We start from the raw sequence: 72,089 nt of genomic DNA, 5'->3' as shown, positions 1-72,089 counted from the left end.
TATTTCCTCAAAAAATAACAAATTCATCTGTGTAATATTGGATGTGAGTTCTCCTTTAATTTGAGATCTCATGTATACCAGTTTTTGCACGTACACAATATCCAGCTGCATCTTCGAAAATGTAGCTTGGAATCATGTAATGTGTCGTGACGTCGTGCATTACCAAATTATGTACCCCATCCTGGCTGGTTGTTCCCATATGGCCTTTGTATGTAGTATTTACTCTCCATCACTGATCTGTAAATGGAGAAGAGATGGAATGGTAGATAGAGGTGTACACAACCTATGTGGCTGTTTCTTCAAACATGAATGGTTTCTGGAAAGAGTTCAAATGCCAGCCTTTCCCTAAAAGGTTAAAGTGACATCATCACATTTCTTCCTGAAAGGAAAGGGTTAAACCAAGCAACTCAGCCCATGCACAAAAATGTTATTGTGTTGGTGCAGACTGTGCATGCTCCAAAGCTCACTATCTCTTCCAAAATTAATAATGAATTTGCAATCCAAGCTCACTACAAAGGTGAGCATTATGAATGCATGAGTTTTAGCCAATGAGCTGACAAATTACAAAATTCAGCACCATCCCTAATTTTTGTACACAACTTTCCCTAATCTGTGCATATAATTTTAGAGCTGAGAATTGCTTAGAAAAATTCAGAGAAGTGCACAGTCTGAAGGATAACTGCATTCCAGTCTACATATTAGTCTGGGAAGAGCAAATTAGGTTGGTTTGCTTAAAAATGCAGGCCTATTGAAATTCTCACCCTTCTACTAGCTGATTGCAGTCAACAGAAACACCCTGTATAAAGCAGGGTGCAAAACATCAGGCCCAGGGGGCAAATTTAGCCCTCATGGCATCCCAATCAAGATCTCTGGGTTACCCTAGATGACCACACTCCTTCCCCTGGCCCCAACCCCTTTTGCCCAATCACCAATCATTTGGTGTTTCTCCCAGCTTTTGTGCCATTTTCCCCATTCTAAAAAGTTTAAATCTCTCTCCTGAAACTTAGTGACTGGCAGTAAGAGCTTTAGGGTGCAATCCTACACATGTTTAGACAGAGAAATGCCTACAACTCCCAGCATTCCCCAGCCAGCCATGCTGGCTGGGGAATGCTGGGAGTTGACAGACTTTTCTCTGTCTAAACTTGCCTAGGATTGCACCCTTAAGCTAAAATATGCTTAGATATTTTAATATTTAAAAAACATTTTACCAAGACATTTTTTTTCTTTATTTTTTCTTTATTTTGTGCTGCACCCACCACAGGAACTTCTCCAAAATGGCATTTGCCCCTCAGGATGAAAATGATTCAACACCCCTGGTATAAAGTGCTGGGCAATGCAGTGTGGCTAACTTTATTTTAGTGGTATGAGGTAGAATTAGTGCTAAATATCACTCCCAAAAAGCATAACTCAGGTAATATATATAGTAGAGTCCTATTAAATCCAAATCCTGCTAAAAAAAACCCAAACAAAACTATTTCTGGTGGTCTTATCAAAACCCACCATGCTACTGGCAACTTTACTCCTGTTCACCCTGGATCAAAAAGTTCTCTCTGCTTTCATCAAGAAGCTTTATATATTCTTGTGACAGCTACATTCTAGCCACATTTTAAGCGTTTCACAGCCACCAAATCCTGCAATGTCATCTTAACCCCATCATTCTACCTGTCACTGACTGACGCACAGGGCCAAAGCAGATTGATGTTAAATGGCTTTCTGCATTTAACGTGCATGTTTTTCTTAATATAATTTTATATAATTTTGGGGATCACAGAAGGCTTGGACACCATGAAAAGGGGATTAGACAAGTTTATGGAGGATAAGGCTAGCAATGACTACAAGCCATAATGGCCATAAGTTACCTCCAAGATCAAAGGCAGAATGCCTCTGAACACCAATTGCTGGGGAACAACAGCAGGAGAGGTCTATTGCCCTCAAGTCTTGGTTGAAGGCTTCCCATAGACATCTGGTTGGCCACTGTAGGAACAGTATGCCGGACCGGATAGGCCTTTGGGCTGATCCAGCAAGGCTCTTATGTATACCCCACTGTGATCCTCACAAAACCCACTCCTCTGAAGCTACTTTCTTCATGGTGTGTGTGTGTGCACACACACATGTCTCTGTGAAAGCTCTCCTGGGTGCCAATGAGGGGTTTTCTCCCAAGGCAAATAGAAAGTTCAGAAGAGCTCAGGAAAAGATGTGTATCATCCTGACAGATCTTCTCAGGAGGCAGATTATCGGTGTCCCTTTGCTTTTCTAGAAGCCTCGTGGTGATCGCAAGGGAATAACCTTTCTATGAAATACATACAGTGCCTGCATATTTCATTTATGCCACTACATCCTTAGAAGTGAAACTGTGAACAACTTTTCCTCCAACGCTTGATTTAAATGTGGTAGACCCACTAGGGGCCAAATTAAGTTGTTTCAAGTCCTAAACTGGCCCATGAGCTACCAATTTGCCATCCCTGTCCTTGTTCTGTAACATGTTTCCATACTGTGCCATCACAGCTTGAAAGAAACTGATGGTCGTTTCTGACAAACAGCTTTCCCTCAACACGCAGTGACTTCTTAAGTCACCGTACGTTGAAAATGAGGTGGAACTATTCTCTCACTTGAGGCACTCGAGTGCGTATTGTTTTTGAAGGCAAACTCTTATAAATGTCTCCTGTTCGATGTGCATTGGCTGTTAAATCCATTATTAAGCTCTGGTGTCCTCAGACGTCTCACTTGCACAATTCAATATTTATGCTCATTTGAAGACTGCCCACATATTTGGCCAGACATAATGAAGTGTATGTGCCAAATCCATTAGACTCATAGAGTCTTAAAATGTACCTTCAAATATTATTTTTCTTCTTTCTTTTTAAAAATATCTTTCATCAGTTAGCTAGTGAATAATAAAAATATACAGCCCTATTGTCTATATTCCCAGTCTAGACTTGAGTGCCTCTTGTATGATGGGTTTACGCAAAGTCAGAGGATGGATCGTAGCCTGCGGAAGAGTGTCTGTGTTTACATACATACCCACATACTTCCTTTGCTTTGGTAGCAGTGTCTCTGGATCTATATTTTGAAGTTGTGTAAATTTTAATTTCCTCTGTTTCAAATTTATTGTTAAGTATGAAGCCTCAATAGTCATGGTGGGTGAGCACATGACTTTAGCAACTATTATAGCATGTGGCATAATTATATAGTATAGCTCTCTGGACAATGGGGCATGGAACAGGGGGGTATATGGAAATTAATCTTGTAACTATATGGAAGTGGGGCCATAAATCATATATCAGATGTCTGGTCAACTCTGGAGTGGGGAATCTGTGGCCCAAGTTCTGTTGTGACCCTTGGGCTAATTTCATGTGGCTCCCAGTTTCATTCAGATCTGCAGATTCTGCTTTGGGCCTATCCTTCCCCCCACCCCACTCGTCACCTTTTGCAGAGTGCCAATGGAGGCTGGTTGCTCTGATGTCAGTGGGGCTGTGAATCCGTGCTGGGTTTCAGTCAGAACCAGTCAGGACACTAAATGAGCTATCCAAGCTTCTGAACCCACTCTCCAAAAATAGGTTCAGCACCTTGGATAGCTACATTAGCATTCTGACTGGTTCTGACTGAAACCCAGCACGGATTCACAGCCCCAGTGACATCGGAGCCAACAGCCACCACTGGAGAGTGCCTGCATTTTCAAATACCAAGGGAAAGGGTATTTTTTAGAACATTATAGCTCATGTTTTCCTTTGGTTCTTTCAAAGCCTGGTAGCAAAAGGGAGCCACCCCTATTTAAGTTATTTGAAAATGCTTCTGAAGGTGGCATCCCTCTGGTAACCCAAGAATGAAAGCTCTCTCCCAAATCTAAGAGTATGCATGCTCCGTGAATTTGAACTCCTGAGGACTACTCCTGAGCACTACCACATTTCCCTCCTTACTGTGACTTATCTTTCCTCCTACACTCATGAACTCCTGTCCAAACTCAAATCTTTCTCCTTTTTGCTTCACTATGTGACCTTTTTGCTCCCTGAAACTCATTTCTTACTTTGCTACCCATATCACCCTAGAATTCACCCATTTGCAACACCACCACCCTAAGATGCCTGATTGGATCTTTACCTTGTCCATCTTCTTTTCTCCCCCTTCTCCTTCCTATGTTTGGATAGCCACCCGCTCATTAGGACCTTGTACCGTACGGCACATGTTATATTTCTCTTTCACTTTGCTAGGCAGGACCACTAATGTCTATGGCAGCCTTCTCCCACCTAATGCCCTCCAGATGTTTTGGACTACCACACCCATCATCCCTGACCATTGGGCATGCTAGCAGGGGCTGATGGGAGTTGTGGTCCAAAATATCTGGAGGGCACCAGATTGGGGAAGGCTGATCTATGGTATTTTTAACCTGGTAAATGCTGACTTTCTAATTCCTTCTAATACTAGGCTGTCCACTTTCAAGTGGTGCACAGCGACTCCAAGTTAAAAGATCCTTTATGTGTGTTCAGGGTACACTTCTGTGGCCACATGCATGTCTGCATCACCAGCTCAAGAGTTTTGAAGGCCCCTGGCTGAATCTACCTTCTCACTGCCATTGTCACCAGCTGCTATTTCTCCTCCTCCTCTTTCTCATCATTGCTACCATTTGTTTGCTTGACAGGCAGAGAGCCAGTGAGCAAGCAGGCCGTGGCGTCTACTGCTCCTCCTTCTCATTACTACTGTTGCCTGGCCCAGAGTGAGAGGCAGGAGAATAAGTAGGTTGCAATGGTAAAGAGAAGGGACAACTCCAGGAGGCTCCTGTCAGTGGGCCCCTGCTGGGTGTGATACCTTGGCAGAGTCCCTTCCATACCCACCTTTGACACAAGTCCTGCATGTCACTAAGTACATAGGCAAACAGAACAGAGAGAGTTCTTACGAAAATGCAGTGATAAGGCATTTATCTGAATCACTGAGGTTTTATCGCTATAATTTTGTGAAGTAGAGAGATGCTGCAGATTTGTACGAAAATATCCGTTTAATGACAAAATTAGAAAAAAAAATCCTTTAGAAATCTTAACACAGCAATAGCCAAGCTCTGGTTAGAGGGCCAAGGGTAATGCATGCTGTCATAAAATACATGCTCCTGTAACAGGAGAAAACCTGGATCTGGAATAGAAACCAGCAGTATATTCAGCAATGCACCAGCTTTTCCATTCTCCTATTTAGGGAAATTGGAATGTGGGTGGGAGGAAGGTGCACATTGCACAAACAGCAGCTCCAGAAAATATCAACTATGTCCAACCACATGGAGGTGGGTAAGGGAGAGAACTGAAGGGGGACCTGGACATAGTAGGTAAATAATGCTATGGTCTAATACATTTTGATACATGGCTAATGATTGTATTTGACAGAAGTGCCTTCTAGGCCAACCCCATGCCCTGTAACAAAGTGCACTGGGAGTTTTTCAGGCCAGCCTTCAGATGTACTGGACTGTAAGTCCCATCATTTCTAGCTAGCAGGGCCAAGCACTGCACACATCTGTCCAACATATCTGGAGGGCACCAGGTTGGGGGAATGCTGCTGTGGACTTTGGTTGTCATAAACCAAGGATACAGCTTCAACAGTGTGCCTGAAATTTGATAAAGCTCATTTTTGCATATTACATTGGCTGATTCATTCCATTTCCTCTTGGTTTTGGTCAGCTTGCTAGAGGCATGGCTGGATTTGATAGATGAAAGCCACTCACTTCTTACACATGGCAGCACCACCGCTTTCAGTTTTGCTGCCCGAAAGCCAGACACTGGCTGTGTGATTTTAAACCACTTGAGGTGCAATCCTATGCATGTTTAGACAGGAAAAAGGCTACAGCTCCCAGCATGCCCCAGCTAGCATGGCTGGCTGGGGCATGCTGGGAGTTGTGGGCCTTTTTTCTGTCTAAACGTGCATAGGATTGCACCCTTAGGCAGTTTAACAGCTCTTATGGCTGTAATAGCTTTCCCCAACCTGGTGCCCTCCAGATGTGTTAGACTACAACTCCCAGAATCCTGTAGGATTCTAGGAGTTGTAGTCTAACACATCTGGAGGGCACCAGGTTGGGGAAGGCTAGGCTATCATTTTCAGTACAATTATGCGTGTGATACAGGAAAGCATCACTTCTGCTTGTCTCTGCCCCTTGCATGTCCCACTCACAGCCTTCCTTCACACACACACCCCAAAGCAATAGTAGGCAACCTGGTGTCCTCCAGATGTGTTGGACTACAACTCCCAGAAGCCCCAGCCCGTATAGCAATAGTCAGAGATTCTGGGATTTGTAGTCCAAAACATCTGGAGGGCACTTGGTTGCCCACCCCTGCCCTAAAGAATCAGGCAGCCAATAATGTGAAATCTTGCAATATGTTTAATACTATCAGACCCATGCAAGCAAGACTTCCATTGAGGACAAAGGGAGTTTTCTTTGATAAAACCTAAAAGAGTTGAATATAAGAACATGTAATTTATAGCAGAAGAAATGCCTGTGGGTTTAAGCTGGAAACCAGAACAATGAATATCCCCAAAGAAACTCGATGGTAGTTTAAATAATTTATCTGTCTTGTCATCAGTTTGCACTTTCCTGATGCTAAAATCCCTGTGTAGAATGTATTTTCATATCTTTGGCAAACTCCTTTTTTTTTTTTTTTAATCTTCAGGGTTTTTTTTTCCTTTTAAAAAAACTGTATCTGAAATAACTGTTTATATCATACAGTAGTTTATCATTCCAAACACCTGTGTGGGAACTAGCACAGATAAGAGAGCATACTGAATATATCTCCAGTTTTGCCATTAGCAAGGTGTGAGCGAGCGTAGGAGTCGCTATCTCCGCGCTCATATTTGACCAAGATAAGGGATTTATAAAACGGGGCGTGTTCTACTTTGGGCCAGTGTGTCAAATCCCCACCTGAAGAGATAAGCACTTGGAAACTGTAAATTAAATCTCAAAACAATGTAGCAAAACATGCAGTCATAGGGTTTTATCAGGCCACGAAGTCATTTTGAGCACAGCTAAAAGAGCGAGCTTCTCTGTCTGAAAACAAAATAGGAGCCTGTGGATGCCGTGTGTTACGTGACCAGAGGGAGCGATGACCCTTGGGCAGGCCTGGGGTCTGAAGAGTGTGAAGGCAGCAGAGGCTGGTGGCTCCGATGTCACTGGGGAGGTGAATCCACTTCAGGTCTCAGTCAGAACTCTAACGGAGTGATCCAAGGCATGAAGCCTCCACTGTGTGAAACCCACTGCTTTAAGACAGAGGTAGAGCTAATACCATCGCAGCGCACCGGGACTCACCCCCGTATAAGTAATACCGGGCTAAGGATTTGGACCAGCATTTTGCATGACATTCAGTGGTGGTGCTGATGGAAACACTCCCAAAATTTGCAGGGCTCAGACATTCAGGTGGGAGGGGCATCATTCTCAGGAGCATTCTAGTCTTCATTTTCGAAGCAGCCAAGCTTTCTAAAAGTTTTTTTTAACAAGGAGGGGGGACCTCGGAGCACCTTGCCTAATTATAAGTACCCCCCACTTGAAAATCATATCCTTCCTTTGCTACAACAAAGGGGTTCATCACACGGAGCTTTTATCCTACTATTGAGATGGCTCTGTCACTGAAGTTTGTGGGCTCTTTAGTTGATGCTGTTACCCTCCAGGGTGTCTCCCGCAGTTTCCCCCAGCCTATTCCATGTTTTCCCCAAACATTAAAAATGTGCTATTTTTTTCCAGCCCACAGAACAGGAGCGCCATGACCTCCCCGTCAAATTCTCTAATAATGGGAGAAACCACTCTGCCTGCCTGCTGGGGGCGTTTGTTTTCAGTTGCTGGGGGCACGCGCAGTCAGGAAGACAAAGGTATTGAGGATGGGAGCAGGGCATGCAGGAGCAGATTTGACAGACACGAGAGCAAGAATCGCCCACCAATTGCGACTCCTGCCTCCACTCAGGTCTTGCAGAGGAAGGACTTTACTCGATTCCCAGGAGTCTGCCATGTAAATGCTAGAGCACATTTCTCAGTTGGAGGGAGAAGAGGGTAAAATGCCTCCTTGCAACGAAGGGAGACATATCTGATCCCCCACCCCACCAAACTCAGAAGCAACATCCTCTGTTGATTCAGAGCACCCCATTAAGTTTAAGGGGGCTTACTCCTGAGTAAGTGTGCCAAGGGTTGCTGACTTACAGGGCACTCTTATGTCCACTCAGAAGTAAGTCCCATTGAGTTCAATGGGGTTTACTCCCACGTAAGTGTGCTGAGAGTTGCAGACTTACTGGTACAATCTTACATTTTATGTCTACTCAGAAGTAAGTCAGAGGTTTCCTGAAGGCTGCGAGAAAACAGTACAATAGAAGTTAAGCTATGAAAACAAGACTCCCCCTGCCCTCCTTTGCACACATGCCGGAGAGGGAGGAAGGCACTCCCCCAGTCCAAACCATGTGGCTGCTGTATAAAGGAGCCCTTCCTAATCCTGCAAAGAAACAGAAAGCAGAAAGCTCCGGAAAGGATGTGGATTTTTGCAAGGGTTTTGCTTAATGTAGAAACACATAAAATAGTGCCTGTTCCCAAGAAAATGTGTTTTATGTTTAACATCAGGGCAACTCCAATTTTATTCCTGCATGGCGGTGCTGTGACTGAAGTGAATTTTAGATGTCAACTGCATGTTTGGAAATGCATGTATTATGCATTTCCAGATGTACAATAATACAAACAGTTTAAAAACAATAAAATTACACATTAAAACATAATTTTCTAAAATTTCTCTAACCCACCCCAAATGCCTGCCTGAACAACCAAGTTTTCAATGCATGGCGGAAGCTCATTAAAGAGGGGGCTTGGCGGAGTTCCCTAGGGAGGGAGTTCCACAGAGTGGGGGCCACCACAGAGAAGGCCCTCTCCCTTGTCCTCACCAGCCTAGTTGTCCTGACTGATGGGACAGAGAGAAGGCCATCCGAGGTTGATCTTGTTGAGCGGCCTGTCTGGTGTTGCTGGAGGCGCTCCTTGAGTTGGCTGAGCTGGAACCATATAGGGTTTTAAAGGTCAAAACCAACACCTTGAATTAGGCCAGGAAAACAACAGGTAGCCAGTGCAACTCCTTCAGCACCGGAGTGATGTGATCACACTGGCGGCTGCCTTTAATCAGGCGAGCTGCCACATTCTGCACCTGCTGCAGCTTCCGAACTGTCTTCAAGGGTAACCCCACATAGAGCACATTACAGTAGTCTAAACAAGAGGAGACCAGGGCATGTACTACTACCAATGGGAGCAGATGGTCAGGAAAGTAGGGGCGCAGCCGCCATATCAGATGGAGTTGGTACAGTGCTGTCCGGATCACAGCTGACACCTGAGCCTCCATGGACAGCTGGGAGTCTAAAGTGACCCCCAGGTTGCAGACCTGGTCTTTCAAGGGTAGCCGTACCCCATTCAACATCAGGTCGACATCCCCGAACCTCCTCTTGTCTCCCAACGAAAGTACCTCAGCCTTGTCAGGGTTCAGCTTCAGCTTATTCAGCTAATAGGTTTGAGTCAGAATTTTAAGGAAGAAAGAGGTGGCACAACATGGGTGATCTGGTAGATTTACTAGGCATAAAAAGGGCAGCAAGAGAGAATGAGTGGAGTCATTTAATATAGCAAGAGGCCTTCAGATGGCTGAAGATGGTAGAAAAAGTGGAAGCAGGAATATGAGACTAGAATCATCGGGGGGGGGGGAAGCCCTCTCTAAGGTCAAGCGAGGCCTGTGTCACTTCCATTTTTTGGTGCTTCTGGTATATTAAAAAATGAAGAAAAGCCAAAACAGGGTTACAAAAATTGTGGTATATTTTAAATGTTCACATGAAAAATATATTCAAAAACATCATAAAACCAAATCACTCTGAGAAATATAAATTATTCGAATTGACGAACAAAGAAGTATAAGTTCAATTTTGACAATATTTTATTTCTCTGCACACAAAAAGCACAATGATCAACATATTTTTGACAGATGCGAAACGTCAGAATTTTTGATAAAACAGAGTATTATACAGATTATGGTTTGAATGATAGCTATGTAGTGTAGTGGTGTACAGTGTACACCACTACACTACAGTGTAGTGTACAGTGTAGTGTACACTCCCTACAGTGTAGTGTAGGGAGAGCCAGTGTAGTGTAGTGGTGAGAGTGACGGACTGGGAGCCGGGAGATCCGGGTTCTAGTCCCCACTTGGCCATGGAAGCTCACTGGGTGACTTTGGGCCAGTCACAGACTCTCAGCCCAACCTACCTCACAGGGTTGTTGTTGTGAGGATACAACGGTGAGGAGGAGGATAATGTAAGCCGCCTTGAGTTCCTTTCGAGAGGGAGAAAGGCGGGGTATAAATGCAATAAATAAATAAATAAATAAATAAATAAATAAGCTATGTGTCAGTCATAAACTATACACTTAGAGAGCAATCCTATGCCCCCTAGACAGCACCTGGGGGGACATAGGATTGTTCAGTATCTGGGATCCGAGGTTGGAATCAGGGCTCCAACCCTGGAGACCAGAAACTGCCCCCCCTCCCCCTCATAGCTGGCATGGTTCTCTCCACACTGGCTAAGTCTCCACGCTCAGAAAGAAAGTGTGGAGACGGCGAAAAGTGGACGGTGGAGGGGAGGAGGCTGGGGAAGCCATGTTATGCAGATTCTTATGCACGACCAAGCCTCCTTCCCTCCTGCTTAGAAGCGCCATGGAAAGACGGGCAAAATTGCCTGTCTAGTGAAAATGTAGGGAGGCCAGAGCACAGAGGATAATTGGCACCCTCCAACTTCAAAGGCTGCCAACTATTTCAATAGGATTGTATAAATAATTAATAAAACTTAATTCTGTTTTAAACGTTCCACCACAGATAGCAATGTCCTACAATATAATTGTACTATTCACAAAATAATTACTGATTTATTTTTAAAAAATTAATTCATAGTGCACTACAGGCAGTGTGGCCTGGTAATGAGACACAAGTTTAAAGTTGTATGATGAACATCTTCTTTCAGTCCTGTCAGTTTATCTCTGTGTGTGTAGGTATAACCTCATTTAGAGATAACGTCAAATTTAAATTTCAGGCCCTCCATGAATGTGAGGCCCAGGGCAAATGGCCCTTCCGCCCTGCTCCCGTGATAGGCCCGGGGGGCGGGGAGGCTATGGGCTACAAAGATATAAATCAGCCTTCCCCAACCTGGTGTCCTTCAGATGTGTTGGACTACAACTCCCATAATTCTCAGCCAGTGATGGAAGCAGCAGTCCAACCCATTTGGAAAGCACCAAGTTGGGAAAGGTGATATCACTGAAGAGTCTGTGCTGGATATTGTGTCAGGATTTAATGAGGGACGTCACGTAGTCTGAACAACGGGTGCGATGAATTATTTTGGCAACCGAGATCTGCTTCAAGGAGATCACTGAAGCATGACAAGAGAAAGTTGGATAAAAATGGCTGCAGGCAAGGCGGGAAATAAATCAGCCCAGCTTCATGTTTGGTTACTTCACTTTGCTGAAGTTTAGATTAAAGGTCAACAAGGAAGACCATTTTGGAGAAATTCGTGGGACTGCGCAACCATGGCATCGGAAGCCTGACTTTTGTACAGTCAAGGGTCCAATGAACCAAGCCAGGGAATGCATGGAAACACACCAGAGCTAGGAATATAGTTGTCATTCAGACAAGGTCCCAGTCCAAACAGGAGGCCTTTTCTAGCCCTTCAGGAGGGCCCAATAGCCAGCCTGAGTGAACAGGACCACTCCAGAGCCTGAGCACCTTGGATAGCTCCTTTAGAGTTCTGACTGGTTCTGAATGAAATATGGAGCAGATTCACTGCCCCACTGACATAGGAGCCACCAGCCTGTACCTTTCCAAGGTTTAGTTCTTAGAAGCCAAAGTACATGTTAGACTTATCACGCAGCATGTAGCTGAACATTAGCTTTTTCTTTAGTGTAAGCACACGCAGCTCCAATTTGGCTTTGGACCACCATACACCAGAAGAGGAGGATTAAACCTCCTCCCCCACCACACACACACACACACACACACACACACACATACACACTGTTTGCTTCCTGAAATCCCCACCCCCATGGGGGTGGGGGAGGCAAACGAAAGGGGGAAAAAAGACTCCTTTGAAGCCAATGGAGACTTTTTTCTTTTGTTCGCTTTTCTTTTGTTTTGGATTTCAAGAAGCAAATGGTGGGGGGTAAGGTTTAAACCCCCTCATCCAGGGCATAGTGGTTCCAATCCAAACCAGTTCCATGCATGTTTACACTAGAGTAAAGAAAAAGCTAGCCCTCAGCTATATGATACACAACTGGTATAACATGTAGTTTGTCTTTTAAGATTTCACCACACAGAGCAGCCATGCATAGAACTGAAGGTTCCTGGTTCTGGCCTCCACAGCTCCTGATTATCTTCTCCACTGACCTCTCTATCAGTTTGTTGTTGTTGTTGTTGTTGTTGTTACTGCTGTTGTTGTCATTGTCATTGTCATCATGATCATCTTCATCTTCTTCATCAACCAGGCTACTGAAGGGAGAACCCTTACAGTCCTACTACTGACCACAGAGAACATGAATCCACTGCCCTAGACTGCCCAGGGAATGAGGGAAATATGCCATTCCTACCTCTCATTGTATAGAGTGACACCCTCTCAAAAATGATTATGTATGCAGATATAAATCATGTGCTCTTGGGTCAGAGGCACAGATTAAAACAGTATCTGTATTTGTACTACCAAAAGGCCATTTCAGAATGGTACATAATTATGCAACAGGAGGTCATGGCATGTTTGTCAGTAGATTGCCAGGTGTACAAGATAATGCAGGAACAAGGGACTCAGAGAGTTTAACTTCCAGGTCAAAGGGTAGCTAATGAATAATTAGGGCCTACGTAAAGGCAAAATTGTAATAATGGCTCCCCAGAATAAAAGGTTTGGGGATCCTTGGTACAGAACAGGAGTAGGGAATGTGTGGATCTCCTGATGTTGTTGGACAGCAATTCCCATCAGCCCTGGCCAGCATAGTCAATACAGCAAGGCAGGGGTGTTGAAATTCTTTCATGCTGAGGCCCACATTCCATTTCAGAGAAGCTCTTGGGGGCTGTGTTCCACTGGTGGGCAGGGCCAAAATAAAATTTAAAAAACCTTGGAGAGGCATTTCAACCTTTAAAATAGGGGGGAAAAACTGCACAAAAGCTGGGGAAACCACTAAATGATTGGTGGTAGGGGGAAATTAGGTGAGGCCAAAGGAAAGGGATGTGGCCATCTGGGAATCCTGGAGAGCCAAATTGTACCCCAGGAATGCCAAATTTGGCTCCCAGGCCTGAAGTTCTGTACCCCTGAATTAAGGGATGATGGGCTTTGGAGTCTAACAACATCTGGAGGACCACACAGTCTCCATCCCAGCTATAGAATGTTTCACTGTTATCTATGGATATCATAATGGGATCTTGACACTTACACATTTGAGCCACAAGGTAAATCTCCTCCCCACACCTTATTTTTACTAGGGCTGACCTCTCAACAGAACAGGAAATCCCCTTGCAAGTAAATTCCCATAACCAGTCCCCTTGCTGTTTAGTCTACATTGGATCAAGTGGTGGCTTGCTTGTTCTTTTGATTGGCAACCGAAGTCCTATCAAAACAAATGTACTTAGGGAGTCTTACTAGAAAAGCCCTCCTCCCACTCCCCAACCTGAAAACCCTTTCAGCTTTATTTGGACTGAAACTTGATGACAGCAATACTAGACAGGAAGCCTTCTTCTTTAGTGTAGCTTTAACAGGATGACACATTTTCTCACAGAATGAGCAGTGGGGCTGGAGAAACCCACGCTACTGCACGTCTGAGGATTTCTTTCTTTCTTTCTCTCTTTCTCTCTCTCTCTCTCTCTTTTTTTTTTTTTTTTACTATTTTCAAAGAAGAAAACTGAAGGGGCAGGGGAAGGAAGTGTTTATTTTCCCTCAAGTTAACATTAATTGTTAGGCCGATAAAGGCAACTGTTTAAATAGCTCGTGATATTGGAGAGAGAAATCAAGAGCACCGAATGTTTGTGACACGTAGGGCTGGTGTGCGTGCACACACGACATTTTGCTAACATGGGTGAACACACTGGTGTGTGTGGGGGGGCATATTGGGTTGCAGTAGGGCAGGTTTTTCAGGGCCCTTGGGTAAGGCCCCCTTGATGGGCCCCCTCCCTCAGTAAGTCTAACTTCTCACTGCCATTGTCACCAGCTGCTATTACTCCTCATCCTCTTTCTCAACATTGCTACTATTTGTCTGCTTGACAAGCAGAGAGCCAGTGAGCAAATAGGCCATGGCATCTACTGCCCCTCCCTCTCACCACCACTGTTGCCTGGGCCAGAGTGAGAGGCAGGGGAACAAGCAGGTTGCAAAGGGGAAGAAGAGGAGCAGCTCCAGGGAACTCTTGGCAATGGGCCCCTGCTGGGATGCGGGCCCTTGGCAGCTGCCCAACCATGCCTACCATTGATGCGTGGAATGGGACACTCTCAGCTCTCATGAATGGTAGCGCCTTGTGCTGATCTCCCCTCCAGTGCCTTTGTGCCACCCCCGAAAATAAGAGCATAAGAAGAGCCCTGCTGGATCAGACCAAGGGCTCCATCTGGTCCAGCATTCTGTTCACACAGTGGCTAACCAGCTGTTGACCAGGAACCTACAAGCAGGACATGAGCGCAACAGCACCTTCCCACACATGTTCCCCAGCAACTGGTGTACATAGGCTCACTGCCTCTGGTACTGGAGGGAACACATAGCCATCAAGACTAGTAGCCATTGAAAATCTGCTCTGATGGATTGGGGACCCTTCAACAACAAAGTGAGAGGTGGTTTGGGAGACTGCTGGCAGAGCACTGCAGTTAGGTAATTGTAGACCAGGGGAGGACAACTTGTGGCCCTCCAGATGTTTTGGCTTACGACTCCCATCAGCCCTAGCAAGCAAAACCGATGGTGAGGGACCGTGGGAGATGTAGGCCAAAACATCTGGAGAGCCATAAGTTGCCCACCCTCGTTTTAGACCCTGGACTTAAAAGTTTTATGGGCCCTTACATGGCCATGTGTATTACATCAGTTGTGAAGCGCACAATTAACATTTCTCTTCTTTCCCCATCCCCACTGACCTCCCATGCTTTACAACTGCTTCTACATTCCTAATATGTTAGAAAGGGGGGGGGACCATTTGCTGACTCTGTTAAAAGGAAATATAACCTCTGAGCATGTGCAGTTTTGCATTTTAAACTCACTTAAACCATAGCACCATCGTGACTACACAAATAAAATAGAATGTGTTTCTGCTGTCCTGATGCTAAACACATTTACTTGGGAATAAGCACCATTTTGTTGTAGGAGAGGATAATATATATTTAAAGTTGTTTTTTTTTTTTAAGAATAAAATGAGCATTGGTAACCTGGTTATAACCAATGTATATGCCTGGTTAGCCCCCCCAAAAAAAGTTTTTGAAAAGAAGGAAGGAAGGAAGGAAGGAAGGAAGGTGTTTCAACCAGCATTAGCCCCAGTGGGCTGTCCATGTCTCCCAGGTGCTGATACAAGGCTTGCTTGCCACTGCCACCATCACCTGCAACTCTCTGAGTGGTCATTTGGGGCCCCCAGGCTGTGGCACCCAGGACGTCAGCCCCAAGGTCCAGCTCCTAGCTGCCTGCACCACCGGCCTTTGCTGGATCAAAGCCTCTTCTGCAAACAGGAGGGACCCTTTACTAGTCCTGGTGGCTCTATGCTACCTCCAGTATCAGAGGCAGTGAGCCTATGCACACCAGTTGCTGGGGAACATGGGTGGGAGGGTGCTGTTGCACCCATGTCCTGCTTGCGGGTTCCTGGTCGACAGCTGGTCGGCCACTGTGTGATCAGAATGCTGGACTAGATGGACCTTTGGTCTGATCCAGCAGGGCTTTTCTTATGTTCTTATGCTCTTATTTTCGGGGGTGGCATAAAGGCACTGGAGGGGAGATCAGCACAAAGTGCTACCATTCATGAGAGCTGAGAGTGTCCCATTTCATGCGTCAAGCATCACTCATACAGATCTCTGGATCCAACCTTATGTTCTTATGCACCGTCCATTTAAAGATGGAGTGGGGGACACCTTCATTACAGATGCAAACCCTCGAAGACTCTCTGGCTACAAAGGAATGCCTCCAGGGGATTCAAATGGGATCACTGAAAGTTGCCTGCAGTTTGAAAGGGCGGCGATCTGGCTAGGCTAACTTAGGGAGGGAGGTCCCGCTGCTCTCATGCCGCTTCGCTACGTAGCCTCTCACACATCGCTAACCGGTTTGACCGTCTGAGCTCCGCCCCTGACGTTTCCCTTGTAGCTCTGTGTCTCTCCTAGGGATGGCGGAGAATTCCGCCATGGATTTCACATTCGGCCCCCCCAAAACCATGGCAGAATGGCCTGCCACCCCCCTGCGGATCCCCCTGTGACGAAGCTTACCTGGGGCGGATGTTCCGGATGGCGGCGGCTCCAGCAAGTGGCTTTGGTGGCGGCGGTGGCAGCGGCGGCAGCTGGTCTTCCGACCAGCTGCCGCCGCCGCCATTTGCAGTCTGGTCTGGTTTTTTTACATTGACATGATAGGCTACGTAAAGACTTCCATAGCCTATCACATCTGGGTAGGCTAAAAAAAAAAAAGCGTACACAAATCCCCTTTCTTTTTGCTGTAATAGTCTACGTAAATATTTACGTAGACTAAGACGGCGAAAAATAAGGAACGCAAATGGTGGCGGACATAGCCGCCACCATTTGTGTACGCTTTTTTTTAAAAAAAATAGGCTACGTATATACTTATGTAGCTTATCACGGCTAAATACAGGGACACAAATGGTGGCGGCTATGGCCGCTGCCATTTGCGTCCCTGCAGGCTGCCCAGCGGCTGGATGTCCGGCTGCAGGTGGCCGGAGCCAGCTGGCGGCTCTGCGGCTTGGCCGCGGAGTGGAGCCAGCCAGGCAGGATTCCGGGGGGGAGGGACAGAGCACCTCCCCCCCCACGGAAACAGAACAGAATGGAAGTGTTCTGTCCATCCCTGGTCTCTCCTCCTCGCATCTCTTAGCTCACAGTCTTCAAGTCCCTTCTCCTGCTGATCACTGTTTCTCACAGAGGGGGGGTAAGGAGGAAGCTTTGTGCTTGGCCGTCTGGGAGTTGGTAACCTGAGAAGCACGCCTACCCATATCTGAACTGGCTTGTGAAAAAGCCTCCCCCAGGTCTGGCTGCTCCTCTTCTGAATCTGAGCTGCTAACTATCTCCCTGCACTCAGAATCAATCCTGACACAGATCTGTGTATTTCCCATCTGAGATCCCTCATGTGGATTCTTCTGAATCAGAGGAGGAATTGGTTGGGATGTCATGAGTAGGGAGTTGGAGAAGGGTTCAGCAATCCAGCAGTGGCAGATTTCATGACTTTATTTGCAGGATGCTGTTAATGATGCTGTAAATGAATTTTATATTTGATGGAAATGGGATAGTTAACTCTTTATGGGCAGGGATGAGAGTTGTTATTGAAACATTTATTGTGATGTATTTCTATATCAAACATCAAGAAAACAGTAAGGAAAAACTATCAGGCCATTTTAGATTGAACTATGTGATGGAAATATATTTCAGTAGATGAGTCTTACCTAATCTGGTGCCCTCTATGCTGGCTGGGGAATGCTGGGAGCTGTAGGCCAACCCATCTGGCCACCTTCACAGTTAAACGACCAAAAAGTAATGTATTTTTAAAAATACTAAGGTGTTTTAGTTTTTTGAATGACTGATCAAACCTATGGATCAAATCCAATGTCGTGTGCACGAATTTCTGCACATGCAATGGGATGTACCCTTGCTCTCCTCCCCACTGCTGTCCCCTCTGCATCCTCCAACCTGTTCCAAAGGGTCCCCCAAGCCTTCCAAGCTGATTTGGGGGCATAGTGGGATCTGCAGGGGGGAGGGGAAGTCCATTCTGCCAACAGTTTCTGTTCTGCTGGTGGACGGCCAGGACTGATAACAGCAAAGTTATCAACATAGGACAAATAGTCACTCCACCCCACCCCACTCCACCCTGTACTTTTAAGCAAAGGTATGTACACCTTTAGTATGCATGCCCAGCACTTAGGGCCATTTTCAGTGTTGCTGAAATATTATTCAATCTAATCGTTTGCTAATACGGGTACAGTTGGAGTGCATGACCCAGAACCTGATACAAATTATTTATTCATCAGCAACTAAAGGTGTGCATTATATTGGGCCAAATCCCAAACTGAATCAGGCTAATTTGAACAGGTTCAGGAAATGCCTGAATCTAAGCAGAGCTCCTCCAAAGTAGACTGACTTGAAACATTCCTGAAGATTTGGACCGAATCTGAACACTAGGGAAGTGCACAGACCCCCCTCCCCCGATCAACTTCGGATGTCGCTTCAGATCCTCCAAAGTGACCCTTATCCACTTTGTACCTATTTGGACCCCCTCCGCTTCTACTTGGATCTAAATCCAAAGCAAGATTCAGATATCCGGATCGCCCGTTTTTGGCGTTTTCCCATTGATTTGCATGGGAAAACACAAACGGTCATAACTTTTTTTTAGTTTTTATGATGCAGACATGAAATGTGGGGACCTCTCCACCCCCCTTGAGAGGAGGCCACCTGTAAAATTTCAGACAGTTTGGCCCAGTGGTTTTTGTGCTAGGCGGAGTTAAAATCTGATGTTTTCCACAGAAATTCTCAAAGCAAAGAGCCGTAACTTCTCCCTGTTTCCACACGTGCGCATGACACCTTGGCCCCTCCAGGGCATCGCTCCCCCCAAAGCCCAGGCAGTTTGGCCTGCTGGCTTGTGTGCTAGGTGCAGGTGAAATTTCAGTTTTACATGAAACTCAAAGCAAACTCAGAAGGGATAGTGTGTTGAAGTGGGGGTCACTATGCCTAATATCTGCTGCAGGTTTCTTTGAAGTGCAAAACAAGTTTATTCTGAAGAATCAGTGGCTCAGCCTCTCTATGGCTGAGTAGGGAAGACTGGCCTGGGGCCGCAAACCAGACAACAGCAGGGCATTCCCTTAGAGAAGAGTGGCTTGTGGCCAGAAAGGAGGAACCTGGAGGAGGCAGGCAGGCTGGCAGAGGTCAGCAGGGGCAGGTGGGCTGGTGGAGCCTGGCAGAGGCAGGCAGGCTGGCAGAGCCTGGGGCAGGCAGGCAGGCAAGCTGACGGAGCCTGAGGCAAACAGGCAGGCTGGCAGATGCCAGCAGGCTTGTGGAGTATGGGGCAGGCAGGCAGGCTGGCAGAGCCTGGGGCAGGCAGGCAGGCAAGCTGACGGAGCCTGAGGCAAACAGGCAGGCTGGCAGATGCCAGCAGGCTTGTGGAGTATGGGGCAGGCAGGCAGGCTGGCAGAGCCTGGACAAGGCAGGCAGGCTGGCACAGGCCAGCAGAGGCAGGCAGGGGAGGGAATGGGTTGAGGAGATTAAAATACAGTACATAGCCCCCAAGTGGGATGACTACATGGCAAATCCTTTAACAAGGTTCCACGGTGACAGGAGGGCAACCTCAGTCCCCAGGGGTGGGGGGGAATCTGCTGGACTTTGCTGCAGGCAAAGCTACAGTTTGATTTTCTCCACAAAAACTAGGGGTGGGAAAGACTGTGGGGGGGGGGGTGGCGTCATTGTCTCAGAGATTTCTGCTTATAGAATGGCCCCACCACCCCTGAGGTGAGTTAAAACCTGAAGGAATGACCAGACAAGTGTGAGTAAAAGCTATAGAGCAAATCCTTTCTGGAGAAGAAGAAACATTTGGACAACCCGGCTCCACTGAGCTGGTGTGCATTTAAGAGAAAGCTCGGAGGCTGGTAGAGGTGGGCAGGTGGATGCTTGAAGAGAGACACCCGTAGGTGCTGGATGGTGCAAATAAGCAATAGCCCCATGGGGTCCGAGCCACCAAGCCCAGCTATTGCACCCTGGCATGGAGCACGGGGCATGGGGTGGGTGGGTGACCTAGTGGATCCTGCAAAGCTTGTCTGAATGATAAGCCATGCCTACACATTGGCGTCACAGTGAAACCGGGAAGTCACATTAAATCCGTTATGGTACCTTTGGCCGGGGTGGGGTGGACAGGCAGACGGGCCGAGGTTTATATCAGATACTGGTGCTGAAAATGTGATGCCCTTCCTGACTCAAAGAATGACAGAAACTATGCCAAATACAGAGAAACAGCAGTGTGAGTGAGTGCGCCGCTCAGTTGCCTCAGGGCTGGGGGGCAGGTTAACCCAGCTGGTGACCCAGGGAGGTGGCGACGAATAACAATACAGGACTCTTTTAAGGCCCAGTAATTGGAAGGTATGACTACACTTCCCCTAAAGGAACATCCCTGGGAGGACAATTCTGGTGCCAAGGAGGCTGTGTGAGAAAACAAACAATCGTGGATCCTATGACCAGCCACGACTACAAGGGAGGGAATGGAACGAAATACAGTAATGAGACAGCCCTGTTGGGATGAGTACACACTAAATCCTTTAATGAATGTCCATGGGAGGGCAATTCTGGTGCCAGGGAGGCAATAGGGGTTTGTAATACATGTATTGTTTAATTATTATTCTTTTTCTGCTCCCCAAGCATATATTATTGGTCCTGCTATTAAATATTTCTTACACTGAATAGGGAATGTAATGCAGAGATGACGGTGGGTAACTGGGAAGTGCTTTGGCCCAAAGAGAAGATTGAGTATGAGAATTCCTACCCGTACTCTGGAGAGCAGAAGACCCTCTCAAGAGAGTATACCAGTGAGGAGGCAGGGGCAGGAATATGACAACAGTGCCTTGAAACCCGATAGTGCCTTGCCCACCAGGGCATTTGATGCTTGACAGCGGATGCAGGACAGACAGACGGTGCCTTGCCCACCGGGGCATCTGACGCTTGGCAGCAGAAGCAGGACAGACAGATGGTGCCTTGCCCATCGGGGCATCTGACACTTGACAGTGGATGCAGGACAGACAGACAGTGCCTTGCCCACTGGGGCATCTGATGCTTGACAGTGGATGCAGGACAGACAGACAGTGCCTTGCCCACCGGGGCATCAGACGCTTGGCAGCAGAAGCAGGACAGACAGACAGTGCCTTGACCACTGGGGCATCTGATGCTTGGGAGCAGAAGCAGAACAGACAGACAGTGCCTTGCCCACCGGGGCATCCGACTCTTGGCAGCCGAAGCAGGACAGACAGAGGGTGCCTTGCCCATCGGGGCATCCGACTCTTGGCAGCAGAAGCAGGACAAACAGACAGTGCCTTGCCCACCGGGGCATCTGACACGTGACAGCAGAAGCAGGACAGACAGACGGTGCCTTGCACACTGGGGCATCTGACGCTTGGCAGCAGAAGCAGGACAGACAGACAGTGCCTTGACCACTGGGGCATCTGATGCTTGGGAGCAGAAGCAGAACAGACAGTGCCTTGCCCACCGGGGCATCCGACTCTTGGCAGCCGAAGCAGGACAGACAGACAGTGCCTTGCCCACCGGGGCATCTGATGCTTGGCAGCAGAAGCAGGACAGACAGAGGGTGCCTTGCCCACCAGGGCATCTTACGCTTGGCAGCAGAAGCAGGACAGACAGACGGTGCCTTGCCCACTGGGGCATCTGACGCTTGGCAGCAGAAGCAGGACAGACAGACAGTGCCTTGCCCACCGGGGCATCTGACGCTTGGCAGCAGAAGCAGGACAGACAGTGCCTTGCCCACCAGGGCATCTGATGCTTGGCAGCGGAAGCAGGACAGACAGACAGTGCCTTGCCCACCGGGGCATCTGACGCTTGGCAGCAGAAGCAGGACAGACAGACAGTGCCTTGCCCACCGGGGCATCCGACTCTTGGCAGCAGAAGCAGGACAGACAGACAGTGCCTTGCCCACCGGGGCATCTGACGCTTGGCAGCAGAAGCAGGACAGATAGAGGGTGCCTTGCCCACCGGGGCATATGACGCTTGGCAGCAGAAGCAGGACAGACAGACAGTGCCTTGCCCACTGGGGCATCTGACGCTTGGCAGCAGAAGCAGGACAGACAGACAGTGCCTTGCCCACTGGGGCATCTGATGCTTGGCAGCGGAAGCAGGACAGACAGACAGTGCCTTGCCCACTGGGGCATCTGATGCTTGGCAGCAGAAGCAGGACCGACAGACAGTGCCTTGCCCACCGGGGCATCCGACTCTTGGCAGCGGAAGCAGGACAGACAGACGGTGCCTTGCCCACCGAGGCATCTGACACTTGGCAGCAGAAGCAGGACAGAAAGACCGTGCCTTGCCCACCGGGGCATCTGACACTTGGCAGCAGAAGCAGGACAGACAGACGGTGCCCTGCCCACCGGGGCATCTGATGATTGACAGCGGAAGCAGGACAGACAGACAGTGCCTTGCCTGCTGGGGCATCTGACGCTTGACAGCGGAAGCAGGACAGACAGACGGTGCCTTGCCCTCCGGGACATCTGACACTTGACAGCGGATGCAGGACAGACAGACGGTGCCTTGCCCACCGGGGCATCTGACGCTTGGCAGAGGAACCAGGACAGACAGACGGTGTCTTGCCTACCAGGGCATCTGACGCTTGGCAGAGGAAGCAGGACAGACAGACGGTGCCTTGCCCACTGGGGCATCTGACACTTGACAGCGGAAGCAGGACAGACAGATGGTGCCTTGCCCACTGGGGCATCTGACGCTTGGCAGCAGAAGCAGGACAGACAGACGGTGCCTTGCCCACTGGGGCATCTGATGTTTGGCAGAGGAAGCAGGACAGACAGACGGTGCCTTGCCCACCGGGGCATCTGACACTTGGCTGCAGAAGCAGGACAGACAGTGCCTTGCCCACCGGGGCATCTGATGATTGACAGCAGAAGCAGGACAGATGGTGCCTTGCCTACTAGGGCATCTGACGCTTGGCAAGGGAAACAGGACACACAGACGGTGCCTTGCCCACCGGGGCATCTGACACTTGGCAGCAAAAGCAGGACAGACAGACGGTGCCTTGCCCTCCAGGGCATCTGACACTTGACAGCGGATGCAGGACAGACAGACGGTGCCTTGCCCTCCAGGGCATCTGACACTTGACAGCGGATGCAGGACAGACAGACGGTGCCTTGCCCACCGGGGCATCTGACGCTTGGCAGAGGAACCAGGACAGACAGACAGTGTCTTGCCCACCGGGGCATCTGACGCTTGGCAGAGGAAGCAGGACAGACAGACGGTGCCTTGCCCACTGGGGCATCTGACACTTGACAGCGGAAGCAGGACAGACAGATGGTGCCTTGCCCACCAGGGCATCTGACGCTTGGCGGCAGAAGCAGGACAGACAGATGGTGCCTTGCCCACCGGGGCATCTGATGATTGACAGCAGAAGCAGGACAGATGGTGCCTTGCCCACTGGGGCATCTGATGTTTGGCAGAGGAAGCAGGACAAACAGACGGTGCCTTGCCCACCGGGGCATCTGACACTTCGCAGCAGAAGCAGGACAGACAGACGGTGCCTTGCCCACCAGGGCATCTGACGTTTGGCAGCAGAAGCAGGACAGACAGACGGTGCCTTGCCCACTGGGGCATCTGACACTTGACAGCGGATGCAGAACAGACAGACTGTGCCTTGCCCACCAGGCCATCTGACGCTTGGCAGCAGAAGCAGGACAGACAGACGGTGCCTTGCCCATCAGGGCATCTGATGCTTGGCAGTAGAAGCAGGACAGACAGAGGGTGCCTTGCCCACCGGGCATCTTACGCTTTGCAGCAGAAGCAGGACAGACAGCGGGTGCCTTGCCCACCGGGGCATCTTACGCTTGGCAGCAGAAGCAGGACAGACAGACAGTGCCTTGCCCACCGGGGCATCTGACGCTTGGCAGCAGAAGCAGGGCAGACAGTGCCTTGCCCACCGGGGCATCTGACGCTTGGCAGAGGAAGCAGGACAGACAGACAGTGCCTTGTCCACCGGGGCATCTGACGCTTGGCAGCAGAAGCAGGACAGACAGACAGTGCCTTGCCCACCAGGGCATCTGACGCTTGGCAGCAGAAGCAGGGCAGACAGAGGGTGCCTTGCCCACCGGGGCATCTGACGCTTGGCAGCAGAAGCAGGACAGACAGACAGTGCCTTGCCCACCGGGGCATCTGACACTTGGCAGCTGAAGCAGGACATGCAGACAGTGCCTTGCCCACTGGGGCATCTGATGCTTGGCAGTGGAAGCAGGACAGACAGACAGTGCCTTGCTCACTGGGGCATCTGACGCTTGACAGCAGATGCAGGACAGACAGACAGTGCCTTCCCCACCGGGGCATCTGACGCTTGGCAGCAGAAGCAGGACAGACAGACGGTGCCTTGCCCACTGGGGCATCTGATGCTTGGCAGCAGAAGCAGGACCGACAGACAGTGCCTTGCCCACCGGGGCATCTGACGCTTGGCAGAGGAAGCAGGACAGACAGACGGTGCCTTGCCCACCGGGGCATCTGACACTTGACAGCGGACACAGGACAGACAGACAGTGCCTTGCCCACCAGGGCATCTGACGCTTGGCAGCAGAAGCAGGACAGACAGACGGTGCCTTGCCCACTGGGGCATCTGATGCTTGGCAGAGGAAGCAGGACAGACAGACGGTGCCTTGCCCACCGGGCCATCTGACGCTTGGCAGCAGAAGCAGGGCAGACAGAGGGTGCCTTGCCCACCGGGGCATCTGACGCTTGGCAGCAGAAGCAGGACAGACAGACAGTGCCTTGCCCACCGGGGCATCTGACACTTGGCAGCTGAAGCAGGACAGGCAGACAGTGCCTTGCCCACTGGGGCATCTGATGCTTGGCAGTGGACACAGGACAGACAGACAGTGCCTTGCCCACCAGGGCATCTGACGCTTGGCAGCAGAAGCAGGACAGACAGACGGTGCCTTGCCCACTGGGGCATCTGATGCTTGGCAGAGGAAGCAGGACAGACAGACGGTGCCTTGCCCACCGGGGCATCTGACGCTTGGCAGCAGAAGCAGGACAGACAGTGCCTTGCCCACCGGGGCATCTGATGATTGACAGCGGAAGCAGGACAGATGGTGCCTTGCCCACCGGGGCATCTGACGCTTGGCAAGGGAAACAGGACAGACAGACGGTGCCTTGCCCACTGGGGCATCTGACACTAGGCAGCAGAAGCAGGACAGACAGATGGTACCTTGCCCACCGGGGCATCCCACTCTTGGCAGCAGAAGCAGGACAGACAGACGGTGCCTTGCCCACCAGGGCATCTGACGATTGGCAGCAGAAGCAGGACAGACAGACAGTGCCTTGCCCGCCAGGCCATCTGACGCTTGGCAGCAGAAGCAGGACAGACAGACGATGCCTTGCCCACCAGGGCATCTGACGCTTGGCAGCAGAAGCAGGACAGAAAGACAGTGCCTTGCCCACCGGGGCATCTGACACTTGACAGCGGATGCAGGACAGACAGGCGATACCTTGCCCACCAGGGCATCTGACGCTTGGCAGCAGAAGCAGGACAGACAGATGGTGCCTTGCCCACCGGGGCATCTGACACTTGGCAGCAGAAGCAGGACAGACAGTGCCTTGCCCACTGGGGCATCTGACGCTTGGCAGCGGAAGCAGGACAGACAGACAGTGCCTTGCCCACCAGGGCATCTGACGCTTGGCCGCAGAAGCAGGACAGACAGTGCCTTGCCCACCGGGGCATCTGATGATTGACAGCGGAAGCAGGACAGATGGTGCCTTGCCCACCAGGGCATCTGACGCTTGGCAGCAGAAGCAGGACAGACAGACGGTGCCTTGCCCACTGGGGCATCTGATGCTTGGCAGAGGAAGCAGGACAGACAGACGGTGCCTTGCCCACCGGGCCATCTGACGCTTGGCAGCAGAAGCAGGACAGACAGACAGTGCCTTGCCCACCGGGGCATCTGACGCTTGGCAGCAGAAGCAGGGCAGACAGAGGGTGCCTTGCCCACCGGGGCATCTGACGCTTGGCCGCAGAAGCAGGACAGACAGTGCCTTGCCCACTGGGGCATCTGATGATTGACAGCGGAAGCAGGACAGATGGTGCCTTGCCCACCAGGGCATCTGACGCTTGGCAGCAGAAGCAGGACAGACAGACAGTGCCTTGCCCACCGGGGCATCTGACGCTTGGCAGCGGAAGCAGGACAGACAGACAGTGCCTTGCCCACCAGGGCATCTGACGCTTGGCCGTAGAAGCAGGACAGACAGTGCCTTGCCCACCGGGGCATCTGATGATTGACAGCGGAAGCAGGACAGATGGTGCCTTGCCCACCAGGGCATCTGACGCTTGACAAGGGAAACAGGACAGACAGACAGTGCCTTGCCCACCGGGGCATCCGACTCTTGGCAGCAGAAGCAGGACAGACAGACGGTGCCTTGCCCACCGGGGCATCTGACGCTTGGCAGCGGAAGCAGGACAGACAGACAGTGCCTTGCCCACCAGGGCATCTGACGCTTGGCCGCAGAAGCAGGACAGACAGTGCCTTGCCCACCAGGGCATCTGATGATTGACAGCGGAATCAGGACAGACAGAGGGTGCCTTGCCCACCGGGGCATCTGATGCTTGGCAGCAGAAGCAGGACAGACAGAGGGTGCCTTGCCCACCAGGGCATCTGATGCTTGGCAGCAGAAGCAGGACAGACAGAGGGTGCCTTGCCCACCGGGGCATCTTACGCTTTGCAGCAGAAGCAGGACAGACAGCGGGTGCCTTGCCCACCGGGGCATCTTACGCTTGGCAGCAGAAGCAGGACAGACAGACAGTGCCTTGCCCACCGGGGCATCTGACGCTTGGCAGCAGAAGCAGGACCGACAGTGCCTTGCCCACCGGGGCATCTGACGCTTGGCAGAGGAAGCAGGACAGACAGAGGGTGCCTTGCCCACCGGGGCATCTGACGCTTGGCAGCAGAAGCAGGACAGACAGACAGTGCCTTGCCCACCGGGGCATCTGACGCTAGGCAGCAGAAGCAGGGCAGACAGAGGGTGCCTTGCCCACCGGGGCATCTGACGCTTGGCAGCAGAAGCAGGACAGACAGACAGTGCCTTGCCCACCGGGGCATCTGACACTTGGCAGCAGAAGCAGGACAGGCAGACAGTGCCATGCCCACTGGGGCATCTGATGCTTGGCAGTGGAAGCAGGACAGACAGACAGTGCCTTGCTCACTGGGGCATCTGACGCTTGACAGCAGATGCAGGACAGGCAGACAGTGCCTTCCCCACCGGGGCATCTGACGCTTGGCAGCTGAAGCAGGACAGACACACGGTGCCTTGCCCACTGGGGCATCTGATGCTTGGCAGAGGAAGCAGGACCGACAGACAGTGCCTTGCCCACCGGGGCATCTGACGCTTGGCAGAGGAAGCAGGACAGACAGACGGTGCCTTGCCCACTGGGGCATCTGACACTTTACAGCGGACGCAGGACAGACAGACAGTGCCTTGCCCACCAGGGCATCTGACGCTTGGCAGCAGAAGCAGGACAGACAGACGGTGCCTTGCCCACTGGGGCATCTGATGCTTGGCAGAGGAAGCAGGACAGACAGACGGTGCCTTGCCCACCGGGGCATCTGACGCTTGGCAGCAGAAGCAGGACAGACAGTGCCTTGCCCACCGGGGCATCTGATGATTGACAGCGGAAGCAGGACAGATGGTGCCTTGCCCACCAGGGCATCTGACGCTTGGCAAGGGAAACAGGACAGACAGACGGTGCCTTGCCCACTGGGGCATCTGACACTAGGCAGCAGAAGCAGGACAGACAGACGGTACCTTGCCCACCGGGGCATCCCACTCTTGGCAGCAGAAGCAGGACAGACAGACGGTGCCTTGCCCACCAGGGCATCTGACGATTGGCAGCAGAAGCAGGACAGACAGATGGTGCCTTGCCCACTAGGGCATCTGACACTTGACAGCGGATGCAGGACAGACAGACTGTGCCTTGCCCGCCAGGGCATCTGACGCTTGGCAAGGGAAACAGGACAGACAGATGGTGCCTTGCCCACTAGGGCATCTGACACTTGACAGCGGATGCAGGACAGACAGACAGTGCCTTGCCCACCAGGGCATCTGACGCTTGGCAGCAGAAGCAGGGCAGACAGAGGGTGCCTTGCCCACCGGGGCATCTGACGCTTGGCAGCAGAAGCAGGACAGACAGACAGTGCCTTGCCCACCGGGGCATCTGACACTTGGCAGCTGAAGCAGGACAGGCAGACAGTGCCTTGCCCACTGGGGCATCTGATGCTTGGCAGTGGAAGCAGGACAGACAGACAGTGCCTTGCTCACTGGGGCATCTGACGCTTGACAGCAGATGCAGGACAGACAGACAGTGCCTTCCCCACCGGGGCATCTGACGCTTGGCAGCAGAAGCAGGACAGACAGACGGTGCCTTGCCCACTGGGGCATCTGATGCTTGGCAGCAGAAGCAGGACCGACAGACAGTGCCTTGCCCACCGGGGCATCTGACGCTTGGCAGAGGAAGCAGGACAGACAGACGGTGCCTTGCCCACCGGGGCATCTGACACTTGACAGCGGACACAGGACAGACAGACAGTGCCTTGCCCACCAGGGCATCTGACGCTTGGCAGCAGAAGCAGGACAGACAGACAGTGCCTTGCCCACTGGGGCATCTGATGCTTGGCAGAGGAAGCAGGACAGACAGACGGTGCCTTGCCCACCGGGCCATCTGACGCTTGGCAGCAGAAGCAGGGCAGACAGAGGGTGCCTTGCCCACCGGGGCATCTGACGCTTGGCAGCAGAAGCAGGACAGACAGACAGTGCCTTGCCCACCGGGGCATCTGACACTTGGCAGCTGAAGCAGGACAGGCAGACAGTGCCTTGCCCACTGGGGCATCTGATGCTTGGCAGTGGACACAGGACAGACAGACAGTGCCTTGCCCACCAGGGCATCTGACGCTTGGCAGCAGAAGCAGGACAGACAGACGGTGCCTTGCCCACTGGGGCATCTGATGCTTGGCAGAGGAAGCAGGACAGACAGACGGTGCCTTGCCCACCGGGGCATCTGACGCTTGGCAGCAGAAGCAGGACAGACAGTGCCTTGCCCACCGGGGCATCTGATGATTGACAGCGGAAGCAGGACAGATGGTGCCTTGCCCACCGGGGCATCTGACGCTTGGCAAGGGAAACAGGACAGACAGACGGTGCCTTGCCCACTGGGGCATCTGACACTAGGCAGCAGAAGCAGGACAGACAGATGGTACCTTGCCCACCGGGGCATCCCACTCTTGGCAGCAGAAGCAGGACAGACAGACGGTGCCTTGCCCACCAGGGCATCTGACGATTGGCAGCAGAAGCAGGACAGACAGACAGTGCCTTGCCCGCCAGGCCATCTGACGCTTGGCAGCAGAAGCAGGACAGACAGACGATGCCTTGCCCACCAGGGCATCTGACGCTTGGCAGCAGAAGCAGGACAGAAAGACAGTGCCTTGCCCACCGGGGCATCTGACACTTGACAGCGGATGCAGGACAGACAGGCGATACCTTGCCCACCAGGGCATCTGACGCTTGGCAGCAGAAGCAGGACAGACAGATGGTGCCTTGCCCACCGGGGCATCTGACACTTGGCAGCAGAAGCAGGACAGACAGTGCCTTGCCCACTGGGGCATCTGACGCTTGGCAGCGGAAGCAGGACAGACAGACAGTGCCTTGCCCACCAGGGCATCTGACGCTTGGCCGCAGAAGCAGGACAGACAGTGCCTTGCCCACCGGGGCATCTGATGATTGACAGCGGAAGCAGGACAGATGGTGCCTTGCCCACCAGGGCATCTGACGCTTGGCAGCAGAAGCAGGACAGACAGACGGTGCCTTGCCCACTGGGGCATCTGATGCTTGGCAGAGGAAGCAGGACAGACAGACGGTGCCTTGCCCACCGGGCCATCTGACGCTTGGCAGCAGAAGCAGGACAGACAGACAGTGCCTTGCCCACCGGGGCATCTGACGCTTGGCAGCAGAAGCAGGGCAGACAGAGGGTGCCTTGCCCACCGGGGCATCTGACGCTTGGCCGCAGAAGCAGGACAGACAGTGCCTTGCCCACTGGGGCATCTGATGATTGACAGCGGAAGCAGGACAGATGGTGCCTTGCCCACCAGGGCATCTGACGCTTGGCAGCAGAAGCAGGACAGACAGACAGTGCCTTGCCCACCGGGGCATCTGACGCTTGGCAGCGGAAGCAGGACAGACAGACAGTGCCTTGCCCACCAGGGCATCTGACGCTTGGCCGTAGAAGCAGGACAGACAGTGCCTTGCCCACCGGGGCATCTGATGATTGACAGCGGAAGCAGGACAGATGGTGCCTTGCCCACCAGGGCATCTGACGCTTGACAAGGGAAACAGGACAGACAGACAGTGCCTTGCCCACCGGGGCATCCGACTCTTGGCAGCAGAAGCAGGACAGACAGACGGTGCCTTGCCCACCGGGGCATCTGACGCTTGGCAGCGGAAGCAGGACAGACAGACAGTGCCTTGCCCACCAGGGCATCTGACGCTTGGCCGCAGAAGCAGGACAGACAGTGCCTTGCCCACCAGGGCATCTGATGATTGACAGCGGAATCAGGACAGACAGAGGGTGCCTTGCCCACCGGGGCATCTGATGCTTGGCAGCAGAAGCAGGACAGACAGAGGGTGCCTTGCCCACCAGGGCATCTGATGCTTGGCAGCAGAAGCAGGACAGACAGAGGGTGCCTTGCCCACCGGGGCATCTTACGCTTTGCAGCAGAAGCAGGACAGACAGCGGGTGCCTTGCCCACCGGGGCATCTTACGCTTGGCAGCAGAAGCAGGACAGACAGACAGTGCCTTGCCCACCGGGGCATCTGACGCTTGGCAGCAGAAGCAGGACCGACAGTGCCTTGCCCACCGGGGCATCTGACGCTTGGCAGAGGAAGCAGGACAGACAGAGGGTGCCTTGCCCACCGGGGCATCTGACGCTTGGCAGCAGAAGCAGGACAGACAGACAGTGCCTTGCCCACCGGGGCATCTGACGCTAGGCAGCAGAAGCAGGGCAGACAGAGGGTGCCTTGCCCACCGGGGCATCTGACGCTTGGCAGCAGAAGCAGGACAGACAGACAGTGCCTTGCCCACCGGGGCATCTGACACTTGGCAGCAGAAGCAGGACAGGCAGACAGTGCCATGCCCACTGGGGCATCTGATGCTTGGCAGTGGAAGCAGGACAGACAGACAGTGCCTTGCTCACTGGGGCATCTGACGCTTGACAGCAGATGCAGGACAGGCAGACAGTGCCTTCCCCACCGGGGCATCTGACGCTTGGCAGCTGAAGCAGGACAGACACACGGTGCCTTGCCCACTGGGGCATCTGATGCTTGGCAGAGGAAGCAGGACCGACAGACAGTGCCTTGCCCACCGGGGCATCTGACGCTTGGCAGAGGAAGCAGGACAGACAGACGGTGCCTTGCCCACTGGGGCATCTGACACTTTACAGCGGACGCAGGACAGACAGACAGTGCCTTGCCCACCAGGGCATCTGACGCTTGGCAGCAGAAGCAGGACAGACAGACGGTGCCTTGCCCACTGGGGCATCTGATGCTTGGCAGAGGAAGCAGGACAGACAGACGGTGCCTTGCCCACCGGGGCATCTGACGCTTGGCAGCAGAAGCAGGACAGACAGTGCCTTGCCCACCGGGGCATCTGATGATTGACAGCGGAAGCAGGACAGATGGTGCCTTGCCCACCAGGGCATCTGACGCTTGGCAAGGGAAACAGGACAGACAGACGGTGCCTTGCCCACTGGGGCATCTGACACTAGGCAGCAGAAGCAGGACAGACAGACGGTACCTTGCCCACCGGGGCATCCCACTCTTGGCAGCAGAAGCAGGACAGACAGACGGTGCCTTGCCCACCAGGGCATCTGACGATTGGCAGCAGAAGCAGGACAGACAGATGGTGCCTTGCCCACTAGGGCATCTGACACTTGACAGCGGATGCAGGACAGACAGACTGTGCCTTGCCCGCCAGGCCATCTGACGCTTGGCAGCAGAAGCAGGACAGACAGACGATGCCTTGCCCACCAGGGCATCTGACGCTTGGCAGCAGAAGCAGGACAGAAAGACAGTGCCTTGCCCACCGGGGCATCTGACACTTGACAGCGGATGCAGGACAGACAGGCGATACCTTGCCCACCAGGGCATCTGACGCTTGGCAGCAGAAGCAGGACAGATGGTGCCTTGCCCACCGGGGCATCTGACACTTGGCAGCAGAAGCAGGACAGACAGTGCCTTGCCCACTGGGGCATCTGATGATTGACAGCGGAAGCAGGACAGATGGTGCCTTGCCCACCAGGGCATCTGACGCTTGGCAGCAGAAGCAGGACAGACAGACAGTGCCTTGCCCACCGGGGCATCTGACGCTTGGCAGCGGAAGCAGGACAGACAGACAGTGCCTTGCCCACCAGGGCATCTGACGCTTGGCCGCAGAAGCAGGACAGACAGTGCCTTGCCCACCGGGGCATCTGATGATTGACAGCGGAAGCAGGACAGATGGTGCCTTGCCCACCAGGGCATCTGACGCTTGGCAAGGGAAACAGGACAGACAGACAGTGCCTTGCCCACCGGGGCATCCGACTCTTGGCAGCAGAAGCAGGACAGACAGACGGTGCCTTGCCCACCAGGGCATCTGACGCTTGGCAGCAGAAGCAGGACAGACAGACAGTGCCTTGCCCACCGGGGCATCTGACGCTTGGCAGCGGAAGCAGGACAGACAGACAGTGCCTTGCCCACCAGGGCATCTGACGCTTGGCCGCAGAAGCAGGACAGACAGTGCCTTGCCCACCGGGGCATCTGATGATTGACAGCGGAAGCAGGACAGATGGTGCCTTGCCCACCAGGGCATCTGACGCTTGGCAAGGGAAACAGGACAGACAGACAGTGCCTTGCCCACCGGGGCATCTGACACTTGGCAGCAGAAGCAGGACAGACAGATGGTACCTTGCCCACCGGGGCATCCCACTCTTGGCAGCAGAAGCAGGACAGACAGACGGTGCCTTGCCCACCAGGGCATCTGACGCTTGGCAGCAGAAGCAGGACAGACAGACGGTGCCTTGCCCACCGGGGCATCTGACGCTTGGCAGCAGAAGCAGGACCGACAGACGGTGCCTTGCCCACTGGGGCATCTGACACTTGTCAGCGGATGCAGGACAGACAGGCGGTGCCTTGCCCACCAGGGCATCTGACGCTTGGCAGCAGAAGCAGGACAGACAGACAGTGCCTTGCCCACCGGGGCATCTGATGCTTGGCAAGGGAAACAGGACAGACAGACAGTGCCTTGCCCACCGGGGCATACGACTCTTGGCAGCAGAAGCAGGACAGACAGACGGTGCCTTGCCCACCAGGGCATCTGATGCTTGGCAGCAGAAGCAGGACAGAGAGACAGTGCCTTGCCCACCGGGGCATCTGACGCTTGGCAGCAGAAGCAGGACAGACAGACGGTGCCTTGCCCACCAGGGCATCTGACGCTTGGCAGCAGAAGCAGGACCGACAGACAGTGACTTGCCCACCGGGGCATCTGACACTTGACAGCGGATGCAGGACAGACAGGCAGTGCCTTGCCCTCCGGGGCATCTGACACTTGACAGCGGATGCAGGACAGACAGATGGTGCCTTGCCCACCAGGGCACCTGACGCTTGGCAGCAGAAGCAGGACAGACAGACGGTGCCTTGCCCACCGGGGCATCTGGAAAACTCCACCTGGTGGACCCATACGTCCCCCACACCATCTCCTCCATGGTGCCTAAACCTCTTGGGGGTGAGAGACAGAAAGCTTGCAGAAAGCTCTCCCACACTGGAGGCGTTCAAGATGTGGCTGGACAGCCATCTGTCAGGGATGCTGTGACTTGGATTCCTGCATTGAGCAGGGGGTTGGACTCGATGGCCTTGTAGGCCCCTTCTAACCCTACTATTCTATGATTCTATGATTCTATGATTCTATGATTCTATGATTCTATGAGTTCCAGAGACATATGCTTGCCCCTGCTGCTGGCCTGCTGGGATGTGGCGGCCTCTTCCCCAAGCAAGACTGATTGGTGCTGCCTCCTTAAGTGCAGGAGCAGGCTGCTGGTGCTGTAGTGCCCTGGCTATTTCCCCCTGCTCAGAGACGCCTTGCAGTGGCCGCACACAGCAGTGCTGGGATCTGCTCCCAACTCAAAGGGGTCCCAGACAATGCTGCCCTGAAGTTTCAGGGGAGGCGAAGACTCAGACTGCCAGCCTTGAGTCTGGGGGCACACCACACAAGTGGGGGGGACAATGGAAGAGGGGCCGGGTGCTGGAGCCTCTGCCTGCTACTCCTCCTCCAACACACCCTGGAGGATCTCCTCCTCTTCTCCCTCCACCACACTGAGGACGTCAGACACCACTGACCTGACGTCCACCAGTGGGCTCCCCTCTTCCACTACAAAAGGAGATGCTGCTCCGCCTTGGGCAAGAGTGTGACTACTGCACCTGACCATGCCCGCCTCCTCCAACAGTGACCTCCAGGCACTGCAACTGGCCTCTGCACTCTGCTGCCCTACTGCACCAGGACACAATATCTGGACTAGGGGCAGACAGCTGGCCTAACGGTGCTGCTAGTGACAGCAGCGCCTCACTCACCTCTGCCCCAGCCAACACCCCGAAGATGCCTCATATTGCGCAGGATTGCTTTGCCACACAGTGGAGTGTTACTTGAATAAGAAGGTAATTAATATAAATAGTATGTGTGTAGTGCTTTTTCAACACTGTCTTGAAATTGGGACATGTAACGTTGGTGGAACACCCTCACACGCACACACACACATGGACACAGACACACAAGAGCTAAAGAAAAGCAGAACCACCTAAGTAAATGACGGGTGTCTTTAATTTATTGTTTCATATTTCATGTTCTTTTATGGAAGGTGGGGTAACTTCAAGAAATACAGGACAGCGCAGGGGATAAGATAAGAGCCAAGAGAAATAAAACAATAATTTAAAAAACCCTTCTTTAATTTCTGTTTGTGGAGGATCAACACAGAGAAGACACAGATGGTTCACTTCAGCACGGGGTGGGGGGGGGGACACTAAACATGACACACACAGGCTGCTATGCCTTTCTTTGAGAATTTAGAAAGAAAGAAAGAAAGAAAGAAAGAGAAAAAGAAAGAAAGAAAGAAAGAAAGAAAACTAAATGCTTGAATATGACTTTAAAAGGGGGTGGGAAGGAGGAATATGCCCAGAAGTCAATGTTTGCTTTTAAAAATCAAAATCAGACTAGGTTTTTAAGAATTTAAAAGAGACAGAGTTGACTGATAAAAATGACAAGGAAATAGAATGGAGAAAGCAGAAGTGAAACAATGAATGCAGCCTTTTCCAGAGTCCACAAGCAACATAAACAAACAAACACAGGGATGGCAGGGTAGTGTAGCAGCAACAAATGAGGAAAAGCTATGTTCATTTGAGAAAAATGGAAAGGAGAGATTAATCTAATCAAATACAAATAACTAATGAGTCAGAGGTAGAAGGAAATAGGAGAGGGCGGCTGGAAGAGATGCTGCAAAAGACACCATCCCAAAGGGGGTGGAGTATCAAGGAGTGAGGAAATGCTCCCAGTACAACCAAGCTGTTTCCTTTTAATTTAAATTTCGAGGAAAGCCTAATGGGGATCATAATCAAATGAATTGAACGAGCAACTCCTAGGAATGCACATATGTGCGCACGTGCGCACACACGATCATCTACCCACACCAGCCTCTCCCGAAGGCACAGCTAGCACAATAACTGAATGCAACCTTTCACTGAAGTATATATACTGCCTTCCTCCACCTCTCTCTGATTGGAGACTGCTGGCATTGGTTCTGGCTGAGAGTTCCTAGCCAAGTGTGGATCTGCCTGATAGTTGTTTCATCTAGCCCACTTTTAGCTAGTTTGCTAATCAGGATATCATGGGGCACTTTGTCGAAAGCTTTGCTGAAGTCGAGGTATAGGATGTCCACAGCATTCCCACGGTCCACAAGGGAGGTTACCTGATCAAAAAATGAGATCAGATTCGTCTGGCAAGACTTGTTCTTGACCAATCCATGTTGGCTTGGATGAAATGTGAAGGTATCCCTTCTATCCCCACCCTAGAGTTTTCTTTAAATGGAGAACATGGGCAGAAATGTATCAGTTCTTGGAGACACATTAGCTTCGAGTAATCACTGCATTGTTTTCAAGATGCTTACAGACTGATTGCTTTATCATCTGCTCCAGAATTTTCCCAGGGATTGATGTCAGACTGACTGGTCTGTAGTTCCCAGGTTCCTCCTTTTTGCCCTTTTTGAAGACAGGGACAACATTAGCCCTCCTCCAGTCATCTGGCACTTCACCCATCCTCCATGATCTCTCAAAGATAATAGACAGTTGTGGTGTAGTGGCAAGAGTCTTGGACTAGGAGCCGGGAGATCCGGGTTCTAGTCCCCACTTGGCCATGGAAGCTCACTGGGTGACTTTGGGCCAGTCACAGACTCTCAGCCCAACCCACCTCACAGGGTTGTTGTTGAGAGGATAAAATGGAGAGGAAGAGAATAATGTAAGCCGCCTTGGGTTCCTTGCAAGGGAAAAAAGGCGGGGTATAAATGCAATCAATCAATCAATCAATATTCACCAAAGCACACTCCTGTCTCCTCCTGTGCTCACCTTCCCGCCTCCCCCCCACCTTCCCGCATCCTCTCGCCTTCCCCCTCCCTCCCCCTCCTGCTCATGCCCCTCAGCGTGAGCATTCAGAAGTTGATACATTTTGGAGACAGCCTGTCTGGACTGCTCAGGCATTAAGTAGAGCTCCAAATATACGAGGTGGAGGAGGCGCTTCGTGAGGGGTGGGGTGATTCGCCCCGGAGCACCTTGGTACTGCTCTGACCTGCCTTGTAGGGTTGGCGGAGAATTTCTCCCCAAAACTTCGGGGGGCCGAGCGCCAACGTGTTCGGCCCCCCGAAGAAGTTTCGGGGAGAAATTCTCTGCGCCCCCCCGCACCCCCCCCGGGACGGGACTTACCTTTCCCGAATGTTCCTCCCGGCGGCGGGTCCCGGCGGCGGTTCGGCGGGTCTTCGTCAGGGGCGGGGGCGGCAGCCGGTCTTTCGACCGGCTGCCGCCACCGCCATTCCAATAAAAGTTTAAAAAAAAAAACGCCCCCGTGATAGGCTACGTGACGAATTACGTAGCCTATCACGGCTAGATTTGCAAAGTCAGCCGTGATAGGCTACGTAAATTGTCACGTAGCCTATCACGGGTGACTTTAAAAAAAAAAAAAGCGCGTACAGCTAATGGCAGCCCCCATAGGGAGCCGCCATTCACGTTCCTTATTTGGTCGCTGTAGTCTACGTAAAGATTTACGTAGACTACAGCGACCAAATAAGGAACGCGAATGGCGGCTCCCTATGGGGGCCGCCATTTGCGTACGTGCTTTTTTTTTTTTTAAGTCACCCGTGATAGGCTATGTGATGATTACGTAGCCTATCACGGCTGACTTTGCAGATCTAGCCGTAATAGGCTATGTTAATCGTCACGTAGCCTATCACGGGGGCGTTTTTTTTTTTTAACTTTTTAGTGCGCGGCCAGGCGAGGCAAGGCGCCTCCTCCCCGGCCTGAATTTCGGCCGGGCGAGGCGGGAAGCCGCCCCCCCAGCCTGAACTTTGGGGGGAGAGCAGCGAAGCGCCTCCCCCCCACCGCGAAAAGCTGTGAGACCGGGTAAGTGGCTTCCGTGCACTCTGCCTTGTATCATGAGGATTTTGCTCCAAATAAGCCCACTTCACCTCGTTATTTGGGCTTCGTAACAAGGCAGTGCACAGCCCTACTGAACACTGCTAAAGATTTGGGATTTGGAGAAAGTGTGTCTCCAAGAACTGATACGTTTCTGCCTAAGCTCTCTATGTAAAGAAAACACTAGGGTGGGGATGGAAAGGATGCTTTCACATTTCATCCCATCCCCCAAAACAGGAAAAAAATTAAAGCCATTTGTTGATTTCCTATGGTATTCAATGGGAGGCATGAAGATTTCCGAACTGGGATTTGAATTTGTACTTGAGTCGAAGTAGGAAGCCTCTGAATCAGTCTTGAAATAGCTGAAATGGGCTATTTTCTGAATCGCCAAAATGGGATCCAAACAAGATCTTGTGACTGGTGCGTACCCCTAGCAGCAACCCATGTGTAAAATATGGAACTAAATCTTGCACTTATCAAACAGGGCTTAAGTAGTTGGCTAAGTCTAATGGCTGACATCCCAGGTTTAAATATACTGCAGTACATATTTAAATCTAGGATGCAATCTATTAAACTTAGCCAGCTGCTGTTGTTGTTGTTGTCGTCATCATCATCATTGGAATTTAAAGTACAAACACAGCATGAGGATTGTCTGACACAGTTGCCAGGTAGCTTGCAAGCATCACAACTGAAGAGGGGGAGAGAGGGGGCTCACATATACATATCTCATGATGAGATGAGTTGCACATATGAACAAGCCATTACAGATTTAACATTCCAGGCAGGGACTTCATATTAGAAAATAGGAAGCTGGGGTTTGACCTTTTCTGGATAGGGTTGCATTCCCTGTTAAAGGATCAGTTTTGCAGTTGGGGTTCTTTTAGCTCTGGCCTTGTAGATGGATACCCAGATGTCATCTGTAGCTCGTAACATCTTTAACCAACTTCAGCTACTTTGCCAGCTGGAAACTTTCCTCAAAAAACTAGCTCTACCTCTTCAGATACAAACATTGTCCTCTCACATGATACATTATAAAAGAAGCATTTTTATATATATTTTTAAAGAGGGAAATCTTTGATTTTAAGATTTATTATTAAGTGACATGGAGACTTTTTTTGGACATGGTTGATGGTACTTGGGTTCGTGGGGGTTGGACTCGATGGCTTTGTAGGCCCCTTCCAACCCTACTATTCTATGACTCTAATAACAAAGACACTAGATTTTGTCAGCAGTTTCAAAGTGCTAAATAGGCAAGTAATCATTAAAAAAATACCCTAGGTATGACAGTCAACAAATTGCTCTCCCATGCCTATCAAGCATTTCTGGTATTTATTTCTATTTTTAAAATGCAGCAATAGTTTGGGGGCACATGGGCCCAGTGTTTGTGCATATACACAGTGTGTCTTGAGTTATTTATTGTACTTTAATTTAGCAAAGTCTAGCCTTAAAATAACCAAAGGAGGCAGTTGTTCAGTTCATAATTCTTTACATATGTTTTCAATTTGCAACTAGGAGATTGAAAATGATACTCATTTAATCACCATAACATCGGGAGGTAAATAGCTACCAGGATCTGAGAAGCTATGTCCAATAGAAGCGACAACAGATGAAGTTTTAGGGCTAATTGACAATTGACAAATTAACATGACTTTGGTTGATTGACATTCACATGAGAACCCTTAATGAACTCAAATGTGAAATGTTTAATCTTTTATCAAAACGATGTGGCATCATTAAAATAAGCCTCTTTACTAGAGAATTGGAAGGTAGTCAACATTACACTCATTTTGAAACAAAGATTCCAGAGTTGGGGGGCATCGAATTCTGGGAAACTACAGACCTCTCAGCCGAAATCCTGTTCCAGGTAAATTAAAGCATTTTGAAAGTTTGAATGGTCAAACACATTGAAGAATGAGCCTTGTTGAGAATGAATTGTAGGGAAGTCCTGCCTCACCAACCTTTTAGAACTCCTTTATTTAGGGTATTGACAAGCATGTAGGAGTAATCCAATAAACATTATAGGTATTTTTAAGGCTCTTGGCCAGCTGTTCTTTTGTTAGGGAGATTGCTTGATTCTTAATGGCCCAGGTGATTGCTTGAAGTTTTCTCAATGGGAGCTAATGGTTGAGATATCTGGAGATCTCTTTCGAGTGTTGGATATCAGAGCTTTGAGATGGTGACACCCATCCACCCCCAGCTAAAGAGATGAGCTGATGTCACCCTTGCTCTGGACCCAACCCAATGAAAAGCTTCTAGAAGACAGAGAGCTGGGAATCAGCAGAACTGAAATCGAAACCATTTTTGTCTAGGGATGGTGGAGAATTCTGCCACGGATTCCAGTGAGGCCGGATTTAGAATCCGGCCCCTCGGAATCCATGGCGGAACAGCCTCCTGCCCCCGTGGAATCCCCCCGGGTTGGCACTTACCTGGGGCGGATGCGGCAGATGCGGCGGCAGCAGCAGTGGCTCCGGCAGCCGCAGCTGGTCTCCTGGCCAGCCGCGGCAGGGCTACCGCCGCCGCCATTACCATCCTTGGACTGTGATAGGCTACGTAAGAATTTACGTAGTCTATCACAGCTAACCTCAAAAAAACAACAACGCAGCATACACAAATGGCGGCGGCTACGGCTGCTGCCATTTGCGTTCCCTATTTTTCGCCAATTTATCTTACGTAAATATTTACGTAAGATAAAAAGGCGAAAAATAGGGGAACGCAAATAGCGTAGTGGACGCTATTTGCGTTCCTTTATTTTTCGCCGTTCTAGCCTACGTAAATATTTGCGTAAGGTAAATGGGCGAAAAATAGGGAATGCAAATGGCGGCCGCCGTAGCCTCCACCATTTGCGTACGCTGCAGGGGGGGTTGTGTTTTTTTTGAGGTTAGCCATGATAGGCTACGTAAATTCTTACGTAGCCTATCACGGTTGTCTGGCTGGATGCAAATGGCGGCCTCTATGGCGGCCACCATTTGCGTCCACACCAGGCCATCCGCGGCTGGAAATCCGGCTGCGGACGGCCCTGGCCGGCTGCTCCGCAGCCTGGCCGCAGAGCAGAGCTGGCCATCAAGGATTCAGGGGGGGAGGACCAAATCGCCTCCCCGCCCCGTCAGGATTCTGCGGGGAGGGACGGAGCAAAGGTAAGTGAGTTTCGTACATCCCTAGTTTTGTCCCACTAAAGTGAATTTGGGTTAATCAACTAACATGCAAATATTTGGTCCTGAGCAGGTTGTAGATTTAGCTTTGTGAAACACCCTTTTCGTTAAGGGAGATGGGGCTGCTGTACCTTTAGTAGTTGAACAGAAAGAGTGAATTTTGACAGAGATAATCTACATGTTATTCAGCAGACACATGTTGTAGTGTCCTAGTGCAGTTGTTAAAAATGAAAAGCAGACAATGGTCGTGTTTGCATGATCAAGGCAGGGGAATAAGCTACAGTGGCTTATTTCCCCACTGCACTTGCCAGTTGAATCCTGGGAGGATTGGCATAATTACGCTTGGCAGCACAGCTTCCTGTGTTATGCAAACCCAGCCAGGGTGGCTTGTTGCCATGATTAATCTATGTTGCCATGGTTAACCCATGGCCTGGTTCATCATATATTTGTGAAATCTAATAATAAATTTCTGCCACCAGTGACCTTCCTGCTTGTGGGTGATCTTAAATTTTAAAAAAACAAAAAAAACAAATGTGCATATTAGTGTTGCATGGCAATGGTGTGATATTTTCTTTCTGCAGCTGCCATAAAGCAGGGAACACTATTACAGCTCCTGTCTTGTAATATGCATTTCTTTCATTTGTCGGGTTTTCATCCCATCCTTCCTCCAGGAATCGCAGGATGGTGTACATCAGCCTTCCCCAACCTTGTCCCGTCCAGATGTTTTGGACTTCAGCTCACATCAGCCTCAGCCAGCATGGCCAATGGTCAGAAATCCTGGGAGTTGTAGTCCAAAACATTTGGAAAGTTGGGTGTTATTCCATATTTGCTCAGAACAATCCTGTGAGGTAGCTTAGGCATCACTGCTGAATTAAAATTTGAATCCAGATCTCCCTGTTCCAAGCAAAGTATAGTGGAAGCATCCTCTTGCAGAATGACCTTCTCTCAAGGTTTGTGTATCATTTAGGAACATAGGAAGCTGCCTTATACTGCGTCAGAGCATTGGTCCATCCAGCACAGCATTGTCAAAACTGACTGGCTGCGGCTATCCAGGGTTCCAGGCAGGATTCTTTTCAGCTCTACCTGGAGATGCCAGGGGCTGAATCTGGGACTTTCTGCATACAAAGCAGGTGCTCTACCACTGAGCTACAGCCCCTGAGCTAGTTGTTAGCTTCAGGTCCTTTTGTAATGGCCATGGCTGGCAGGTGGCTACTAGGTATACCCCACATGATTGGGTAGGTGCTAAATAAAACAGTTGGGTAAATGTAGCGCTTATTGCTGGAAAGACAGGGTATACACCAAATAAACATATAGCTGAGGCGGAAGGAGTCTGGGGTTTTCAAGCTAACTAGAAAGAAGCAACAGGGGGTTGCGAGAGGCTGCATTCTATGTACTTTGGGAGAAGTAAGTCTGATTTAAAGACTAGCATTGCCTGGGTGTTTGTCCACTCCCCTGCTCAACTTTTATATTGTGAAATAATCTGTTGTCGCAAAAAATGCTGCAAGGCCCCAGTACTCTCAAGGGAACTGACCTCTCAAAGACTGCCCCAGAGACCTCTTACCATATAGAGAAAAGAAGAACTCATAATGGTATCCAAGAACCGTTTTTCCCTTGATCATATTTAAAAACTTTCCAAAGGCCTTTTCATATGTTACATTTTGAAGTCATACTTCTGAAGTGCGAATGTGACAGACAGGTGTTGGCAAATATACTGACCACACAGGTACGCTTCTCGAAGACCAGGAATTGGTGCAATCCTAAGCATGCATTCTTGGAAGTAGGGATGTACGAATTGTGTAAAATCCATTCCATCTATGTTTCATGGATTGTCAGGCGCCTTTTGTTCCATCGGCTGCCCATTCATGGAATCAGATTTGTTTTGTTTCTGAATTTGTGCAAATTTGCATTTGCATGAATTTGCATGTCCGACAAATGAGCAAATCCCCCCCCCCCAATGCATATTTTCACACTTTAGCCTATGGGGGAAATGCATATTTTCGTCTGTTTTTTAAAAATTTTGTGTATTTTTCTATGACGAAATTTGTGCAAAGTTTGGGAAAGGTAGAAAAGTGGCCCCTAAGACTGCAGAATCCACCTAACAGGGAAGAAGCTGGCCCACTGTGGAATCTATGGGCTGGACTCAGGAAAATCCAAACTCATTTGGTTCCATTGTGGATTTCTCTGACATCCCTACTTGGAAGTAAATCTCACTGACAATCTAGCTGGACTTACTTCTGAAAAAGCATCGAGCAAACTGAGGGTGCCATTCACCTCACATTGATTATAATGGAGCTGGATTGTGCTGTAAGTTTACTTTTCAAAGGAATTCTGAACTCTTTTTTTAATTGCCTCCAATCAACACAGATATCAGCTCTTTGGCAACTAATGGCAGTTGGGTTTTTAAGTGTGTGTTTTTGCTTTTCTTTTTTACTTATTAGTCTTTCCAAGAAGTTGGGTGGGTTCTTCATTTCTGAGCTACAAAGCACAAGCCAACTATAACAGCTTTTCTTTTGAAGTCTTGTCTTTAAAAGTGATTTGTTTTCATATGTTTACCAGGGCTAGTTGTGTTTTGTTTTGTTTTGTTCTCCTTCAAAATTTCCTCTGTGTGTGTGAGAATTGACTAGGGAATTTGCAGGAGATGAAGGGTTTTTTAAAATTCTGGTGTGTGTGTTTTTAAATTAGTAACATGCGTACCCATAAACAAAAATAAAACCTTGGAATTGAGTGAAATTGAATAGATGAGCAGTTCTAGAGTGTGCCTAGGTCTTTTCTTTTCAGAAGTCCTCTGCTCATTCAGAAAGAAGCTGTGAATATAAAATATCCGTTCTCTAGGGATACTGACCCATACCATGGCAAGCTTTCTGACCCAGTTCAACAAACCATGGAAGTGCTTGTTTTAAAAACAAGCCAGTACCACATAAAAATCAGCTGGGGAAAATGTATGTGTTTACAAGTTGTTTGGATTTACAGGCAGCCCTATCCTTAAGCATAGTACGAGTTACAGCATTTCTCATCTAAACCATTTCCCTGAAAGAAAGAGAGGGGCTGTAGCTCAGTGGTGAAGCTCATGCTTTGCATGCGGAAGGTCCCAGGTTTGATCCCGGCATCTCCAGGTAGGGATAAGAAGGAATCCGGCCTGAAACCCTGGAGAGCCGCTGCCAGTCAGCGTCGACAATACTGGGCTAGATGGACCCAGGGTCTGACTCAGCATAAGGCAGCTTCCTGTGTTCCTCATTTGATCAATATTCATTCACCAGGAGAAACGACAACCTGCAAAATGATAAACAGTCGGAGGGTGCAATCCCATCTGGGTCGATGGTTGCCTCTGAGCCCAGGGGCAACCGCCTATCCAGTGCAGGGCAGGAGGAGTGGTGAGGAGCAGGTCTCCTCCTCACTCCCCCCGCCTGGCTTTCTCAGCTAGATAGCCACGGGACCTCAGAGCACAGGAAGCGGCAGCCGGATGACACATAGGATGTGTTGTGCCAGCATTTCTGACTTCCCCGCCCCAGCACCCCCCCAGGAACATCCTGTTTTTGCCACTCTGTGCTCCTCTTCTGAGCACGGAGTCCAGGGCCATTCCACGCTGCCGATGAGGTGATGTGGGAGCGGGTGGAGTTTGGTTCCTGGAAACCGACCTATCCTATGGCCATCTGGCTGCTGACTAGCGGCCATAGGATTGTGCCCTAAGTGAACCTGAAGACCTGAGCCCTTTAACCACTGGAATGTACTTTTCTCTGGTGAACTTGATCCTTTGCCTTCTATACCTGCAGCCCCATGCTACCAACACAACATCTGTTGGGATGCCATCCAACCTCTGTGTGGTACTGTGTACCATCAGTAGGTACTCCTTACTACTAGTGTTGCTACTATTTAACATTTCAGCAAGTGGCACCACCTGGATTTAGTATTTAGTCAATGCCATCGGTGTGCTAGAGTCTGTATGAAACACAGAGTGCCTTCTCTGAGGGAGGTTTGGAGGATGGCAGCAAGGGAGAGGGCCTTTTTGGTGGTGGCCTGCTGATGGTGCAGTGCTTTCCACAGTGAGGCCCACCTGGCACCAACATTGTCATTTTCAGTCAATTTAAGACTTGACTCTATTCCCAGGCATTTGATGGCAGATGTTGTGAACTGCCCAGAAAACTTTGGCTATTGGGTGGTATAGAAATGTAATAAATAAAATAAATCAATAGGCTCTTTAATCCATCAGTTGAATCATTTATAGTTGTCATTAATGTTTTAGTCATTTTATGGGGTGGTGGTATTTTAGTGAATAATTGTCTTTACCTTTTTTAAAATTTTCTGTGTTTTAATCTTGTTGTTAAGTTGCCTTGAGTCTTTTCTGAGAAAGGCATCTAAGAAATCTAATGCAAATAATTAAAAAGAACTCCAGAGGCAGAACTTTGTGATCGGAGGACTCCATACCAGGGATGGGCAAACTTCAGGCTTGCAGGATTTCCTTTGTTTTTACTTTTTACTAGAACTCCGAGATCCACCAATCAGAGCCTGGTGCAAAAGACACATACTTAGAATTAAAGAATTCTGAGCCCAGGAACTTGCTTTAACTACCAGAACTGAATGGAGCTCACAGTCCTTTCAAACAAAAACCAGCTCCTGGTTACTCCAAACTTTTTTCATTTTAGCTTTATAATTTAGGAGGGGAAAGGAGTCATTTTCTTGCTGCTATTGTTAAGCAACTGGGGGAGTCAGAAATCCTTGCTTATCTACTGCAAATCATCTACAGATCTGCCTGTAGATCCAGGTTTACTTTCTGCCCACCCTGCTGCAGGGGACCCAGATGTGATAAACTCCAGATCCAGAAACTTGTGATCTAAGGGCTGTATAGGAAAGTGTGTGAAGTAGCCCCAGATAATGCAGACAGGAAGAAAGAGTTAGGACCTTGACAGAGGAATAGCAAGGCTAGGGTAGCTGGGGTTAGGAAAGGTAAGGCATTCTTTATGTGCCTGTTCAGCACAGTCAGAAAGCTAATCCACAAAGCAGTTAAATGCTGCTGGTCACATTTCAGGACTGGTAACATGTGATGGAGACAGAAAACGATACGCAACTTCTGTACCTGATTAGAGAAAGGCAGCTCCCACAACAGTACTCAACTAGACGGACCAATGGCCTGACATAGTATGAAACAGCTTCCTCTTTCCCTACTGGCACTGATGAAACCCATATATGAACATCTGACTGATTAATCCCAAATTAAAATAACTCATCCTATATCTGTAACTGGCTATATTTCTGAGTCATGCACAAGCCACAGAGTAATGAATAACAATTGCACAAGAGCAGCATTTGTTGCATTTGTCTCATCATTAATGCAAGCTAAAAGTATTTGCTCAGATGCTTTAATGACTGGCAGCCCTGCTTCCACCAGTACTACTTTATCTTTTTGGTTGGATTTTTATGCCAAACGTTTTCTGGGTGGTTTACACAGATGCAAAGAAAAAAATAAAAACAGACATCATAAAAATATAGTTCAGTCTCCAAAAGCTACCAAAGATAGGAGTTAGGACAGTGTTAAATGTTATGTATTTATGTTGTATTTATTATTACATTTATATCCCACCTTTTGGCCTCTTGCAAGGAACCCAAGGTGGCTTACATGGTCCTATTCTTCTTCATTTTATCTTCACACAACCCTGTGAGGTAGGTTAGGCTGAGAGTCAAAGTCACCCAGTGAGTGGGGCTAGAACCCAAATCTCCCAAGTCCCAGTCCAACACTCTAACCGCCAAACAACAGTAAGATTTAAAAGGTCTGGCAGAATAAAAAGGTCTTTGGTGCTAAAATGATAAGAGTGTAGGAGTCAGGTGACCCATCCTGGTGGGAGAGTTTCACAGGTGGGGCTGCCACTACAGAAAACATCCTCTCCACAGTCTCCACCCAGGTGACCTCCTATGGTGACCTTAGTGCCTGGGCAGGTTGATGTGGGAGCAGTCAATATCTGGCTCCCCAGCTGTGCAGGGCTTTAGAGCAGGGGTGGGCAATTTATGGCCCTCAAGATGTTTTGGCGTAGAACTCCCATCAGCCCTGGCCAGCATAGCCAAAGGTGAGGGATGATGAGATTTGGAGGCCAAAGCATCTCAGGGGCTTTTTCATAGCGTTATATTTTTAGGCCCAAAAAACAGGTTTCCCACCTCTGCTGTACAGCAAGGAGGTTCACAGAGATTCCTGTCTTACACAGATGGAGAACAAAGGCTGAGAGATGTGATTGATTCAGCAGCACGTGCAAAGATCTGCTCCACCTGCACTTGGCACATAGCACAGAGCCAATTTTGAGGACCCAGCTATATTTTATGTTTCCCCATCCCATGTTGTTGGTGGCTGCTGGCAGGAATAAGGAAAATCTCTGCAAGCTGGTAGCCCCAATTTATGCATTGACGGCTAGGGGTAGGCTAATTGCATCATCATGGAGACACCCATTTGCCTAGTGATTGCAATGAGTAGCCCAGCCCTGCAATTGTTGGTTAGGAGGAGTTCTCACATCTCTTAAAAACTTACCATTCCTGACTAGCCTTGTTCTCCCCTTGGACTCTTCCTCTCCTTGGGGACCCCCAAAAGTATAATGCTATGAAAAAGATCATTAGCAGAGTAGGCCAAGCAACATGACCCTTGTCATAGCTGGCAAGAAGCCTGGGTTTCCCTGCATTATTCAAGTTGTGCCTTCCCTGACCTGGTGCCCTCCAGATGTGCATGGCCAACACATCTGGAGGGCACCAGCTTGGGGAAGGCTGTTTGAGTCACTAGAGCCCCACTGCCTTGGCTACGCCTTTGTAGCGGCTTAGAAGAACTTATTAAGAATAATTGCAGTTTGTTTAATAACCCACATCCTTGAGACTTTAAAAACCACTCTGCACCACATTGTTATGCCTTTTGTGGAAACATTGAGGAAAAATGCACCCGCCACAGTTCACAGTATGAAAGTCATTTCATCTAACAATTTTCTTTCCACTGCTATGCTTTCAGTCGACTTGAGTTTTTCATTATTAAACAGCTATAATATTTTCTTCAACATTAAATGTGTTTTCATTAATAGTTCAAGAGTAACTACAGTTAAGTTGGGTTGCATAGCAATGAAACCAGTTTCCTAGCATGTAGGATTGTGTATAAGATTGCTAATAAAAAACCTTTTCAGTTTCATTACCATCTTAAAAAGAAAAGGGGAAAAAAGTTCAGACGCTAGAGTTCCATTTATATGTTATGCTTAGGAAGGGGGCCCACATTCTGCCCCTGACATCCACACATTAGGTGTGGACATTTGCAGTGGGGGGGAAATCTGCATCGGCCTTCCCTAACCTGGTGCACTCCAGGTGTTTTGGACTTCAATTCCCATCAGCCCCAGCCAATAGGCAATGGCCAGGAATGCTGGGAGTTGTGGTCCAAAACTTTTGGAAGGCACCAGGTTGGGAAAGGCTGGCCTACATGCTTGGGCTTTAACATGTGTAGGCTTCCCTGGGGACTAGAACCATGTGCAATCAGGGTCCCAGTTCCTGGGGAAGCCCACCTGGTAAGAGGTGGGTGCACATAGGCTTTCCTTCCTTCAGATGCTCACATCTAATGTATGGACTTTGTAGGCCAGGGGAAGCTGTTTAACTTCAGAGGTGGGGCCAATGGTGTGACTCCATTGCCTCTTTAATTGCATGGATCTCCTTCATGCATATAACACATGACGGGTGCCTACATATGAATGATAGCTTTTTAGAGACTTGGCAGGCACTACTGTAGAGCTGCTATTGCCCATGGTACACTTGTTCTTTTTTTTTTAAGGGGGGGGGTCCTGCTATAGTCTGTGATCGGATAGGTTTTTCAGGTTTCTATAGAGCAGCCTTCCCCAACCTGGAGCCCTCCAGATGTTTTGGACCACACCTCCCAGCAGTCCTGACCATTGCCTATGCTAGCTGGGGCTGATGGAAGGAGAAGTCTGCTGCAGAGCGCCAAGTGTTGCCCCAGCAATAAGTGCTCAGGTGTTGTTCCAGGAGCACCATCAGCTCCGCCGCAGTAGATGAAGGGTGGCCCCTTATGAATCACCCCCCAAAGAGGAAATGCATCACCAAAAAAGAGGACAAAAGCAATTTACATAACATTTGTATATGCTAATTTATAGGAATAGATGCCAATTTAGAAATAATTATTGTAATTTAAATAGCAGCCCGTCTCACCACACTGCAGAAGACTGTGACCAGGTGACCTGTGGGCCGGCCTGTTCAGCCTGCTGCCCAGTGCTAACTCTTGATGGGCAAGAGTTCTTATGGTTCTTTATCTTTAAACCAGAACTGGACAGGATAGCCTTTTAATCAGAGGACGGTCCTTTGTAAAAGAGGACACCTGGCTACCCTGGGTAGAAGTATTACACATGTAGCCTCAAATCAACAGGCTGACAAACAGGCCCATAGCCAGCCTAAAAGTTCTGGCAGGGCCACCAAAAAAGGGGGCGGGGGAGAGTTCATCTGGTTTGCAGGTCTTTTAAAGACAAGATTGTAAACTGTTTTTTAATCATTCATTTGTCAAAAACATTCAGGGGGAGAGAAAGTTTAGAGGGGGCAACCCCCCCAGCCCCAGCTACAGGCCCATTGATAAGGGACCCATGTGACCCTGAACATCCTCTGGAGGAATGGGGTTAATTGGCTTAGGGTGAAATTACAAGGCTGTACATAGTGCGTTCATTCCCCCCCGCCCTCCGAAGAAAATGAAAGAACAATCACTCACTGCATACATTCACTTCCCTCATGATTCAAGCCATGCCAACCTACGTCAGCCACATATAAGAAGCATCAACACAGTAATAGAAAAATACAAGGGGTTGTATCCAAAGTTAGTCCTACTTAAAGGAAAACTATTGAATGGGACTTAATTAGACTAACATTGGATACAACCCAAGAGGAAAAATTATAGAACAACTCATGCATTGAAGAGATCTTCCTTGCTATAAACACAGCCACAATATCAGATAGTAGTGACTTTTCAGTGTGTGTATACAGCTGTTTTAAATAACAGTATCGGATCCAAAGCGCCCCCCCCCCAATGCACAAGTTAACACATGTTTAGGTGAGCATACAGATAAAAATGTCAAGCGTTTTATGACTTTTCAAGGCTTGCCTTTTTGAGAAGTACAGCTTTTCATGATTGTTTTCATGTCTCAACAAACTTTTACAGATAAGAGTGAAGAAGTGAGAAACAGCTTTAAAAAAAAAATTCTTTTTTTTTACCATACCCCACCCAGTGACTATGATAATTCACTGAAAATGAAAGAACACTAGGGTATGGTTAACAAATGGTCGAAAGACCCAGTTGCCAAACCGGGGAGATCTTCTTACCAGCAATAACATCTGGCTCTTTGGCACAGCCTCTTGGCCACCTCATCGCTCAGCTGCTTATTTCCTGAGGTTGTTTCATGCTCCACTTGTGTTACAATACTATTTTTAGATGGTACAGGCTGCATCATGTGGACACCATTGTGGGGTCAACTACCACATCATTCTGTCTTCTGCTCATAATCTTGGATGGTTGGGTGTGGGGGAGACAGAGTTTCTAAGATCACTCAGTGAGATCCATGCAGCATTTGTCAATGTGAAGAAAGGGGGTGGGGGAAGGAAGGAAATAAATTATATGTACTATGTACATACGTGTGTGTGTGTTAAGATGCTGTTGAAGATACAGGAACACTGCCATTACCTAGTGGCAATTCTTATTGGTTACTTCTCATATGAGTATCACCTTGGAGCCAGGTGATGCAGGCCTGGGAAGGAAGCCAGCCCATATGGTTCCTCTCTACTGGTATGTTCCCAGAGGACTTGGGATCCCAACTGAAGATGTGGTGGTGTCTTTCCCCACTCCCAAATCCCCAGTCTGGTAACATACAAATGGTAGAGACCTCCCCACATTTCAGACATAGTTCCAAGGAGATGGGTTTAACCTGGGGAAAGCACTGACTCCCTTCACCATAGGCCTTTTTACATTCTGTAGGCCTTTTCCCATGAGATCTAAGGGAGATGATCATCATTTAATGTATATGCTCCTTTTCCACAAAAAGTGCCCAAAGTGGCTAACAAAACAACAATACAAAAACAAAAATGCATACCAATACATTACAATAGCACATCATTACAATAATAAACAACTCACTTCACTAATACTAACATTATAACATTTCAAATTAATTACAAAATAGGCAAAATCAAACATTACAACACAATACCAATTATTACTTATCAGTAAAGTGCAACCCAAAGCCAAATAAACTAAACCTTTCCTATGCATTAAGGCCTTAATAAACACTACGAACAGATCTGGTTTGATTTGCAAATTTTGAATATTCTGGATAAGCAGAAATTCTGGATAAGCAGAGCTCTTCCAAATAAATAAGTTTAAATTCTAGAAAGTTAAACTCTAAAAGTAGGTTATGCACACACACACACACACACACACACACTATAGATATTGGGTTGGATCCAGATTTAAGTTGGATCAACTGTGCTGGCAGAAGTGGACTTTCCGGCCCCCTTGTTCCCACGGCAGCCCCTCCAGCCCCCTGAAAATGCTACACAGAGAGTCAGGAGAAACTGATGAATGGGGGGAGCTGTGGTGTGGTAGGGGGAATTCCCCAAAATCAGGTGGAGGGACATTCTATAAGTGGATCCCTTCCTCTTGCAACAAGGCAGATCCTGGATCCAACCCATATTCTAGAAACACTTTAAACACATAATAGAAGTGGATATGATTGGATGTGGCTTCATACATTTGAGAATTTATTTCCTGACACTCACTAACATGTAAAACTTACCTGTAAAGGAGAGTGTTAAATATAAAGAAGTATTTAGTCATTTTTATTGGTTATATTTTTAATCTGCCCAATAACAAATGTTCTCTGATTAAAAAAAAGGTTTTAAAAACCAGAATGCCCTTTCTATTTTTCTGCATATGAGTTTTTTTTTAAAAAGTCTCTGATAGGCAACCATCTCTTGATTTTTAAAGGCCCCGTCCACCTCAGTTGCTGGACTCAATTGGAGCCAGCCGGCTGGCTAGCTGACTATAGTATGTTGAGGATGAGAGTACTTGTGCAGCAATAGACTACAGATGTCTGGCAAGTAGTTTGATCAACGTGCTGTGCAGAGAGCCTGTATCTATATCATGATGGAGCGTTCTTTTGTGACCCCTGGTGGTTGATTCTAATAATGTGCCCTCAAAATGAGGAGGGAGGAAAAAAATCTCTTAATTAATTCAGCTTGCTTGTTTCATTTCCTTTTTAGAAAGCTGAAAGAACAGGAATTGGCAAGCATTTGCAGCAAGTATTACAATGTTCACATCTGAGTATTAGCAGAATTTTATACTGCTCCTGCATTTTCACGTATTGCATACAAACAGATGAGTTTTCCAGTTAGTATGGAAGTTCAGAAATCTTCCTTTGGTGAACTTGACTGACCTCAACAAAGGATCAAGTTCTTTTACTCCTTCTACAGCAATAGCCTCAATCCCTAGATCAGGTGTGGGGAACCTGTGGGTCTCCAGATGCTGGTGCATTCCAACTCCTATCATCCCTGACTATTGAACATGCTCACTGGGGCTGCTGGGAATTGAAGTCCAACAACATCTGGATGGCTCCCCACCTCTGCCTTTGATGAACCAAATAATGTATGTGATGTGCAATTCTATGCATGTTTAGTCAGAAGCAAGTCCCACTGTGTTCAGTGGAGTTACTCACAGGTAAACGTTCATAAGATTCAGCCTTAAGCTGATGTAGTTCCAGTGAAGTAAAAGAGTCTGTAGATCACACCATCAGTTATTTCCTTATAAAGTTACTGAGTATTCAGAAACTGTTTAGTTCATTTTACAGTGTGATTCTAAGTGCATTTATTTTATTTTGAAAAGTCACACCCCTATATGTGCACTTTGTGTAATAGCCAGCCATGCTAGCTGGGGAATGCTGGGAGGTGTAGGGAACTTTTCTGTCTAAACTTGCATGGGATTGCATCCTTAGTCACATATTTACATAATTCCATTGCTTTACGTGCCTGCTTATGTTGTGACTTTGTTGAACGTTTGTGCTTAATAAGAATATCATCTTCTCTTGAACAGCAACAACATGGTATGAAAAAGAAATCTGTACAGTACATGCAGGGGGTTGCTGCATATATATTGTACCACTTCACTTTAATATAAACTGGACAATTAATATGTACACATTGGGAATAAAACCCTGTTTGGAAAATCCATAGACAAGTTAAACAGAAACTCTTCTATGCTTCAGTGGAGGGACTTCCAAATCCTTCAATAAAGGGCTGTGGACAAACTAACGAACTTTAAAAACCCTCCATTTGTGGAAGCATACATGAGGACTAAGTAACCCTTTTGCAACGTTTGCAGATAGCTGGACCAATCTTGTAATCTTTAGATGTATACATCGAAGAGCTAAAAGTAAATGGAAAAAAAGAAACAGAAGCACAGAGGCAGTAAGACGAGGTCACGTTCCTGATTGTTACCATCTGGGGCTAGGTCCCACATAACACAGGAATGGGAATTGTGTGTGTAAACACCAGCTAATTGGCAAGCAATGTGGGGGAACCTGATCCTGCATTAATGAGAGAGCTGCTGTAGGGCCACCAAGAGACAACTGCTTGGGAGCAGAAGGAAGCTCTAGTCACGCATCTTTTGAAGTGTCATCATCAGCAAACTTGCCAGGTGTTGTTAAGCCCAAAGCCTGTCACTTATGGCCTCTCAACTTCCATGGTAGGAAAGGCAAATGAATGCTAAGTGAAAAATCTGACATTTGACGAGTTGCTGGTGACCTTCTTGGGAAATCCCGTAGCCCCTGGGAAACTGTAGACCTCTTTTAAACATGTTATCATTTGTGATCTCGTTGATGCATATAAGGAATATATACAAATATTTCCTTGGGCTTATCCATCACGTCAAGGACATTTGCAACCCTTATCCTCGTCATCTTCACATTATCACACTTTTACAAATGGAAAAGGGAGGCAGAGATAAAATAGCTGGGGTGGGGGGAAGACTATCACATTGGTGAGAATTTGAGACAATGGGTTCAATCCAGACTCAGTCATGCTTAGAGTAGACTACTGAAATGAATGGGACTTAAGTCATGACTAACTTAAACTTGATTGATTTCAGTAGAACACGATGGAATCTGGACCCAAGCAGAATAGCTTTATGTGTTTTATAGCAATCTGGGATCAAATAACCTCCATAAATGTAAAAGTAAGTAAACAGAAATACACATTGATGTCATTAGATCATTAGTTATTAAAGTAGGAAGATCGCCTCAGAGAAATTATGATGTGTCTGAAAATAAAACATTGATACATTGCCAATTGACAATGGATGTCCTTGACAAGTACACAAGTTCTCCTGTATCAAAAGAGAGATCCAGCATTTTTAGCATTGTGATCATTTCCAGACTCCCTTTTCCATCTTGAAAATGGCTTACTGGTGAAGCAATCCCACAGTCTCTCCTCAAATGTACAGTTCATTAACATTCCTGCTGCGTTTATGATCAAAGTTCAGTGGTCAGTTTCATTCCACATTCTTCTTTCAATGTATTCCAAGTCTTTCACAAACTCAATGTGCTGTGTATTTGTGCCTGACCTTTTCCCACTCAAAAAAATATTCAGGGTGAAAAGGTAGAGATCATGATCCACAGTTAAAAATGGCGTCACTTCAGATTGGCCATTTAAAGTAGTGTTCATTTGGGGACACCACAACTCAATATGAATTCCCCCCCCAAAAAAAATTTCAGGCTGCAATTCTATACACATTTATTTGGGAGTATGTCCCATTGAACTCAATGGGGCTTCCTTCTGAGTAGACATTAAAGAATTGCACTACTGTGCTCCATTGGCTTCCTGGCTGTGGGTTTTCAAATGTTATCCTGCTGGAATGTCCCAGTGGGACATCCAAACAGAGGTCTGAGAACTGCTCTAGCTATAACTGGCTTAGCTGCTGTGATGTCACACAGCTAGGACTTTCTAGAGCAGCCTTCCCCAGTTCTAGATTGGATGCCTGCCCCTACTCTAGGATAAAAATGAAAACAAGGGCAGAATCCTATGCGTGTTTAGACAGAACGTTGTACAATTCCCAGAAAGTTGTACAATTCCCAGCATGCCCCAGCCAGCCATGCTGGCTGGAAGATGCTAGGAATTGTATGACTTTCCATCTCAACTTGCATAGCATTGTGCCCTAAGACTGCTAAATACAGGTTTTGAGTAATGTCTGTTTTGGCCTACATTTTAGCAAATGTGTCCAACCTTCTGATTGCTCTTCTTTCCACACACAACCTTCCAGTCACAGTGAAGATGGGTGGACTTGTGGAGAAATTTAAAAGAGGGAGGTGACGCCTTGTGTTGTGGTTTTGTTTTGTAACTTTGTGGGGCTGTGTGAGTTCTTTCTCCTTCAAGTCAGAGCATTTGTAGCATCTTCATTTGCTCGATTCTTTGTGCAAAAGTAGTTCCTTCTCATTTAAGCATATAAAAAATTTAAATCACTTCTACCTGATGGGGATCCTGATGGCAACAAGAATGATGAAAGGTGATTTTCAATGGATGAATAACGAAAGAAATGTGATTTTTACAAATGAATTAAAAATGCTTTTTTATTAAATAATGAAAACAAATGGAATAATTCCACTTTTCTCCCCTAAGATGCCTATAGATTGGGGAGAAGTTAGAATTTGAATTCTAAGGGCAATCATATTCAGTTAAATTAAATTACGTAAGTATTACCAAGACTCCATGGGTCTCAATTTTAGTGCAAATACTTGGTTGGTGCAAATCCACTGAGCCCTTTCATGGGTAGTCATTGGCCACAGGCAGGCAAGTATCAATTGCCACTTACGGCATACAATGCTGACAAAAATTTTCGTGCGGGGGTTCCTACTCATTCATGCATCCCATTCACTTCAATGGAATCATAGAATCGTAGGGTTGGAAGGGGCCTACAAGACCATCGAGCCCAACCCCCTGCTCAAGGCAGGAAGCCTGATTCCCAGGCAGTCCCCCATCCAAGTACTAACCTGGGCTGACCCAGCTTAGCTTCTGAGATCAGATGAGATCAGGCACATCCAGTGGTATGCATGCGCATTGCTGCTTCCGCCATTGAAGTAAACGGTGCAGAAGGAGCTCCCGCATGAATAATGATTCCATCCATCAGACTGGGTATTAAAGTGTGAGAGGTATTTTTAATCCATAAAGCTTCAAAGGACTGTGCATATTTGTGGCCATTGGCTACACATTTTGATTAGCCACAGTAGACATCCGAAATTCCTCATTGCAACAAGCATAACAATATTTTTAACATTTCAGTGGGAAAGATAATTAAAATGGCCAAATAGTGAGTGTGTGAATCTGTATGTGTGCGTGTGTGTGTGTGGTGGGGGGAGTATAGAGTTTGGTCAGTTTAAATTAGGTTGATGTAGAACGTGGACTTTTGCAAAGGCAGAATAAGGAGGAGTGTCCCTTTGGAAGACTGAGAAAGGATCCTTGGTTTGTACATATGTCAAATGCTGTCAGATGATGTCTTTATGCCATAAAAGTGTATGGTGTATAAAATGCAGTACTCATTCAACAAGAAATTATATTTTTGAATTAAAATAGCAACTAAGTTTGCAGAAGGCAATAATCAGACACTAAGCAAAGAAAAGATGTGCTAATATAAAATATACAGCCCTCCTGATACTTAAATGTACCCATATTGTAATGATATAGTGCGCAGACAGTCCATTAGACTGCAGCGTTTGGTCTATATGTTATGAGAATGGAGAAATATAAAATTAGCCACAGGAAAATGTTTCTGGTTATTGCCTGAAAGCAATAAAGACCAAGCAAGATTTGAAAGGTTTTTTTTAAAAAAAAAAATAGAATATTGACTGTAGAAGCAACAGATTTCAAAGGGTTCTCTATATCCAAATCCATGCATGTGTAGACTTTCAGCCTTCATTGACGTTGGGATTTTGCTTTTTCAAATAATGAAAGGTGAAAATAATAAGCTGCTTTCATTTTACCTACAAATGATTTGATTTCCAAAATAGGAAACCTACTCAATCATGTGGGAAGGAGACTGTATCATGTAGTATTAGTCTAACCATAACTTGGTAAGGCGGGGGTGGGGAGAGAGAAAACAAAATTAAATCCAAATCTCCAAATAAGAATATAATTTTCCAATAGTTCGTTCCCACATCTGTTTTAATTATGGGTAAATAGTTTGGTTGTATATGCATTGAAGTTGGCTGTGCACCACCAGTGTCTGGCTGCACATCAGATGTGTCCTGACACATGACTGATTTGTATAGCCTATGGTGCACTAGTAAAGTGAATTGAACATTGGCAGTTTAACTACATGTTCTGCTTTGCAAATGGGTGTGACAGAGGGGTGGGTGTCTGCACAGAAGCAGCCATAGATCAGAGTTGTCACCACTTCATTGATGTTTTTTGTTTGATTTAGAAGTGAAATCCCATGCATGTCTACTCAGAAGTAGGCCCCATTCAGTTCAATGGGGTTTGCTCCCAGGTGTGTTTAGCAGGGGTAGGGAACGTTTTTCAGCCTGAGAGCCAAATTGGCTCCAGGCAAGCATGTGGGGGGGGGGGGGCAGGCCTGCAATGGGCAGGACCATATCCAAAAGTGGCCAGGGCCAGATGTCAGGGTGGAAACTGAGCCCATAGAGCCCCAGAGCAGTTCTGATACTGAAGAGGAACAGCAATCCATGGGAGAGGAGCACACTCATCTCTCACAAGCACAGCAGCTGGCAGATATTCCTCCTGCCAGCATTCCTGGGATAGATAGTGACTGTGGCAGCGAGAGAGCACTGGAGGGGGGCTTGCTGGATGCTCAGTGCAGACACAGGGAGCAACGACAGATGGAGGGCGCAGAAAGGAGGTGTTTCGCTCATTTGGCGCTCAAACAACGGTCGCGTCCCGAGGACCCAAGGGAAAAAGGGAGGATCTCTCCCTAGCCCATAAGTTCAGAGTCTTCCCATGGTTCCCCTTCAAACAGGGACCAACTGCCTTACCTGGAGCTTAGGCTACTCTGCTATCTTTCCCCAGTGCTGTTCCTTGCTTTGTTGCTAGTGATTAGTATCTGAAAGAGTCATAAAGGAATAAAGCGTCAGAAAGAATCCTCATCGTCTGTGTCCTGAGTTGGCTATCGGAGGGAACTGCAAGAGGCAGCTAGGGAGCTCCTGACACCACCACACTGCTGGTATGTAGCTCCCAACATCATTGCCAGACCTCATTTACACTCTCTCTCTCTCTCTCTCACTCACTCATACACACACACACATACGCACGCACAGACGCACCACACAACACATACTCCTCCCTCCTGAAAATGCACTGTCCAGGACTGCAGCCTTAAAAACCTATGGACCGATTGGAGTCCACCAGGAGAAGAGCCTTCAGTGTGGTGGCCCCCTTTCTTTGGAGTTCCCTGCCCCTAGAGGTCAGGCACGCACTAACGCTGCATTGTTTCCGGCATTCCTTAATTGACCAATTATGGTTTTTATTGGCAATGTGTTTTTAAACAAGTATAATTTTAATATGGTGTTCTAATCTTTTTATTCTTTTACTATTTTATCTTTTGCGTTCACCACTCCAAAATCTGTTCTAGATGTGGAATGGTATATAAATATTGTAACGAAAGAAAGAATTGTGTTTTTTTCTAATTGAGGCAAGATCTTCGAATCTTCGAAGTTGTCAACTGAATTTAAAAAAACATCGCGGAGAAGCCCCGATTCTGCAAGGATAATGCCTGAATTAAAAAACAACAACATCCAGAGCGGGGGATAAGAGGGGGTAAAACTTAATCTCATTTGAAGGGATACAACAACCCCCTGCTCAGGGCAGGAAGCCTGATTCCCAGGCGGTCACCCATCTAAGCACTGACTGGGACTGACCCTGCTTAGCTTTCAAGATCAGACAAGTGTGCGCACATCCAGCCCTTTGCTTGTTGCTGAGGAAATGGGGGCTGCTGAGAAAGCTATGTGATCGGTAGCCGGAAGAAGACATGGGGCTGGTGAGAGATGTGATTGGACAGGAGGGAAATACAAACACCACTGCATATGGACAGGCAGGGGAGGGGACTACAACTGGATATGGTAGTGAAGGCAGAAAATCAGAGCACATTAAGGGGAAATACCGGGATATTAGGGTATTGAAAGCAGGAGCACAGAAGTGGGAAATTCCGGTTCCAATTCAAGGCAGCTACTGCATAGTGCGAAAGGCGGGCAGTGAAACCTTATTGGAAGTGAAAAAGGCGGTAAGTGTAGATCCAGCCACAGCTGGATACTGTCCCAGTTTGTGTGTTACACAGAAACAGGCAAATACAGCATGAACAAAGAATGGTGGTACTTAATACAATGACCGAAGGGAGAAAGGGGAGACGTCAGACGTAGGAAGGATGGGAAAATAACAATTTGGGGGAAAGATAAAGGGAGCATGGGAAAATTTACCTGATCTGGTAAAGCTATTGGTTTAAGTGATAAAGTACACTAGTGGGACCCGCAACAAAACGTTGCTGTATAGCCTCATCACCTAACAGGAGTACTCCTGTACAGGGTTCCGGCCAGCCAGTCCTGCCTTCCTCCAAGACATGCCATTCCATGTCTCCCACACTGTTTTATATATTTCATTTTCAACTGACACTTAACATTCCATGACTGCTGACCACGCCCAGCCCTCATTTCACTGGGGCTTCTCCCCCAATTAGGTTAAAAAAAGCACCCATCTTTATGTACTTCTATAAATCTCAGAGCTCCTCTGATCATGCTGAAACCCCCCACTCTTTTTTTTTTCAGTGGCCCTGTTTTGGCACCATTTCTATCAGCACTCGCTAACATAATTTGCTATTAGAGGACGTGATACTAGGGATGTTAGAGAAATCCGCCGCAGATTCAAATGAGGCCGGATTCTTTGGAATCCAGCCTCAGGAATCCAGGGCAGATTGGCACCACTTACCTCCGCTCCAGGAGGATTGGAGGCGGAATGGCACTTGGCTGCTTCTTCCACCAGAGCCGTCGCCTCCTCCATGCTGATCGCCATTTCTTCCTCTTTTTTTTAATGGCGATCAGCAGGATGTGCCCATAGACTTATACTCAAAATAGAGCCATGAATCTGGCATATAAGCCTATGGACACGTAGACGTACACGCAACATTCACGGCTCTATTTGTGTATAAGTCTATGGGCACATCCTGCCGATTGCCTTTTTTTTTTTGGAATGGCGATCAGTACAGAGGAGGCAAACGACTCTGGCCAGCAAGGTAAGCGGCTGTATAGCTGGTGCGGCTCCGCAGAATCCTCGCAGAGCAGATCCGCTCTGGAGGATTCCAGGGGCAGGAGGAGGAATGGATCACCTTCCCCGCACATGGATTCACCACCGGAATGGATGGTGGGGAATCCGTACACTCCTACGTGATACCCTTTCACTTGTCCACATTGTTAGTAGCAGGGAAGATGTCTTAAATCTTGTCCCAATAGAAAGATAAATTCCTTTTTTAATTTCTACTTTGTGCATAACTTTCTCTCTTTGACTACTAGAGCTGAACTTCCTTCAATGGCATTGATAAACTTTTGGGCTAGCGTTTGGATTTCCAACTTAGTAATAACTAAGTAATAACTATCTTTTTGTAATGTGCACTTATCTGAGCCTCTTCAGATGATCTATAAATAAAATAATTTTTAGTTGCAGCTTGTAGAGTTGGAAGGATCCCTTCTGACTGGTCTTCCTTTACCTCATATTAATTAGGGCTGTGCACCGCCTCATTATGAAGCCCGAATAATGAGGCAAAGTGGGCTTATTTGGAGCAAAATCCTCATGATATGAAGTGGATCAGAGCAGAACAGAGGCGCCCTGAGGTGAAGCGCCTCCCCCACGAAGCACCTCCTCCGCCTCGTATATTCAGAGCTCTACTTAATGCCTGAGCAGTCCAGACTATTAGTCCAGACTATCCATATTATAGCAGCCTACATGTTTAGTGTTTAGATCCCCCCCCCGAAGTGAACCATCTGTTTCTTTTCAGTGTTGATCCTCCCAAAACAGAAATTAAAGAAGCATTTTTATTTTTATTATTTGCTTGCTCTTGGCTCTTATCTTATCACCACCGCTGTCTTCCTGTATTTCTTGAACTTAACCTGCCTTCTGTAAAAGAACATGAAATATTAAACAATAAATTAAAGAAACATGTTATTTGCTTAGGTAGTTCTGCTTTTCTTTTGCTCTTGTGTGTCTGCGTCTCTGTGTGTGTTTGCTAGGTTGTTGTTCCACCAATGCTACATGTTGCAGTTTCAAGACAGTGTTGAAAAAGGCACTAGACACATACTATTTAGATTAATTACCTTCTTATTCCAATAACACTCCACTGTGTGGCAAAGCAATCCTGTGCAATATGAGGCATATTTGAGGTGTTGGCCGGAGCAGAGGTGGGTGAGGCGCTGCGGTCACTAGCAGCACTGTTAGGCCAGCTGTCTGCCCCTAGTCCAGATAGTGCATCCTGGTGCAGTGGGGCAGCAGAGTGCAGAGGCCAGTTGCAGTGCCTGGAGGTCACTATTTGAGGAGGCGGGCATGGTCAGGTGCAGTAGTCACACTCTTGCCCAAGGAGGAGCAGCATCTCCTTCTGTAGTGGAAGAGGGGAGCCCGCTGATAGAAATTAGGTCAGAGTAGGGATGTCAGAGAATTCCGCACAAATTTTAAATGGGATTAAATTCTGACAAATCTGGTCCACAGAATCCTCCTCGGAATGGGGCGGTCCGGTCAACCCAGCCCGGAGCTCACGCGGACCCTTTTTTTTTTGTCTGCCGAATGGTGGATTTTATGAAAATAATCACGAAAATAAATCCGGGGGTGAGGTGAGGTGAGGTCAGGTGAGCTGAGGTCAGGTGAGGTCGCTGTCGGGAGCGCCCTTGCTGCTTTCTGAAATCCTCAAGTAGCCAGAATCAACACGCAGACGATAGGGCTCTTTTCCAAGGCTTTATTTCCATTCAGCCTAATGACGCTTACAGATGCGAATTGCCTGAGCCTAATGAGGGAAACTTAAGAGAGCTGCCTATCCAAGGTTTCTAGCCTTAGGGAATCAGTTGGTCTCTGTTTGGAGGGAAAAGGCAGGAAGCCTCTGAACTTAAGGGCTAGGAGGCAAAAGTCCACTCCTTTCCCATGGGGCAGCAGGGTGCATCTGTTGACGTCGCGCCAAGCAGGCTGAGCACCTCCTCTTGGCGCCCTCCATCTCCCACTTGTCCCTGCGCCTAGCATGCCGAAGCTCCAGTTGTCCCTCCCCCTGCCTGCCAGGGTCGCTACCACTCTCAGGAATGTGAGCAGGGAGGGGTTCTCCCTCTGGCGGCGCCTCTGAACAGCACGTGGGTTCCTCTCCCATGGTTTCTATCTCTTCCTCAGAATCAGAACTGCTTTGGAGCTCTATGGGCTCTGATCCAACCCTGACAGTCAGGTTAGGACAGGTCTGGTGAGGTCAGGTGAGGTGAAGTGAGGTGAGGTCAGGACAGGTCCGGTGAGGTCAGGTGAGGTGAGGTCAAGTGACCAGAAGTTATGTGGGGAATCCCCATGAAGGGCTTTACCCTTTTTATGAAAATAAATAGGCATTTTCCCTATGACCCGAGGCTTACGGAGACTGACAGCGGGCATGCAAAAAGGATTTTTCGGCAGTACTTACGGAATTATTTATGTAAGTTCAGGGAACCGGGAAAAAAACGGGGGAATCCAGGGCATGTGGATGGTGGAATGGGGTGGCCCTCGGCTCTGTGGATTCATCGCGGAGTGGAACCACTCTGCGAGGATTCCAGGGGGAGGAATGGATCCCCCCCCATGGATTCCCCACTGGAATGGACGGTGGGGAATCCGTACATCCCTAGGTCAGAGGTGTCTGACGTCCTCAGCGTGGTGGAGGGAGAAGAGGAGGAGATCCTCCAGGGTGTGTTGGAGGAGGAGCAGCAGGCAGAGGCTCCAGCACCCAGCCCCTCTTCCATTGTCCCCCCCCCGCTTGTGTGGTGTGCCCCCAGACTCAAGGCTGGCAGTCTGCGTCTTCGCCTCCCCCAAAACGTCAGGGCAGCATTGTGTGGGATCCCTTTGAGGTGGGAGCAGATCCCAGCACTGCCGTGTGCGGCCACTGCAAGGTGTCTCTGAGCAGGGGGAAACAGCCAGGGCACTACACCGCCAGCAGCCTGCTCCTGCACTTCAGGAGGCAGCACCAATCAGTCTTGCTCAGTGAAGAGGCCCCCACGTCCCAGCAGGCCAGTAGCACAGGCAAGCATAAGTCTGGTAGTGCCTCCAGAACTCCTGCAAGGTCTCCATCTCTCACCCCCAAGAGGTTCAGCTAGGCCACCATGGAGGAGATAGGGTGGGGGAAGTATGGGTCTACCAGGTGGAGGTTTCCAGCGTTCAAAAATCAGTGGTTCTTCTAGTCTAGGTACCGACCACTTTCAAAAATCAACGGCCCTTCTGGGATAGGCAGTGACCACTTTCAAAAATCAATGGCCCGAGTAGAAGCGGAGGGGGTCCGAATCAGTCCACGGTGGATAGGGGTCACTAAGGAGTATCTCAAGCAACATCAGAAGTGGAACGGAGGGTCTGTGCACAGCCCTAGAATTAATTCTTCAGTTTCTATTCAACATTCTGCTGCTAAGATCATTTTCTTGGCTTGTTGCTTTGAACATGTTACTTCACTTCTAAAATCTCTTCACTGGCTTCCTATTTCTTCTAGGATTCAGTACAAGCTTCTTCTTTTGACATTTACATCCTGTTGTAGGATGTCTCCTCCTTATCTTTCACCCTTTATTCTGCATTATAGCCCCGCTCACACGATCTTTGCTCCTCGAATGTTATGTTTCTTACTCGCCCAAGGATTTCTACTTCCCTTGCTTGGCTCCATCCATTCGCTCTAGCTACTCCCTGTTACTGTCGGGGGATCTTTTCAACAACAGAATGAGAAGCACATTGGAGTATTATCCAGATTTTCATGGAATCAGCTTTGGCCCGTCACGGATGCACAAAGCAAGAAAAGCTGAGCATACTGAACCTTTAAACTCCAGTTCTCACAGGTCACACAGCACTTGAAAGGACCATACTTCCGAGTTGGGTGGGGGAAGTAGAACTGAACATCGTCAACTGTGCGGGGGCTGCTCAACCAATGAGAGAGGCTTGTTTCCCCCACCCCTGTCCAGGTTCCCCCCTGCTACTACATTATTATGAACGGAGAGTAACTAATTCACAATTCTCTAGAAACAACCCAATTATCCAATACAGTATCTGAAGGCTCCCTATGAGAGCAGCCCACCACCCCATATTGGCCCCATTCCAGCAAACTGTCACAGAACTATTGCTCCCACCCCATTTTCCCAGTGTGCGCAGATTTCCCTGAAGAAGCCAAAATTCCCAATTCTCCAGTGCAGCATCTGAAGGCTCCCCATGAGACCATCCTCCCCCCGACCCCAATTTCACCCCATTCCAGTCATGGAGTTATTCCTTTCCTCACTTTTCCTGTCAGGGTAGACACTGAGCCCATAGAATCCCAGAGTAGTTCTTATTCTGAGGAAGAGCAGTCGCTCCTGGGAGAGGAGCGCGCTCATCCTTCCCAGGGCCAACAGCTGGCAGAGATTCCTCCCACCGGCATTCCTGGCATAGATAGCAGTCCCGGGAGTGAGAGAGAGCAGGATGAAGACTTGCTGGATGTGCGACGCCGACGCAGGGAGTGGCGCCAAATGGAGGGCGCGGAAAGGAGGCGTAGTGCCCGGTTGGCGCGCAAACAACGGTTGCGCCCAGAGGATCCAAGGGAAAAGGGGAGGGACTCTCCCTAGCCCATAAGTTCAGGGTCTGCCAGTGATTCTCCTTCAAACAGGCACCAACTGTTCCCACTTAGGGCATAGGTACTCTGCTATTCATAGCTAGTTGCTAACAGTAGAGTTGTTAAGTTGTAAAAGAGGAATAAAGCTTTGAAAAGAATCCCTTTGTCTGTGTCTGGACTTGGCTACTGGATTAGACTGAGAGAGGCCGCCAAGGAGCCCTTGACAGCTTGGTCCCCGTTCATCTTTTTCTCTCTCTCTCTTCTCCTATTGCCATATGGAGGGTTCCGGTGACCCGGCGGTGCAAGCTCTAGTGCAAGAGAACCAGATGCTCCGTGATCAGATGGCTCAACTGATGGCTGCCGTGCAGAATCTACAAGCTGTGGTTCAACCCCCTCCACCTCCAATTCCCCCCTGCCGCAAATGCCCAGTGGCTTTGCCAGAGATGTTTTCTGGTGAGAAAGGAGTTTTTCAAATTTTCAGGGCCCAATCAGAGCTGTACATGCATCTTCGTCCTGAGGATTTCCAGATGGAACAGGTTCGTGTGCGTTTCATCATTAGCCTACTTTCAGGCATGGCAGCTAGATGGGCTTCAGGTCTCCTTCTCGCTAATGACCCCCTGCTCGGGGACTATCAAGGTTTCATGACAGCAATGGCCCATTTTTTCGGTGACCCTCTGCGCACACAGACAGCTTCTCAGGAGATTTGCTGCCTCAGGCAGGGCAAGGACTCAGTTTCCAGCTACGCTACAACTTTTCACTTGCTGATGCAGGATTTACAGTGGAATGATGCCACGCTAGTGGCTCAGTTTTTGGACGGTTTGAACGACGAAGTCTTGGATGAGTTGGCGCGCATGCCCAGCCCGCCTACTTTGGAGGACCTCATCCAGACCTGCCTTTAGATAGATAGTCGGCTGGAGGGGCGCCGGCAGACCCGGTGGGGCGCCGGGGGCCGGGATTTCCCTCCTCCCATTCCCCCACATTTCCTGCCCCCTCCCCCACCCCTGCTCCAGCGGTGGGGGTGGAGGAGACCTCGATGCAGCTGGGAGTACCCGAGCCCCACTGCCGCCAGAGGAGCTTGAGTGCCGGCCAGCTGAGCACTGATGTTTTCGATGTGGAAAGCTGGGGCATTTCGCCAAAACTTGCTGAGTTAGATCCGCAGCTCCGCTGCCTCCCCCTCCTCTCCTTCCCCCTCCTCCCCCTCCTCATCCCCAGGCCTGACTAGGCTGCCCCCCAAGCCTGTTGGGGGCCTCAAGTGTGGGGGTCAGTTCCCCACCAGGTGGGTGCCTTCCCCAACCCCCCCACCCTTCCATCTGCTGTTGCATGTTCACCTCCGCTCCTCCCAGTGGGGTGGGGTGGAGGCCCTAGCTTTAGTGGACTTGGGGGCTACAACCAGTTTCATGGATGAAGCCTTCGCCCTCTTCCACAAGATTCCTACCCTGCCCTTTCCTGCCACCCTGGCAGTGGAGACCATCGATGGGCATCCTCTCTCTTCAGGCGCAGTGACCCGTATTACAGTTCCACTCAGTCTGCGCGCCCAGTCCCACGTTGAGCAGATTCAGTTTCACTTAGCCAAGGTTCCCCTAAACCCAATCATGCTGGGTGTTTCCTGGCTCACTAAGCACAACCCTCAGATTTCTTGGGGGCTTCAGCAAGTGGAGTTTGCGTCTCCCTACTGCCAGGAGCATTGCCTCCCGGTGAAGGAGCCAGTCCCAGCCCAGGCCTTAACCCTTTCCTCCCCCTCCTTGTCTGCTTCTGGCAGTCCTTCAGCTACCGCCATCCTCCCAGAGAAGTATGTGGCTTTTCGGGATGTGTTTGACAAGAAGGAGGCTGAACGGCTTCCCCACCACCACCCTTTTGACTGTGCCATTAACTTCATTCCGGGGGCGATTATCCCCACTGGCCGGCTGTATTTGATGTCGAAGCCAGAACTTCGAGCTCTGTAGGAGTTTTTGGACAAGAATCTCAAACGCGGCTTCATTCGCCCTTCTTCCTCCCCCGCCTGCGCTCCTACCTTCTTTATGGCCAAGTGATCTGGAGAACTCCGCTCGGTGCATGATTTCAGAAATTTAAATTCAGTCTCCATCCCTGACAAGTACCCCCTCCCCCTCATACCTGAGATGCTGGAGCGCCTGGGGCGAGCCAAGATTTTCACAAAGTTGGACCTGCATAGCGCATACAATCTCATTCACATCCTGGAGGGGGATGAGTGGAAGACCTCTTTTGGGACCCGGTATGGAACGTATGAATAAATACCTAGTGATGCCGTTTGGGCTTGCCTGCACCCCCCCACACACACGTTTTTGCGTTTTATGAATGCCATCTTCTGGGACTATTTGGACACTTTCCTCATTGTGTATCTCGATGATTTACTTATATTTTCTGAGGACCCCCACGCCCATCAGCATCATGTCTCCACCATCCTCCAGCGCCTCCGCGAGAACCATCTTTATGCCAAGCTGGAGAAATGTGCGTTTGATCTAACCTATTTGGACTTTCTTGGCTACATTATCTCACCTGACGGTATCAGGATGGATCCTGCAAAGGTCCAGGCTGTCCTCTCCTGGCAGGCTCCATCCACCAAGAAGGACTTGCAACGTTTTCTGGGCGTTGCTAATTTTTACAGAAAGTTCCTGCCCAGTTTTGCTCAGCTGACTTCTCCTCTCACGGACCTCCTTAAGGGCAAGAAATCTCCTTTTCATTGGACGGCATCGGCCCAACAGGCTTTCGAGGAACTTAAGAGGCTTTTCAGTTCTGAGCCAATCCCGTTACATCCCAACCCCAGGAAGCCTTTTGTAGTGCAAACTGATGCCTCTGACTTTGCGGTGGGGGTGGTGCTCCTTCAGCCAGATCGGGAGGACGGCGGGTTGCAACCCTGCGCCTACCACTCCAGGAAGCTGCACATGTCTGAGAGGAAGTATACCATTTGGGAGAAGGAACTGTTGGCCATCAAGTCCACTTTGGAGACCTGGCATCATCTCCTGGAGGGGGCACAGCACCCAGTCGAAGTTAGAACCAACCATCGCAACCTCGAACATCTTCAGACAGCCCGTGCCTTAAACCAGAGGCAGATTAGGTGGTCGCTTTTTTTTCCTCAGTTCCACCTTAAGATTTCCCATGTGAAGGCCTCCGACAACCTACAAGCGGATGCTCTTTCTCATAAGCCAGACCTCCAGCCAGGGAGTGAGGAAAATCCCCCCCTCTCTGATTCTTCCCCCCCTCCCAAGGCCTGACAGCAGCTGTGGTGCCTCATTCTTGGGAGGAGCTCCTTCTCTCTGCACAGGCTCAGGATGTTTTTGTTCGCACAAAGGTGGAGGAATTGGGCTAGCCTCTGCCCCCCCCACTCTACCCCCTTCTCTTTGCAGGGTGGTCTGCTTTACCATTCTGGCCGGGTCTATGTGCCTTCTAGACCCCTCCGTGAGAAGGTCCTCCATCAGTGCCACGACTCCCCCACCGCTGGGCATTTTGGTGTCTCCAAGACCCTGCATGGAGTGACAAGGGATTTTTGGTGGCCTCGTGTGTGTCAGGACGTCAAGACCTATGTCACCTGCCCAACCTGCCAGCGGGCGAAGGCCCCCTCAAGCAAGCCCACAGGCTTGCTTCACCCCCTGCCTACCCCCTCAGGACCTTGGAAACTGCTCTCCCTTGACTTCATCACTGACTTGCCTCCCTCACACGGTAAGACCACCATTCTGGTGGTGGTGGATTTGTTTTCTAAGATGGCCCATTTCATCCCCTGCTCTGGGTTGCCCACAGCCAGGGAGACGGCAGAACTTTTTCTGGAGCATGTTTTCTGGCTCCACAGATGGCCCAAGGGTCTCATTTCAGATAGGGGGGCCCAATTCACTGCCCATTTCTGGAGGGAGCTACTTGGGCTTCTCCATGTGACGCTCCGTCTTTCCTCCGCCCACCATCCACAGACGGACGGTCAGACCGAGGGCACCAATGCGACCCTCGAGCAATATTTGTGCTGTTATGTCAATTACCAGCAAGATGACTGGTTTTCCTTGCTGCCTCTCACAGAATTTGCTTATAACAATGCCTGCGATGCTTCCACCCACCAAACTCCATTTTTTGCCAATTTTGGTTACCACCGCAAGGCTTTCCTGTCCACCCTAGCTCCCTCTTCGGTGCCGGCAGCCCATGACTTTTTAGAGGAGTTGCGAGTGGTACACCACCACTTATGGGACTCCCTCGAGCAAGCCAAGACAGCCTACAAGGCCTCTGCAGACTGGCGGCGCCGGGTCCGTCTCTGCAACCAGGGGACTGGGTTTGGTTGTCCACCCAATACCTCCCCTCTCACTCACCCACAAGGAAGCTCGCGCCTCGCCACATGGGGCCTTTCCACATTACGGCCCAGATTAACCCTGTTGCTTTTCGCCTGGCTCTCCCCCCCTCCATGAAGATCCAGCCTGCTTTTCATCAGTCCTTGCTGTCCCCCCTGGTTTCTGGTGACCCTCATCGCTCAGTCGGCTCCCCCCCCCCGCCACCAGTGCTGGTGGAGGGGGAGGAGGAGTTTGAGGTTGCGGAGATTCTGGACTCCCGCCTTTCTCGCGGCCGCTTGCAATATCTGGTGGACTGGAAGGGGTACGGGCCTGATGAGCAATCCTGGGAACCCGCCGAAAATGTGCATGCTCCATTGCTGCTGAGGTGCTTCCACCAGCTGTACCCCCACAAACCTGGGGCCCCAGGGGAGGAGCACGAGGGGGGGCCTCATGGGAGTGGGGATGATGTCAGGGTGGACACTGAGTCCATAGAATCCCAAAGTAGTTCTTATTCTGAGGAAGAGCAGTCGCTCCTGGGAGAGGAGCGCGCTCATTCTTCCCAGGGCCAACAGCTAGCAGAGATTCCTCCCACCGGCATTCCTGGCATAGATAGCAGTCCCGGGAGTGAGAGAGAGCAGGATGAAGACTTGCTGAATGCACGACGCCAACGCAGGGAGCGGCGCCAAATGGAGGGCACGGAAAGGAGGCATAGTGCCCGGTTGGTGCGCAAACAACGGTTGCACCCAGAGGATCCAAGGGAAAAGGGGAGGGACTCTCCCTAGCCCATAAGTTCAGGGTCTGCCAGTGATTCTCCTTCAAATGGGCACCAACTGTTCCCACTTAGGGCATAGGTACTCTGCTGCTCATAGCTAGTTGCTAACAGTAGAGTTGTTAAGTTGTAAAAGAGGAATAAAGCTTTGAAAAGAATCCCATTGGCTACTGGATTAGACTGAAAGAGGCTGCCAAGGAGCCCTTGACATTTCCCCAATGTGCACACTTTTGCCTGAAGAAGCAAAAATCCCCAATTCTCAAGAACAGCATCTGAAGATGCCCCCTGAGAGCATCCCACCCTACCAATTTCTCCCCATTCCAGCCAATTGTCATGGAGTTATAGCTTCTATACACACACACACACACACACACACACACCTTTTCTCCTTCTCTGAGCACTTTCTCCCTGCTCGCAATGACAGGGTGCCATGATCCTGAGACCTCGCTAGATCGCCACTCTGATAAAGCTCTTATGTGTCAGAGAAGCAACTTTACACAAAATCAGAGAAGTGATTTAACAAAACATTGGAGAAGTGAAGTAACACAAACATCATAATCACTGAGGCTACTCCCACTAGTGAAATGGGAGTGCATGGCAATTCTGAAGGCTCGAAAGAGTGCTCTAGGGCTTTGATGTGCTGGAAAGGTAGGCGAATTACTTTAGTTACCTAGGTTACGGAGGGCACAGCCAGGTGAAAGACACACCCCTAGGAAGGCCTCAATCATACCAAATTTAAAGCGGAGAGATGGGAACACAGCAGCTGAAATTCAAGGGAGACGAATTAAAGAAAAACAACACAGTAAAATTACTCTGCAAAAATGTGGCTTCCCCACAGGTAAACTGCAGAGTGGCCAGATGGCACATGTCCCTAACAACTTTAAGCCACAGCAGCATCAGATAAAACCTCCCATGTAGATGGGCCCCTGGAATTCTCTTCCAGAGGATTTGCAGATGGTTGATTCAATTACTGTTTTTTAAATCTCAGTTAAAAACATTTCTCTTTTCCAACACTTTTGGAACCTTAGTTTAGATTTTATTTACCGTTTGGTAAACTTGATTATTTATTTTTGCAGTGTTTCCCGTGCCCGTTTCATGCATTCCCTTCCCTTCCTTGTGGTTTTATTTTGTGATTTTATTGGAATGTAGGCCTCTGGGACAGGGATTTGTTGTTTTATTTTTTTATTCTGTACAGTGCCATGTGCACTGATGGTGCTATATAAAATAATAATAATAATAATAATAATAATAATAATAACAACAACAACAACAACAACAATTATTATTTTTATTCCTGATTTGGCATCTCTATTTCTGATTTACATGCCGCAGACAAATCGCCATGCATTTTGACAAAGCGGAGCCTCTAATATGAAGCATGTATGGATCTGTGGGAGCCTGCAAACTCTTATTCACCTCTTAGACCCACACAATGTTTACCTGAATTATTATAATGCAAACCATGGTGGTCTGTTTAGGATGTAAGGCACAGGCTGCTGGGGAAAGGAGAGTTACATTAACATGAGGCACGGCAGTATTGGGGGTACCAATCTTGTCAGTGTCTCCTGCTGTGATTAAACACAGGGGTATTTTTCCTACATTAATGAAGCCTAAAGAAATTTGTTTTGATTTCATCACTCTCACCTCATTAGGCATGAGGAAAGTTAACTTATACACTGGGTCAGTTTTGCATGAGGTTCTGTTTACTCTTCATAAATTAACATGTTAATTCACTATAATAAAATTCATGGTTTACAGAAAGATATCAAACGCCGTCATCCATTATACCCCTTAATGCTACGGCTTCAGACTGTGCGGGTAACAGCTCTGTTTACAAAGCAGCTGGATGGAGCACTTAAGACCACAATGATTCACATGTGGAGCATACTCCGTTTTCAGAGGCAGCCCGAAAAGGGTCAGAGGGAAACAGATATTTTCATTTAATATCAGACCATTGGCCTCGAATAGGCCAAGCGTATGCCTGAAAGAAGAGGATCAAGCCTACATACCTTCTTACCCACCAAGTCAAATGTAGCCTGTGGGCAGAGTTACCAACCAACTGGAAAAATTACCAGGCCTGGCTAGATTCTGTTTTGTTTTCGCTTTCAGACCAGTTGCCAGAATAGAAAAGAGCAAGGCCATTTCTCTCTGCCATTAATTTTTGTAAGCTACACACCTGAGAGCAAAAACAGACATGACTTTAAAGGTGTGTCTAGCAATTACACTTTTTTTCTTTTTTGTTTTAACTCTAGAGTAGATTCAGGGGGCTGATCCAGATCTGAAAAGCCCCCCTTCCCCTGACACTAGGGTCCCAATCCAGATCGGGGGGCCGCCACCTACTCTAGAGTATAAGAGGGCAGAGCTGCTAGACCCATATTTAAAGTCATGTCTGTTCTGGCCTATAGATAAATAAAAATAGCTTTTATACTAATCTCCACCCCTGGACTGCCAAAACCTACTGGACTCTGTTTTCA

This window comes from Heloderma suspectum, chromosome 4 (genome assembly GCF_057233095.1).
Source record: "Heloderma suspectum isolate Gila_16-S chromosome 4, 16-S_ref, whole genome shotgun sequence".
Classification (NCBI taxonomy): Eukaryota; Metazoa; Chordata; class Lepidosauria; order Squamata; family Helodermatidae; genus Heloderma; species Heloderma suspectum.
Note: the sequence above shows the minus strand (reverse complement) of the source record.